The sequence below is a fragment of the Taudactylus pleione genome, unplaced genomic scaffold (genome assembly GCF_031769625.1).
Source record: "Taudactylus pleione unplaced genomic scaffold, aTauple2 ptg000259l, whole genome shotgun sequence".
In the NCBI taxonomy this organism is placed as follows: domain Eukaryota; kingdom Metazoa; phylum Chordata; class Amphibia; order Anura; family Myobatrachidae; genus Taudactylus; species Taudactylus pleione.
The window spans coordinates 721,534-793,622 of NW_028284661.1; the positions used below are offsets into that span (position 1 = coordinate 721,534).

General features: G+C 41.2%; 1 protein-coding gene across 1 annotated transcript; it reads right to left on the bottom strand.

Moving 5' to 3' along the window:
- Nucleotides 1-4,241: 4,241 nt before the first annotated feature.
- LOC148514741 (G protein-coupled receptor family C group 6 member A-like) lies at nt 4,242-57,567 on the bottom strand. Its single transcript, XM_088480996.1, has 6 exons — nt 57,373-57,567; nt 40,916-41,219; nt 28,032-28,859; nt 26,125-26,340; nt 19,806-19,929; nt 4,242-5,362 (listed from the first exon to the last, which is right to left on the bottom strand). The coding sequence occupies exons 1-6, from the start codon at nt 57,564-57,566 to the stop codon at nt 4,242-4,244; spliced, it is 2,787 nt and encodes a 928-aa protein (XP_088337122.1). The 5' UTR covers nt 57,567.
- Nucleotides 57,568-72,089: the final 14,522 nt, after the last annotated feature.

A 72,089-nucleotide genomic window follows, 5' to 3' on the forward strand; every position in this document is an offset into this window, starting at 1 on the left:
GGGTAATTTGGCCATAGGCTTTATGGGTGTGAAGGTGAATGGGCATACTGGGTGCTCTGGTTCTGCAACTAAGTGCAATACAGTACATTTAAAGGGGATGTAGTCAGGAAGCCGATGGTCGAAATGCCGACCGCCGGCTTCCCGACTGTTAAATCCCGGCAGGGGACTAATGATAGGCGTCGAAATCCCGACGCCTATCATTATCCCTACGGTGGGATCACGCCGCCCGGCATACCGAATGAAGGTAAGCCGGGTGGCGGGAGTGGACAGCCGCACGGGGGGGAGGGTTAGGTTAGGGGCTCCCGGGGGGGTGCCTAACCCTAAGTGGGTTAGGGTCAGGCTAGGGAAAGATGGGGTTAGGCCCCCCTGGGGGTGGAGGTTAGGGTTAGGCACTAGGGGGGAGATTAGGGATAGGCACCTCTAAAGGAGGGTTAGGGTTAGAGGGGGGAGAGGGTTAGGTATAGTAAAAAATACTTACCTGTCAGGATCTTCTCATGCCGGTCTTCCAGCGTCGATCAAACATACCACTTCCCATTTAAAGACAGGATGTGAATATTGAAAAAATACTCACATAGTTGATATAGACTTTGGTAAACACATAAGTGTGGTTTTATGTGAATAGATTGAAAGTGTGTATTGAGGTATTAGGGTCGGTAATGTGAAGCTTTGTCTAGGGCATTCACGAACCTTGCACCGGCCCTGCTTATCTGCAGTTGTAAAGAATAGTAATTATTTATAATTCTGTACCACAAATATTACATAATTGAACACTGACAAATTTACTGTATGCATACAGAGAAAATAATTACATCTGTAAAAAACAAACAAAAATAGTTCATACAGTACATACAAAAAGTTATACTATTTTTAGGAACTTTTGACAACACACTATTCCTATAGCAGTCTGACAGGAGTCTCATATCATTCCCCTACACCAGAGTTTCCCAAACGCTGCCTGTAGGTTTTAAGAATATCCATACTTGAGTCCAGATGGTTAAATCAAATTGACTGAGGTACTAATTAAGTCACTTGTGCTTCAGCATGAATATTCTTAAAACCTAGACTGTAATGATGGGAATTTGGAAACATATGCCCTATACTATAAGTTCAGATGTTACTATTACACTGAAGTGACAAAAGTCCTGGGATAGCAGTATGTAAAGGTAATGGTATTAAGCATCACCGTACTGTGACATCTTAACAATGCCCAGACCTGCATCGGTTGTAATCTGACATCTTGTATGTCAGTTTGAACACTGCTAGGCTGCTCATGGCAAGGCGACATGAATTATTGGAGTTCAAATGAGGCATGATATTGGGTACCCGGCAGATGGGACATTCCATTTCTGAAGTTGTGCGAACATTCAACACTCCTCGATTTATGGTGTCACAATTGTACTGGGAATACCTCATTGAAGGCATTACCACCCACTGTGGACAGCGCAGTGGCCGACTATGGGTGCTTAGTGATCATGACCAGCAAAATCTGACCAGGTAACTGGTAACAGATAAGTGACACTGGCTCAAATCACATCCACATTTAATGCAGATGGTACCAGATGCATATCCAGCAGGTAAGTGCAGCGTTCTTTAGCTTCCATCGGATATGGGAGCAGAAGACCCAACAGAGTGCCCCTGTTAACACTACGACGTCGGATACAGCACCTCATCTGGGCTAGTGATTTTGCTAATTGGACACTGGAGGACTGGCAACATGTGGCATAGTCTGATGAATCACGGTTCTAGTTGTTTTGAGCTGATGGTAAGGTTCGGGTGTGGCGCAGACCCTATGAGGCCATGGACCCCAGTTGTCAACAAAGCACCGTGCAGGCTGGTGGTAATTCCATAATAGAATGGTGTGTGTTCACATGGCATGGGTTCAGTATACTATTGCGCCTGAACATATTGTTGACCGGGAACCGCTACATTGCATTGCTTGATGACCATTTTCAGTCTTCATGAACTTCATGTACCCCCCACAATGATGGCATATTACAGTAGGATAATGCAGCATGTCATCGGTCCCAAGTTGTCCAGAATCAGAATCAGTTCGAAGAGCATTCTAGAGAGTTCCGACGAATGGTGTTGCCACCACATTCGCCCGACATGAACCCGATCAAGCATTTATGGGATGTAGTGGAAAGGTCCATTGGCTCCCAAGATCCTACATTATACTTGGCACCTGTGCCATGACTTTTGGCACTTCAGTGTATTTTCATTATTTATTTTGTTTATATTCACAGTTTTAAAGACAATTATGGTAACTGTTTAAAAGTTTTGTTTGAATACGTTACCTGTCAATTTATTGTAAGCACATTTTTAAGAAATCAGAAATTATACAACAGATGATTACAACAGTAGCACCAAATGTAAGTAATTAGACATGATAAGGACATTGCATTGTTTTGAAATAGTATGAGGAAGATCTCCTGAATAAATACTTTTCTATAAATCTATGGCTTTGTAACACTCAAACTATTATTATGGTCAACAACTTTATAGTAGAATAAAAGCTGCTGCTAGCATCTAGGAATTTGACTCTACAATAACCTTACATAGATTTTAGACAGAATGTTAACACATACTTATCTATGCATATATATTTTTGTGGCAATTATTTATTTGATGGAACCTTGCAATTTATGGTAATTGACATGTGCAGCATATGTCATTAGGATATGCACCTAGGAAAATCTAGAGAGGTATATTCTGCACTGAAGGATGTATCTAGAACTAATTTCATGTCGTCTTTCCCTCTCTCATCATCATTTCCCCCATATCATGTACCACCCAATCTTCCCCATATTGTCATATCCCCCGCAAACTGTGTTACTGCACTTACCTATGAGCATATACTGCCACACCTTAATGCCCTATATTCATATTATGACATAAACAACTAGATGTTGTATTTCATTTAGTACATGTACATCTCACTGCACTGCTCTGTCCAAGGCTCCTCCTGCGGTAGGGGTAATTAGGGTGTAAAAAGATAGAGAGAGTGCCACTGTACTGCTACTGTATGCATTGTGAGTCACTCACTACACTGTTATCTCATCAGAATGCCAGTAATGGTAATGTTACTGACAGGCATGGACATAGCAATACTCTAGCAATACAAGCTGTAAAATGGGCAACATCAATCTTCTACAATGTGTTATTTGCCTGGTGGCCCACTGCTCCACAAATCACAATATTCTGTGATCACATCATAGGCAAACACAGGGGGGTTTCCATCTGCCTGGAAACCCCCCTCCCCAGCCCACACCATGACCACAATAGAAATAGTAATATAATAGAATTTTACTAGTGCAGTATCACAAATGAAATAATTAGCACCACCTGTGGATCTTTTAATACGCATCAACCAGTAATCAATAACCTGTGCACCAACTAGGAAATCTGGAAACCATGCACTTTTAGGGATGTACTGTACTGCTATAGAGCCCAATATGTACATATATGTCCAGTATAGTGCTAGGTTCTTCTGCTGCTCCCCCAGACCCCCGGACTTGCTCCAGTGCTCTGGAATGATGCCCACATCTAAAATAAATACATTCAGCTCAGGCAGGATGGCATTACTGCCGCAACTAATGGCTTACTGTGATTGCTGGTCCTGTATATGCTGGAATTATTATTATTATTATCATTTATTTATATGGCGCCACAAGTGTTCCGCAGCGCCTTACAAAGTACATGAACAAATAAGTAACCAGTGACTTATAATACAAAGCAGGACATGGACATCTATAATACACATTGCTATATTAGCGACCTTTACGCCCACATAAGCAGGGAGTAAGAGATAACACATAACACACTTTGTATGACGCATAGTAAAGCTGGTTAAGTACTAATTCTGCCCTCTTAAATAGATTGGCCACATTCGCTCTAAAATCATGCATTTGGAAACCCCCCTCTAGAATCCTGCGTTTGCCACTGCACATAACAAGTTCAGCAGTTCCTTCTGTAAGATTACATATGAGATAAACATCCATGCTTCGGTCAAACAAGAATAGCTTGTAAATCTGAAATAAGTTACATACATGGTTCAGTTTGCACAGTCTCTAGGAACATCGTACATTTCCTCTCTTGTATGGTAAAAGGTATTGGCAAGTATACCCAACATTAATGTATGTGGCAGCTATACAACTCTCAGATTTGGGGTAGCCTTCCATTTATAATTCACTTTTGTATGTTGTTCTGGTATAAAATGTAGATTTTATTATTGAATCATGTCATCAAATACTTGATAACCTTTTTCTTGGCAGTGCTCTGATTTTCGTGGAAGGTATATCTTCTGCTGCAAGTCTCTCATGAAAAGAAAAGCTGTTACTTATACAACTCACAGAAGTGCTTCCTGGTCTACCAGGTATGTATGCCACAGGATCCCTGCTATCAGGTAATGAGGGGGAACAGGATGAGGTCTGGCTTATGGTAAGAGTGCTGGCACTTTTGGATGAATATTTATAGATCATTTTAAGGAAAGCCGATTTTGTATTGGTGTCTTGTTTATATAAGATAATGTAACATTTTGGTAAAAATGTACATGACAGAATACCATAATTTGATATTAGAATTACTATCATTTCAACAGCTGGTAAATATATACCAAATGTGGTAGCATATATTGGAATAAAAGTTATCCATGCTATGAAGTAAATCAGCATACCAAATGTAATAAATTTGGCTTCATTGTAATTTTCTGGCAGTTTCCTACCCTTGAATGCAAAAATAAAACATATGAATGCCAGGATAGCAATATATACTAACACAATACTAAATGCAACTGCGGAGCCTTCATTACACTCCATTATAATGGTCTTTGGAAGTGAGAAATTCTCCTTAATATAGGGAGACCAGAATACCAGCCATGTAGTGCAAATAATAACCTGAATCCCAGTACATACAGAAACTAAAGTAAATGGTTTATAGAGACATTTTAAAATGCTGTGGACTTTGGGCTCAAATGTAAAAGCTAGCAATATTTTGATTGACTTGAGTAAAATGCATGACACTACCACTGTAAAACTAATGCCAAACATAGTTTGCCTTACTTTACACTTAAAGTCTTTTGGCTCCCCAATAAAGAACACAGTGCTTACAAAGCTGAAAAGAATGGAGAGGAGAATCACATAACAGAGCATGCCTCCAGATGCCTTGACCACAGGTGTATCAAAGTTCTTTGCGAACAACAATGCTATAGCAATGATAACAAAAACTCCCAAAACCGTAATCATAAGGAGAACGATCGCAAAGCCATCATCCCAGCAGAGATATTCAATCTTCTTTGGGTAGCATACAGAACTGTTGACAGGAGACCAGTGAGTCTTGTTGTTACATTGAATACAATAAACCATATCTAAAAAAAGATAAAATAGAAGTAAAAATGTGATAGAAACAACACAATTTGATTTTACATAATTTATAACTACATTACAGAGCCTATTCTCTTAACTTCTTTATTGGAAATAGAGAAGGGTGAATTGATTCGGTTGAATTTGAAATTCTGATGCATTTCAGTGATTTGTGATTAGCAAATCAGTAGAGAATTTTCAAAAAATTTGTGGAATAAATTTTCACATCAGACCAATTGATGTGTATTCAACAAAAATTAGCTACTGTACTGTAATCAATGAAGATCAACAAATGTCATGTGTGTATAGTTTTAGAGTAGGAAGTTATGGCACTCATGCTTTCTGGAAAAATGTTTGTGAATACTCTGTATAGAGAGAACAGTGGCAGTGCAGGAGGATGTGTTGCTATGGGATTGTGAAAATATGTTTCAGCAAAAGGTGAGAAACTGTGTTGCAATAGGTGGGGGAGGTGCAGTGAAATTAGATCCTATATGGGATGGTCACAGATTACTTGGTGGCACATCCTCCTCTGTAACATTGCACACACTTCTGTCCCATGTGGACTTTTATCAATGCTGTGAGGTATTTTCTACTATTAAATTGTATGTATTTTGCATGTTTAAGTTAGTAAAGTCTTATTGAGCCCCTTTCAATGAGTCTGATCTCTTAATGTGGCCCTCGGACTAGAAAAGGTTGTGTACGCCTGTTCTTGGACGAGGACCTATTAGTGGTGACAAAAAAAATACAGCCATGGCCAAAAAGTTTTGAAAATGACATAAGTATTGGCTTTCACAAAGTTTGCTGCTTCAGTGTTTTTAGACCTTTTTGTCAGATGTTACTATGGTATACGGAAGTAAAATTACAAGTATTTCATAAGTGTCAAAGGCTTTTATTGACAATTACATTAAGTTTATGCAAAGAGTCAATATTTGCAAGTGTTGATGCCTCTTTTTCAAGACCTCTGCAATTCGCCCTGGCATGCTGTCAATCAACTTCTGGCCACATACTGACTGATGGCCGCCCATTCTTGCCTAATCAATGCTTGGAGTTTGTCAGAATATGTGGGTTTTTGTTTGTCCACCCGCCTCTTGAGGATTGACCACAAGTTCCACATTGACCACAAGTGCATTTTTTTTAGTGTACACTATTTTATAGTGGAATAAATTTATATTTTTATATTTTAAAAACCGTCCATCATATTTACATGTGTATAGTGCTGGTCTCCATACCATTTATCTTGTGACTACTATAAGGACTGACTATCCCTTTTCCAGCTGCTTGATTAACAGCGCGTTAGTATCATTTTATATTGTTGTGGTTTATTGTCATTCACTGACGCTGCAGTTATGAGCTGTTTTTCTAGTTATGTAGATAGAAAGGCAATCTTACTTAACCCATTGGGAAGAACCCAATAATGTCATATCTGTATCTGACAAAACAGACATGATAAAGGATTTCTATAGATTGGAAGATTTGTTGAAAGCTGAATCTAGAAACTGGCTAGACAGCATTAAATTACAGAAATACAATGATAAAAAACTGATCCCCAGAGGCTTACGCCTGTTTAAACCCTCAATCTTTCAGGATAATGACACATATCAGAAAGAATGGGATGAAATATTGGATAATTGTTCCCTAACACTGATGGGTCTTATTATCAGATACAGATCAGATAAGGTTCAAAAAATTTAGAAAGAAATTGAGAACCTTAAGAAATCAATGGATGAATACAATACACATATTGGTTTTGAAGATAGAGATAGACTGATTAGTGATTAAGTTTGAAAGGGACATTTTGTAAACTAAAAAAAAGAAATTTAGGAGGGATATGAATGATTATGAAAATAATACAGTAAGATCCTTCAGATTTAAACAGAGAGTGTCTAACCATGAAAATGGAATAAAAAGTTTCCAGAAACCGAGAGAAACTATAACCAATAGACCAACAGTTAGGAAAGAAGGGAAACTAGATTTCATCAATGACTACTCCCATCATAATAGATACATGGCTCTATCTAATCCCAGGGAGGAACTACATACCAGATCCCCACAATATCATGACCGGAGAAATAGGGACATTATACACTATCAAGATAGTAGATATGATAAAACAAATGATAGGGAAGGGGAAGGGGAAAAGAAGAAGGTGGTAGAGAAAGATTTTTTAGGGGTACGTCCGAAAACGAACAGAGAAAATTTCAATCAGCAAATGGGGTTTCATGGAAGGATCCCAAAGAAACGAAGAGGCTCAACCCCAGAGGTAGGCAAGGGGGAAAAAAGAATAAGGAAAAATGCAAGAAATCTTTAATTAGTTCTAATTAAAATCAACTAGATACTAAGTATGTTTTCAACATCTCCTCTAAAGAGCTAGATAAGTCTCAATTATCCCTACTAAGTAAAGGTCTCAAATTTTCCCTGACCAGTGAACCCAATATTTTTGACCTTTATGTTGACCTGAACCACTCTATACTTACCTTATGTCACAAAAGATTTTTTGCTAAGAAACAGCTATGCAAACAGAATGATGATTCAATTCCTATTGTCCTGGATAGTACAGATGATGTTATGCTGTCCACCTTAGAAACGCTATGGGAGGAAAATAATACAGAGTGTCTAGAGAACTTTAATCAGGAAACTGAGAAGAAAATCTTTGATATAAAAACGAGCCGGAATCGATTCAAGCTTAAATCTGATTTTTTTTCCGATTAGAGCAAAAACTAGTAGTGTTGAAGCGTTCTACAAGATTACCCTGGATGATTTCAAAGCTTGGTGTTTGCAGAGAAAAGGTAGTGCCAAATTTAGCTTTAATTTTCCTAAATAAGAAAAACAAGCTCTCAGATTCCTTACACAGGACACCTCCCTTTCTTCAAAGAGGCGGACGAGGGAGGTGGTATTGTAGTAATGGATGAGATATATTACATCACTGAGGCTCAGAGACAACTGGGGGACAGCAATTTTTATTCTGTTTAAAATAGAAATAGATAAAATAGTCGTGTGCATGCGCACGACTGGGCAACATCGACCCGCTTGCGAGCGCTCAGTGCTCGCGAGCAGGTCTGAATCACGCCCAGAGTGCACTTCTCAAACAAAGGTTTATTGAAAGAGACTACTCGGAAAAGGCCATTAATGAAAGTTTGAAGAAAGTTTGCAGAAAGTTGAATCTCTCAAGAGGGAAGATCTATTACAGTATAATAAAAGGAAGGAGAGAAGTCCAATGAAAACTATTTTTCATTACGCAATATAATAGTTACACTGAAGGTCTGGAAACAAATTTAAGAAAACATTGGCATTTACTTGAACTGGACCCAGAATTAAAGGACTTTGTGACCGCTAAACCTTTGATTATATACAAGAAAGCGCAGACGCTAAAGAATATGCTCACTACAAGCTGTATACCACCTGAAAATCCTTTAAGCAGGGCGAGACAGAAGGGCTTTCACTTCTGTCTGGACTGTAAAGGGTGTAAAGAAACTGTAACAAATACAACAAAACCCTTATTACATTTTTTTTCCAACTCAAGAAACAGACGATTTAAATTGAGACATAATTTTAACTGCAACACGGAAGGTGTAGTTTATTTGTTGGAGTGTCCTTGTGGCCTTCAATACATAGGTCGAACTATTAGAAAACTGAGGACCAGGATAGGTGAACATATCTACAACATTAAAAGAGGTCTCACAACACACTGTGTTTCTAATCATTTTTTAACAAACCATCAGAAAGACCCCAGAGGGTTGAAATTCATGGGAATAAAGAAAATTGAAAAAGACTGGAGAGGAGGAAATTATTTAAAAAAATATCCAGATCAGAAGCAGAATGGATATATAATATGGGAACATTGCACCCGAAAGGCTTAAACATTGATTTTGACTTAGGAGCCTTCCTTAAGACATAAGTATAGGAGCCTTTATCTATTTTAGTAACTTTGAGGACCTGTGATTGATATGACTGCATTACGCAGTCCATTGATTAGAACAGATTCAATGCATTAATTTTAATATATATATATGTATTTATTTTTATACATATATTTATTTTTCATTATTTTTTATATTGTTATATGGATTCAATAAAATTCACATGTACATTCACACATTTGTTTTTATATATATTTATTGGGGTCATAAAGTCTCTAAAACAGAATTTATAAAGACAACCAATCAAAAAAATCCTCCAGGAATATAAGGAGGACTGACCCCACCATATTGACACCTTGAAAAAGTCTGAGTACGAAATGTGTTGGTGACCATTGAACATTTTTGTGGACATTTGGACCATCTCCCCCCCACGCCTGACGTCATCTCCCAGAGGGCGCAATTCCAGAGCACGAGCGGCACTCAGACGGAGAGCGCTCATACAGCAGAGGGACAAGCGCCATGGTATGGCTGAAGCGGGACCCACTGAACGGCTGAAGCGGGACGCACTGATGAGTGGTCTGAAGTGGAAGCCAGAAGAGGACCCGGGGCTGAGATCCATGAAGTGCGCCATAGGGAGAGGTAGGGTTAGCTTCTGCTAGCAATTTCAGTGTGCTGCTTATCTATCGGGGATGCAATCCTGTTGACACCACATTTTTTCCCAAAAGAGCTTTTAAACATTAGTGTCTGTCTATATATATATGTTGATTGTTGGTGTATGTCATACAAACATTGGTCCTCAATTACATTTTAACACTTAATACAATATATCATTTTACAAGTGCTTCTATTTTATACATTATTGGGGTTGCTTCTCAGCCAAGGGTGTGGGCTCACTCACAATTTTGACTAAGAACACAGTCATGAATAAAGAATGGTACCAAAACATCCTCCAAGAGCAGCTTCTCCCAACCATCCAAGAACAGTTTGGTGACAAACAATGCCTTTTCCAGCATGATGGAGCACCTTGTCATAAGGCAAAAGTGATAAATAAGTGGCTTGGGGTATAAAACATAGAAATTTTGGGTCCATGGCCAGGAAACTCTCCAGACCTTAATCCCATTGAGAACTTGTGGTCAATCCTCAAGAGGTGGGTGGACAAACAAAAACCCACAAATTCTGACAAACTCCAAGCAATGATTAGGCAAGAATGGGCGGCCATATGTCAGTATGTGGCCCAGAAGTTGATTGACAGCATGTCAGGGCAAATTGTAGAGGTTTTGAAAAGAAGGGTCAACACTGCAAAAATTGACTCTTTGCATAAACTTAATGTAATTGTCAATAAAAGCCTTTGACACTTATGAAATGCTTGTAATTTTACTTCAGTATACCATAGTAACATCTGACAAAAAGGTCTAAAAACACTGAAGCAGCAAACTTTGTGAAAACCAATACTTGTGTCATTCTCAAAACTTTTGGCCATGGCTGTACATTTGTAATTACATTTAAGTGCTAGTGGCTTTTCACCGTACAGTACTTTGAGGATGACCATATTGAGCCAGTAGTACTGCAATGTAATATTCATACTCTGAGATATAATGAAGAAATGTATGTATTTTCATCCCATTTTCAAAGATGGACAAATGGGCAAATGTATAGACAAGTCCACATTGTCAAATACACTGTATAAGAATAAAAACAATTCTAGTGAGACTAATAATAATAATAATAATAATAATAATAATAATAATAATAATAATATAAACATTTTTTTTAAATGTATCTGTAAACACTTGTTTATTACAAACAAATCTGTATTTTCAGCTATTGGTGACATATCCTTACAAAATGAAATTATATTAGATAATCTACTTTCATATTTTTCCTAGAAGGTTGTATTATGTGGTGATGGTGAAGAGGAAACAGTCACTCAACTAAATGCAAAGTCACATAAAATGTTTTAAAAACCCATTTGGCTGCCCTGGTTCACATTTGCCTACTCCACCCTCACCACTTAATTACTGCTGGTTCTGTGTTTCAGATTGTCTTTTAGGGGTAAATTTACTAAAGTGAGTTTTTAGAAGTGAGTTTTAGAAGTGGAGATGTTGCCCATAGCAACCAATCAAATTCTAGCTATTATCTTCTAGAAGGTGCTAGTTAAATGTTAAGTAGAATATAATTGGTTGCATCTCTTCTAAAACTCACTTCTAAACACTCTCACTTTAGTAAATTTACCCCTTACCAAGCTTAATTTGGCCTCCTTGTAATCATTTGATATGATATGCCATGGGCTTTTTTTGTTACTTTAACCCTTGAATTGGTGCTCCATATCCTTTCCATATTATTACTTACTTACTCCCTCCCTACACACACACACCTATGATACAATTTAAAAAATTACAATGTTATTTTTTTTAATCTATTTACTATTATATCACTATATATTTTAATATTATTAAAACATATTTATGCTCTTTTTAATCACTGTCATTTAAAAAATCAAAAGTAAAAAGAGCTTTCAACTATTTGACCTCCCAACTGCATTTTAGAAGCACAGCTCTCCAAATGTTATTATAACTGGAAGGCAGGTGCACTTTATCATATAGATGTGTCCACATACTCCTATCCTTAAAGTGGTCCAAATAGCCCCGTTTGGTGCAACACGGACTTTGTGACTTTTTCTTAAAATATGTGACCAATGCCATGCCTCATGCCACGCATTGTTATTTATTTTATTTATTTATTATTTATTTATTAACAGTTTCTTATATAGCGCAGCATATTCCGTTGCGCTTTACAATTGGAAACATTTATAGAACAAAACAGGGTAATAACAGACAGACATAGAGCTAAGAGGGGCCTGCTTGCAAGATTACAATCTGTTACGCATAATCTGCGGCTTTATAGCAATTCTGTTGCAACAAAAATATTAATCCTTAGTATCTATTACATTACAAGCAAATTTGTATGTGACTAATATGCAAGCAAGCACAGGAATTTCTACCCATGGCGAAGTGTCTAAGTTGCGCTGGGAATCTTGCACCATATGGTGCAAAAAGGAAAGGAGTATGAGACCACAGCTGTAGAATAGGTGATACTGATAACACAATAACAAAAAGTGGAATCACTTTCTCTGTCACCTACAACCTTATAGACAAGCACCCAAAAATAAATATTACACACTATCTAATGGACTAAATGTCACTGCAAATCAAAAATCAGTTTGGTAGTTTCGTCAGAGTGACATGGATGACATTACAATGGTAAAGTGCATAGTGCTGTATGTGCACAAAGGGTTAGCCAAAGTCACCAGAGAAAAAAGCTCAGAAAGTTAGCCCTGGTCCAACATATGGAATGAGCAATTGCCTCTGGGGTAAATACATAAGACCTGACAAACCATAGAGTAAAAATAAATAAATAAATAAATAAATAATATTTCAGTTATACATCTGGTACTGTTCTCCTTGTTGAGGGTAATGATGTTGAATGTTCTGGGATTGAACTGACAACTGATGACACTTCGGAAGTGCAATCTGTAAATTCTGAGTCATCGTCACTTAAAGTTTGTGATAATTCCATGGGAAAATTGTAAACCCGCTATGACTATAATAGAAAATGTCACTGCTAGAAGTATTAGGCAGAGGGAAATATACAGAAGGCAGCAGGACATGACCTAGAGCATTCTATTCAAATGAGCACTTACTGTAGAAAGTATTATACACCAGGTGTGTCTATAGCAGGCAACTTACATCAGTAATAGTTTGTTAGTTTAGCCTACAACCATTCACATTCCAAATAAGGATTTTAAGAACTCTCCCTTTAGCTATTCTGTGTCATCATTTTAGCAAACTTTATGTCACTTTATGTCACTTAAAGATACATAAATCTCTGGTAGAGCCACAGTCCAGCTCAGATACTACGCAGGAGACAGACTGGTATGTGTGACAACGTGCAATGCAACAAGCAGCACAAGAGATTATTCCAATCACCCCCCCCCCTCATAGTCTAATCCAGGCATGCTTTCATCCTAAAACTTGCTAAACCTACTTTGTTGGTAAATATAAAAATGCTGGTTTATATTCAAGAATAAAGAGGAATATATACACCACCGTTCAAAAGTTTGGGGTCACCCAGACAATTTTGTGTTTTACATGAAAACTGACTTTCATTTATCAAATAAGTTGCAAAATGAATAGAACATATAGTCAAGACATTGGCAAGGTTAGATATAATGATTTTTATTTGAAATAATAATTTTGTCCTTCAAACTTTGCTTTCGTCAAAGAATGCTCCTTTTGCATCAATTACTGCATTGCAGATCTTTGGCATTCTAGCTGTTAATTTGTTGAGGTAATCTGAAGAAATTTTACCCCACGCTTCCTGAAGCACCTCCCACAAGTTGGATTGGCTTGATGGGCACTTCTTGCGTACCATACGGTCAAGCTGCTCCCACAACAGCTCAATGGGGTTGAGATCTGGCCACTCCATTACAGACAGAATACCAGCTTCCTGCTTCCTCCCTAAATAGTACTTGCATAATTTGGAGGTGTGATTTGGGTCATTGTCCTGTTGGAGGAGGAAATTGTCTCCAATCAAGCGCTTTCTACAGGGTAGCCTTCCTTTTCAAAATCCTTTTTACCTTGTACAAATCTCCCACTTTATCAGCACCAAAGCAGCCCCAGACCATCACATTAACTCCACTGTGCTTGACAGATGGCGTCAGGCACTCTTCCAGCATTTTTTCACTTGTTCTGCGTCTCACAAATGTTCTTCTGTGTGATCCAAACACCTCAAACTTCGATTCGTCTGTCCATAACACTTTTTTCCAATCTTCCTCTGTCCAATGTTTGTGTTCTTTTGCCCATATTAATCTTTTCCTTTTATTGGCCAGTCTTAGATATGGCTTTTTCTTTGCTACTCTGTCTAGAAGGCCAGCATCCCGGAGTTGCTTCTTCACTGTAGACGTTGACAGTGGCGTTTTGCGGGTACCATTTAATGAAGCTGCCAGTTGAGGACTTGTGAGGCATCTATTTCTCAAACTAGAGACTCTAATGTACTTGTCTTCTTTCACAGTTGTGCACCGGGGCCCCCCACTTCTCTTTCTACTCTGGTTAGAGCCTGTTTGTGCTGTTTTCTGAAGAGAGTAGTACACACCGCTGTAGGAAATGTTCAGTTTCTTGGCAATTTCTCACATGAAATAGCCTTCATTTCTAAGAACAAGAATAGACTGTCGAGTTTCACATTTATTTTCTCTTTTTCTGGCCATTTGGAGAGTATAATCAAACCCACAAATGTGATGCTCCAGATACTCAACTAGCTCATCATCCATTAGTCTTCTAACATGCTTAGCAAACACAATGTACCATTAGAACACTGGAGTGGTGGTTGCTGGAAATGGACCTCTATACACCTATGTAGATATTCCTTTAAAAAACAGATGTTTGCAGCTAGTATAGTCATTTACCACATTAACACTGTATAAAGTGTATTTCTAATTAATTTAATGTTATCTTCATTGAAAAAAACAGTGCTTTTCTTTCAAAAATAAGGACATTTGTAAGTGACCCCAAACTTTTGAACGGTAGTATATGGCTGCTTTTCTAATATTCATAATCTTTTCTGTTTATTAAGTGTCAGCTATAATTAAAATTACAGATTGGGAGATGGGGTGCATCCACTGTGACTTAATCACAGATATCCGACAAACTAAGAAAAACACTGTCAATTGGATGTGGTACCCACAGACCACCTAATATATTTGCTTTAATACTAATTTTTATTAAAAGTATTTGTATTGCTGTATTATCCCCATTATTTGTTTATTCATAAAATTTAATGTTTCTAAATGCAGTAAATGAAGTTATAACCTTTCATTCATCCCCCCCCCCATACTTCCAATACCATAAGGATGGTTGGTATTACTGTGCCATTTTATTGATATCTCTTTTCCCATTCTTGTGACAGGTATCTTTTGCAAACTATTTAAAAAAGAGAATAGGCAAGGGGTGTTATGTAGGGAAGTGATGAACAGTGAAAGAGTAAGAGGGAGGCAGTGGAAACAGGTACTGGCACAGATAGAAAGAGAGAGACTGGCACAGACAGAGGAAGGAGAAAGACTTGTCCAGGTTGGGAAATTAAAAAGGCTTGTGCATGCTGGGGAAGAAGAGAGGCTAGCACAGACAGGCAGGGAAAAGAGAGAAACTGGTGTAGGCAAGGGAACAGCAAGGGGCAAGGACAGAGCGGTTGGTTTAATAAGGACAAAAACAAAGATTTTGGCACAAACATGGAAAGGAAAGATAGACAGATGCAGATGGAATCAGCAAAGAGGGTGGCACAGTCAGGATAAGGGTAGAGAAGCTGGGAAATGTCAGCTGTGCACACACACATTGGATGGTAGAGGGAGACAGACTGGCATAGACTGGAAAGTGACATACACTGACACAGACAGGGGAAGTAGATGAACTAGCACAGAAAGCGGGAGAAGGGACACTGACATGGATAGTGAAAGGAGAGAGACTGGCACACAACAGAATAGAGGGACTTGTACAGACAGTAGAAAGATAGAATGGCACTGACTGGGGAGGGAGGCTGGCATACACCCGGTAAGGGCAATAAGGCTGGTTCAAACAGCAAGGAAAGTGAATGTCACACACAGGGAAAGGGCAGAGATACTGGCAATTACAGGACAAGGACAGAGCTTGTAGCACAGACAGGGAAAAATCAGTGGCTGGCACAGACAGGGAAAGACCAGAGACTTGCACAGAAAATGGAAGGACAGCAGCTGATACAGAGAGGTAGGGTAGAGAAGTTGACGCAGACAGTGTAAGGCAGGGGTCTTCAAACTTGGCCCTCCAGATGCTGTGGAACTACACATCCCAGCATGCACTGCACATAGTTTTAGCATGCTGTTATATCAAAAAGGTGGCAGTGCATGCTGGGATGTGTAGTTCCACAGCAGCTGGAGGGCCAAGTTTGAAGACCCCTGGTGTAAGGGAATAGAAGCTGGTGTAGACAGAGGAAGTACAGAGAAACTGTCAGACATGGAGAGTTCTGAGAAGCTTATACAGACAGGGGAAGAGCAGAGAAGCTGGTGCAGTCAGTTAAGGGGCAGATATTCTGATACAGAGAGGGGAAAGGCAGTAAAGACAGGGGAAAGGCAAATACATTTGGTGCAGAGAGAGGAAGGACAGATTAGTTGGTGCAGACAGGGGAAGTGCAAATAATCTGGTGCATTCAGAGTAAGGGCACAGGTTGGTGCAGAAAGGTGAAGGCCAGATACTTGTGTACACATAGGAAGGGCAGAGGTTGGTACAACGTGGAAGACAAATGGCTGGTACAGGCAGGTCAGGAAAAAAGAGTCTTTTTAGGCAGGGAAAGGACAGAGCATGACACAGGTTTTAAAAACGGTACGGCACAGACATGGCATGGAGAGAGACTTGCAAAGACAGGGAGGGCAAAAGCTGGTGTAGACACAGTCAGGAGAATGGCAAAGAGGCTGGCATGGTGATAGAAGGGTAGAAAGACCAGCGCAAGCAAGAACAGGCAGAAAGGCTGGCTCAAGCAAGAGAAGGACAGGAACACTGGAAGAGATATGAAAGTCACATAGACTGACACTGACAGAATAGGAAGATAGAAAAGATATAGGAAGACACGTAAATCTTCTTCTAAGGCCCTGCAGCCCAGTATTAGTGGAGTGAAGTGGTCGGCACAAATGATGTGGCACTGGATGGCTCCTGGCCCCCTCCAGAAGAAAAGCAATGTTAATTGCACTGATGCTAATCTCAACAAAGCTGCTCCGATACCTAGTTTATTTTGAAGTTCTTTAAAAATAAGCATTTACACATGCTGACTGCTGCTGGGGCTTGATCAGCCTATGCCATCCTTGAGATGGGGATGGGGCCCTTGGATAGTTGAGCCTACTGGGTTTTCTAAATCGCTGATCCATAATCATAGTTATGGAGCCACACTTTCCCCATAATTTCATATGTAAAGCATATTCAAGATTGAATGCTCCTTAACACATCTTCTACATTCTAGGTGATAGCAAGCATGTGAGCTAGATGCCTGTACAGATACTTTGTTGCTTTCAGGGCTTGTGCACAAATCAAATGTTTATGAAGATGAAAATAAAAGGGTCACAAAGTACGATCTTAATATCTGTATACTATGTAGTGGGACAAAAATGCAGTCATGGATCTACTGTAAGCCAAATGACCAAAACCAGAGATAGTAGTAAGTAATACAAATTCATACATGGTAAGTCAGACAGAAAAAATTGCTGCATTAAAGGCATAGAAATCAGCATTATCTGGGTAGGATATCAGATACTGTAACCTCATGGGAGAAGATATGCATCCTATCTGGGAACTTTGGGCCTGATTCAGAGATGGGCGCTAATTCTGCTGCAGCTGTGAATTTGTACGCTGTGGCTGTGTGGAAATATGCAAATGTGGCAGCTGCCGGTATTTGTATTGAGATGCTCATTGGCGGCTTTGGAAATCAAAGTTGCAGTACAGTTCATACGATCTCTCTCACAGACCCCCCAAGCCGCAGCATGATTGATATACTATGGCGTTTGAGGCGTGGAGTGGGGGCGTGCCTGGCTGCCATTTCCGAAAACTAAGGTGTGTCATCTCCTTTTTCCAGGAGGGACGTAGCCAGGGTCTGTGTTACCGGACGCAGATTCCTTGCCTCTTGTGTGACCAGGTACCGGCCAGGCTGCGGGAAGCTGAATCAGGCCCAAAGACACATCATAGGTTGCAGATCAATCGATTATTGGAGTAACCATATGGTCACACAGAATGGATGCTGGAGATGCTGGAGCCATTTTTACTGTGTACGGGATCGCAGTCACAGGCTGAGACACACCCCAAAAATGGTCACGACACGCAGAGGCTTGAGTCGACATCCCAACATACTGTCACGAACTGTCGCACTGCGAATGCAGGCAGACGAACACCGGGCGAGCATTCGCTGAAACTCCTCCTACCTCTTGTCCATCATTTCGGGATCTTACTGGATTGGCTCCGGCAACTATTTTCTACTCCGGTTCTGGCATTGTCTCCTGTTATCCAGTCGTGCTCCAGTTCTCCTGTCTATTTTGTTATACTGCCGTTTGTATCATCCAGGCGGCACAGTTTGTATACCATCTACCGGTCGTTTGTGATAGCAGTCCTCTGCTGTTCCTGTCATCCAGGCGGCATGGACAGCACTCTGTATCCCAGAGTGCACAGCCGGGTGTCCGCTGCTTGTGTCAACCCGGCGGCACAGGCCACACTCCAGCTTAAGCTGCTTGTGTCAACCCGGCGGCACAGGCCGCACTCCAGCTTAAGCTGCTTGTGTCATTCCTGTAGTACAGGTCACACTCCAGCATCAGCTGCTTGTGTCAACCCGGCGGCACAGGCCACACTACAGCGTCCAAAGTATGCAATCCTGCGTACCAACGCCTGTGTCTCTCCAATGGCACTAGTCCTTCATCTGCCGCAACCAGCCAAGGTTATCAGCCCTCAAGGTTGCTACACGGCCCAAAGGCAGCATCTTGTTCCACGGCCCACAGGCCACAACCAGCCAAGGTTACCGGCCCTTAAGGCTACTACACAGCCCAAAGCTTGCATCTTTTTCTACGGCCCACAGGCCACAACCAGCCAAGGTTATCAGCCCTCAAGGCTGCTACACGGCCCAAAGGCTGCATCTTGTTCTGCGGCCCACAGGCCGCAACCAGCCAAGGTTACCAGCCCTCAAGGCTGCTACTAGGCCCTAAGGCCGCATCTTGTTCTTTGGCTCACAGGCCACAAACTGCCAAGGCTCACCAGCCCCCAAGGCTGTTACACGGATGCAAAAAGCCAAGTGTTACCTGTCCTCAAGGCAGAAGCAGCATTACTCTCCTGGACAATACCTCAAATTGTAGCACACACATGTGGGAAAAATTTATGTTGTGATATATGTTGTGAGATACTGTAAGAAGGGGTGTCGTTAAAGATATTCTGATGAGCTTTAAAGTTCTTTTTGGTAGTAAGAGTATTTAAACCAGCACCTATCCCTTTGAAGATATTCTCTGAAACTACAGTATCTGGATAAACAGATCAAATTTTGTAACTTTTTATTTTTCTAAACGGTGTATTTTTACATTGTGTAAGGGGAAATGCAGAAATGCACTGTTGTCTTTTAAGTTCATTTTTACCTGCTTTTGTAGAAATTAAGTGATAATGAATAGACCCCTTAGTTAGTACTTTCTTACACTGGCAAGGTCATATTTTACAAATAGTATAACCTGGCATTGGTGAATGGAACACTTCCTAATTATTAGCTCACTTACATGAGTAGAGACTTGCTTGCCCTGCCTCTTCTTCATGCCCAGTATTTGTATTTAATAATTTACTTATATAGCACCAGCATATTCCATTGTACTTTATACTTGGGAACAAAACAGTTATAAAATAAGATAAGCAGACATACAAACAGATAAGAGGGCCCTGCTCATGTTTCAGAGTATTCCTGCTTATATCTTCCTCTCTGCTACACAAATTTAGCTGTTTTAGTTATTTTTTTTTGTAAAAACTGCATATAAAATACATTCTTATTTTTCTTACTGTACCTGTAATATTGGTATAGTGATTTTCTGGGCAGGCGACGCATTCATAACAACATGTATGCTGACTTGCCGATGTTTTTTTCATTTGCCCAGGTTTACATTCATCTGAACATCGGGAACGGATCTTCTGTAAAGAAAATTATTTGTAATTAATTATTAATGATTGAAAAAGCTAAGTTCTTGAAAAATAAATATAAACTGTATGTACATACTGTATATTTTATATTTACTGAATAACAAAAGAGTTACATCTTTCATATTTATATTTAAAATGATTTAACAGAGAATAAGAGGCAGGATTCATTTCAAGTCAGCTGTCAAATATTCATGAGTGTGTGTTCCTCCAATTATTGGCAAATATATCTACACACCTAATGTATGATATACAGTATGCCCACATGCTGTGACATTGGACATGCAGTCCATGTTATTCAAAAGTCTATTAACATAACTTATATATTATTTAGATCAGATGAACCAAAAAAGGTGATTAATTTAAAAACTATTCAGGTTATTAAAAAGAGCAGACATTGATTTTTGTAATTATATATAATTTTAAGACAATTTTAAACATCTTTTGTTGGTCTTTTACATTTCATGCCTGTCATGAGGTCTCAAAATGGGCTGGGTAGCAGATGATGGTGCAGGGGGAGGCAGGGCCTGGATATGGTCTAGGGCTCTGATTTAGTAGTGCACGTGTGTGCACTGCTGACCGCAGATTCCCGATGGTCGGAAATCCACGCTGGAGCCGGATCCGTACTGCGCATGAGCAGTATGGGTCCTGCGTGATCGCACGCAGAATGGCAGTATACTGTTAGTGATTGCCATTTGGGGGCAGCAACGGCCTCCATTTCCCAAAACATAGCTGTGTCGCCACCGTTAGGGGGGAGAGAAAAGGCCAGGACATCCGTCGACCGACAGAGATTTCCTGGCCTCTTTGTTGTATTTGGATAGCAGATACAGTGTAGCCGCGCTAAATGAAAAGCAGCTCTATATGAGGCAGGTAGCAGCGGGAAGGAGCGCGGAGATTAACATCTCAGTACCATCGGCAGGGATCGCATCATCACCGGGACAAGACCAACGGGACTTTACTGTCACTTCCATTCCAGGATAGAGGTAGGGAAAGTCAGTATGTGATCCCTTGTACACCTTTTGGAACTTATCCTAGTAGGTCTCCATTGAATTATCTCAAAAGAGCTATAAATCATCTATGGTGTTTGTCAAACTTTTTTCTTTTCTTCTCTCTCCTTTTTTCCTTGCTTGGTTTATTTTATTGGTTTTATTACATCAGTAGCGCTCTTATCATTTTTTATCAAAACTCTTTGTTGTATCTGCGGCAGCCGACTTGCTTGACCCCATGGGTCACTCAGCCGACCAATGTGATCACAGATTATCTGATGCTGAATCCTTGGACGCAGCTTGGATATGTAATGCATGTAGGAGGCGTGCTGCATTACCATAATGGTGCTATCGCAGCTGCTAACATGTTAGCAGCTGCGATTGCACTTGTGACGGTAGCTGAATCACCCCCTAGGTCTGTAGCAACAGCACCCCCTTTACCAAGGGCAGGATTAACAATGGGGCGGGTGGAGCTACCGCTCCAGGCCCCCTATTAAAATAGGCCCATCATCATTTGCTGTGCTGCTGCAGTTAGGAAAAAAGTTTCTTACTACAGTACAGCAGCAGCCTGCCAGTGTCTGTCCGAGGCCACGTCTCCAACAGTAGGCACAGCCCCCTCCTGCGGGCCACGACCCCTCCTTCTCCCACAAGAATTACTGGCACCTGCCCGATTATGGGAAGTTAGGAGTGTTTGTCCCCCTTCACATGGATGTCGCTCCTCTCAGGTCCCCCACCCGATAAGCTTTGCTTCCCTTCTGCTCTCTGCGTCTACAGCTGCCTCGTCCCCAGCTCTTCTCTCCTGTTCCCATTGGCCAGGCATAGTGTGCATGCACTAGTGCACAGAAGATAGCACAACATCATTGTGACTGTGAGATAGCTTTGCCATACAAATAGCTTCCCCAGCCCTTCTTCCCTATACAGTCTGTCTCACTGTCCCCCTAACTATTCCTGCGTCTACCCCCTCCCCATATCTGTGCCTCTGCAACCTCCTTTTAGGTGGGAGATTTTACCTCCAGAGGAAATCTTTCCTCTGCCCCTTTCCCATATATGGTGGGCCTCTGCTGCCTCCTAATATATGTGCCTCTGCTGCCTCCTAATATATGCGCCTCTGCTGCCTCCTAATATATGTGCCTCTGCTGCCTCCTAATATATGTGCCTCTGTTGCCTCCTATTATATGTGCCTCTGCTGCCTCCTATTATATGTGCCTCTGCTGCCTCCTAATATATGTGCCTCTGCTGCCTCCTAATATATGTGCCTCTGCTGCCTCCTAATATATGTGCCTCTGCTGCCTCCTAATATATGTGCCTCTGCCCCCTCCTTATATGTGCCTCTGCTACCTCCTAATATATGTGCCTCTGCTACCTCCTAATATATGTGCCTCTGCTGCCTCCTAATATATGTGCCTCTGCTGCCTCCTAATATATGTGCCTCTGCTGCCTCCTAATATATGTGCCTCTGCTGCCTCCTAATATATGTGCCTCTGCCCCCTCCTTATATGTGCCTCTGCTACCTCCTAATATATGTGCCTCTGCTGCCTCCTAATATATGTGCTTCTGCTGCCTCCTAATATATGTGCCTCTGCTGCCTCCTAATATATGTGCCTCTGCTGCCTCCTAATATATGTTCCTCGCTCAGACTACCATATTTTTGCCTTTGCCCCCTCCTTATATGGGCTTCAGCCATTTCCCATCTTTCCTCTGCCTCTTCTCCAAATCTGTGCTTCTGCCCCCCCATATATGTTCCTCTGCTCTCCCTTCATATCTGTGCCTCTGCCCTCTCCCTATCTATGCCCCTATCCCCTTTTTCCCCAGTGTGCCTCTCCCCATTTGTGCCTCTGCCTCCTTTATCCATTTGTTTCTCTGCCCTCTCACCCAATGACTGCCGATCAGAAGAGACATGACTGAATGGAGGAGTGACCACCAGGTTAGCAAAATTTTCAATTATTAAGCCAGTATGGATTTTTCTCAATTTAAAAAAATGCTTTATTCCTTTTAATTATTAAAAGTTTGAAAATATTGTTTAACCACCTGCAGCCCCTCTCTTTGTATGTATAAATAAATACATATATATATATATATATATATATATATATATATACACAAACACAGTGTGTATATACACTGTGTGTATGTATATGTGTATAGATATTTACTGTGTGTACATATATACAGCACTTATCTCTGACCCCCCATTCCACCCTCCACTCTGTCCTGCCGTCCCCTCCCCCATTTTGCCACAGTACCATTCCTGCTGCTTAAACCTGTCCCCCCTTACACTGTCCTGCCTGTTCTATACTCCGTCCCCACCTCTAATACAGTTTTCCTTTTTTTTTAAATTAAAAAAAAAATCACATTATGTAAATATTTAAACTTGATTTTGCATTTTTTGTTAAAAATATATTGAATCAGGTTTAAAGAGCTATTATTTACATTATTTGATTATAAAAAAATTATTGACAATTTTGGGGACATTTTTGGAAAAAATATTAGCCAGTTAAATGATTAAATACTTATCTACTTTATTTGTTTATTTATTTTTTTGCCTGTGCGCGTCCATATATATATTATATACAGGTGCGTCAGAATTATTTTAAATTGGGGGGAATGTATAATTTTAGATATGTGGCCTCCCATCCCTCTCCTTCAAACTTTACTTGTCTGTGGGTGTAGGCAGGTGTCGAAGCTGAATAATTGGCTGAGACAAGTTCAGTTTAAAATTTAATCGTGGCGACGCCATCTTGCGAATGGCCGCAAGACTCCATTTTGGAAATGAGATCGCAAGACACCATTTTTGTGGTCAGCGTCAATTCAAGTTATAACTCAGGAGCTAAGAACAGATGGCAATGTTTTTGTTAACCTACCAAGGGCAACTGGAAACACAAGCTTTCTGAGTAAAAGTAAATAAGAAGAGACAATGGGTATTTTTACATACAAATTGGGAATCCCTGGATGCAGATAAAGTATAGTTGTGGCAATTGTAATATAATATCTACACAATTGGATTTGTCTGAATCCTAGACAGAATGGCCCCAAATTCCACAGCTTGAGGTGGTAATACATTTGCATTTCACACAAGAGTCTGTGAGAACAAAAGAGGTTTTGTTTTCCTTTGAACACACAACAGGTGGGGGCCTGCTGACAGAGGGCATGTAGAACTACAACCCTCAGCCATCCACACTGCTGGATGTTCACTTCGTGTATGAGAAATTATGCACTTAAATCTCACCCATTAATAACTAGCATCCTTATATCAAACCCCGAATACTCACACACTACATATTCGCAGACAAGGTTCCATTAGCATCAAATTGTATGATTCAAGTTGGTGAGGTTAGTTTAAATGCTAAGAAATAGAGGTATTTGATATCTAAGGTATTATACATGATAAGCAAGGTGTGTTTGGTTTCATTCTGATGCGTACGCTTTTTACAGAATCCCGGTGTTATCGGTGGAGAGATCGCATCATGCAAACTCAAGTTACGGATCGCAGAACTTACAAGCAACAAAATGTTTAGTTGAAGGAATGTTACAGGAGGCGTTACCAGAAAGACTCTGGCTGTTAGAGGCAGGGAAAGTCTATTTGAAACAACCTGTTAAATGTGTCGTTACATATGCTTCTCTTCTGGGAACCAATGAGATCAGCAGGAAGTTCCCCCTTTGTCCTGTTTCAGTCTGGGGGGGAATAAATACATGTGTCCGAACACTGGTTGGCCAGTTCATGCTGAATTTTGGGTGAACTGAGGATACCTAGTCAGAAGTCTATCTCTGGGTCCAGAGGCGCAGCGTATGTATAACCGTACTTGGGTCTGTATTATTTCCTTTTACGCCTAACTTGTGTATGTATAGATTGCGTGTAACTGACTGTACTGTTACCTGAATAATACTTGTGCGTTGGAAACACAGATTCCATTCCTGTCTTTATTTGCGGTTAAACTGCGTACGCAATTAGCGTTCTGTTTAGAGGTTTTAGGCAGGGTTTTGTCTTAGAGGTTCTAGGCAGGTGAATCTTAGAGGTTTATAGGAAGGAATATATTAAAAGGTTTATTGACGAATTCAACACAGGTTGGTAGCAAGGTGGAGGAGGTGGGCATCATGGAAGGGGAGGGCGGGACCACCATGAAGGAGGACCATGGTGGAGCAGGAGGCAGGGGCTGTGCATTATGGTAATAGGCTGCACAGCCCCTGCACTGCATGGAGGAAAAGGTGCAATGTGCGGTCTATTACCTTAAAGACTGCGCATTACACCTCTTCCATGCAGTGCAGGGGCTGTGCAGCCATATACTATAATGCACAGCCCCTGACCGTCCGTGGCCGCCCCCTTGCTCCCCTCTGTTCGGTGCCTATGATTATATGTGTTTGTGTTTTGACCACATCCCCACAGCATGGGTCACACCTCCACATCAGTAGTCACACCCCCATCATGTTGGTCATGCCTCCAGTGGCAGCACACTATTGGCCCTTCATACATTTCAGCTCCAGGCCCATGTGGACCTTAATCTGGTACTGCCTGTATCCACAGTAATTATGTCCCTAGGGACAGGGTTTAATTACAACCATCACATTTATGTAATCAAGCTCCGCCCCTCCCAACTTAAAATTCTGTAGTCCTTGAGACAAGCACAATTTGTTCTTAGCAGTGATGGGGTTACAAACGTCAATATATATTTATTTGTGGATGACAAACTACTTCAGGAAGGCAACTTATAGTGTCCTATAGTGGAGTTAATATATTCTCATATAAAGATACCAGAAAACCTGGAAAATACATTTTAAAATTAAATTAGTTTTAACTAGTCACAAAGAGATAGGAAACTGTAAGCATTACAGTATATGCCAGTGGTTCCCAAACTTTTTTGAATCACGGCACCCTAGAATATCAGCATTGTTTTCACGGCACCCCCAAGCCAAAAGTTTGTTATTGAGTAATTCAGAAAAAAATTAAGTGAAGTAGTAAAGTGAAGTAAATTGTGCTTACCTGTCATCCTTAGGCTCATTTATATAGTAGGTGACAGGTTTGTGCTTCTGTGTGTCCACATATTTACATTACATTGACGATAAATAATTTGATTTGGTGCTGGACCACCAACCTGAGGCACCCCTGCTAATGTCCTGAGGCAGCCCAGGGTGCCGCGGCGCACAGTTTGGGAACCACTGGTATATGCTATGATTTATTTTAAATAGTGCATTTTCCTTGCTACAGTACCTTTAAACGTTTGAACTCCTTTTCTTTCTCCTTACTAGCGAATATAAAGATGCCTTTCTGTGTGTCATACTCTGCAAAGGTGGTGATATTAATCTTTCCATCTGCGCCTTGCTTCCAGATGAGAACATCATACCCAGTATTGGCGTCTCCTCTGGAATCAAAATGAATAACCTTACCATTGTAGGTGAAGTTTACGTTCTTCAGGGACTGTAAAAGCTGTAGCAAGCAGAGATACAAATAATAATGACATAAAGGAATAACCTTATTTTTGTTAATATTCAAATTGACATCATGTTGAAATAAATGCATAACACATGGTGCATAATTCTTTTCAGATAAAGACAAATTATTCCAAATTGTTTTCAGGGCTTTAGTACAAAGCTGTGACACATATAATGGGAACTGCTGTTTCTCTGCTTGTAGTGTTGAATGTAATAGGTTGCCTCGGAGAATTTTAACATGCTCAGAGTGCCATAAGTTTTAGTCTACAAAAATTCAGCAGTCAAAAGCACCAGTCTGGTATCATTATACAGTTACAAATCCTTATTATACAGTTACAAATCATCAACCATCCAGGGGTAAATTTACAGACTTCTCAGCATGTTTAAGCAGGGAATTTAAAATGGCAATCCTATTCAAAGCAATACAGAGCGTGTTTAATTTTGAAAAGTATTGCCATTTTAAATCCCTGTATAAATATGCTGAGAAGTGGCACAATACTAAGTAAATTTCCCGTGTCCGAAATGAACAGTGGGAGACACTCTCCTCCCCCCTCCCAACTGCTCACACTGCAGTGATGGGGCAATCTAGCTGGAGAGGATGGAGTTCCACTGTGCACCAGGAATTGGGTAAAGATACAGCAGGGATGGGGCAGAATAGGGCATAGCAGGAGCACATGGAGGTGACGGGCATGTTTAAAAACCCTTAACATGTAATAATATTACTTTTAAAAGAGTTGCAAGTTTTTCACAGGAGTTGGAGGATGGGTAATCTACAGTATGTGTAACAGATAACCATTATAAGTAGAGATGAGCAGTTCGGTTGTGGCTCAGGGCTTCCCTCCAAGTTCGGATCTCAGAACGCGAGCAAAACATGTGTGCTGAGATGTCTTTGAAAGATGATGCTTTGCCTCATTCTGAAGGTGCCCACGCATATAGCGATTTTTTTCCCGATCTGGCCGATTCCGACACATTGGAACGACAGATCGGGTAAAAAATGGCCAAATCCTGAGTCCCCACTCACGATCATGATGCGATGCGCACCCCCGCAGGTCGCACATCGCATCTTCAGATATGCCATGCAGTACGGCAGATCTGGCAATCTAGGACACAATGCACTATAAAAAAGTCTGGCTGCAGGAGATCGTATGAAGATTTGACAGCATATCGTGTGCTGATCGTGTGCTGAGCTGCCAGGGAGAATTTCAAGGGAATGGGACACATCATCGGATCGTAAATATATCGGTATGTGAGACCCAAACTTGGCAGGAAGAGCTGAGCCAAAACCGAACTGCTCATCTCTAATTAGAAGAGTCATCAAATCACTTTTTAAATCTAGTAACAAAGTATGGAAGGTAAACCCCACCAAGTAATTTGCCATCCTATATGTCCAAATTTAAAAAGTAAAAAATAATTATTTGATCACTTACAATTCAATAAACACATGGTTGGTTTACTGAGGGATGTGTTACTAAATTATGCAGTTCAAGGGATGTGATCTTGAATTTACATATCAGAAAATACTTTGGACGTAACACAGGGTGGTTGCATTAAAATTTATTTGGCTACATATGTAATGTAAATTCTAATTTTAAGCAATTTTGCACAGAGATTCTCCAAGAAACATGAGAATTTTTAGAAATCAAACAACATTAATAACCATAGTCTTAAAATGACTTGTAATTATACCTCCCATGGTGCAAAAGCATTTGGATTCTTGCAGTTTCGATAAAGACAGAGATTTTGAATTGCATGTGCTATAGCAGCCACTGCCAGCTGAGTGCTAAAGACAAATCCAGGTTGCACGGTGGCCAACAGAAAATCCAGTCTCAGAGATTTGTTTTTGAGCCTGTTTGATTTAACCACGACGTCCTTCGAATAATTGGTAACACAACCATATATTTCATTGTATTTCCTTTTTGGACAGTCAGACAGAAGATATGCATATTGATCTAACAGACGATTCATCTCAAAGTCCTGGTGATTTAGATTTTTTAAATAATCCTTAAATGATGTAGTATCTCCACTTTTAAATATAAAGCCAATCACTGGCCCAATCCTTTGAATATTAGGAATGCTGCTAATTCCGCTGGATACAGACCAGCTATCACTTGCTATCCAGGTCTTTCGTATTTTCATTGCTATTACTTTTTCAAACAGTTTTAATAAAAGTGAAGGTTTCAAAAAAGCAACTATGATATTCACTCTGGTTTCTCTCAGCATTGTGTGAATGGTCTCGTCTATACGGGACTCTACTGTACTGTCAGATAAGTGAGAAGGTATGACTTCTTTAAAAGCAATGCAGACCTTGATTTTAATGGCTTGAACTCCAAAGCTCTCTAGAGCTGATCGCCCATAGTCATCATCCATGGCGATAAGTCCAATCCAATTCCATCCAGAGTAATGTATAAGTTTAGCCATTGCTCTAGTTTGATAAGAGTCATTCGGTATTGTCCTCAGGAAGGCAGGGAAGCGAAATTTATCACTCAGTATTTCAGCAGATGATGAATGACTAACCTGCAGAAAGAAATATTTCAACATACTTACTTTATAATGAAAATGCCACCAAAACCTATAAATAAATTACTTTGCAAGTATTATTTTTAATAATGGGACCTGCTTTTTTTTAGACTTTTCTAATTGCTCTCCTACTCCTGATTGTTGCTGGCTCTTTCCAACTGTTGACCAAAATTGGTCTTCTTTACCCCATTCTTCTCTATTGTATGCTACCTGTTCTGTCCCACTTATTGTAAACTGGAATAGGGATCACTCTTCACAAACCAGCAGCATGATGTCAAGGACAAATATGCATGTATATGCAGATTATTAAATAATTATATTTATAGGCATAGAAAAGGTACCATAGTTCATAATAGTTTTATATATATACACGGTATATTACACTATATTTATATATATATATATATATATATATATAGTAGTTCTGAAGGACCGGCACTCTGCTAAACTAGCAACGATGTGCCCCAGTGCCTTCTGTAAACAATTAGATAAGCAAGAAGAATCGGCGGCACTTGGAGACTGGGAAAAGGTATTTAATTTGTAACCAACACACCAACGTTTCGGGGCCACATGCCCCTTTGTCAAGGTAAGTAACAGGTGAAAAAAGGAAGAAAGAAAGAGCTTACCTTATACCCGGAGAAGCCCACCAGAAGTGAGAAGCTGGACGCTGCCTGGGACCCCACGTGACGCTGCCGGAGTCCCGCACTGAAGACGTCAACGTGACTAGCATCACAGGTAACTTAGGCAACCAGATCGCTAGCGCTACAACGTGGCTGGTCGTCCTGCAGAAAAGTAGATTGGAAAAGATGAAAGTGAAAAAAAATACAATAAAAGAAAAATGACGATCATACAAAAGTACAGTGTCTGAAACAAAAAGAAGATTATCGACCCCTATGACAAAACATTATATCGCAAAAGACAATTACACAGGTGAACTGGAATACCACTAATAATTATAATGAAAATTAAATGCTTGACCAAATGCTATGATATTAGAAATATTGGTCAATTGGACAAAAGTTGAAAACACAGTATACAAAATGGTCCATCTTAGTTGAACACATTCCAATTGATTCTCTTATTGAGACCGGCTGGACTGATGGTTTGTAGTTTGTACATCCATTTGGCTTCCACTTGAAGTAGGCGAAGTGCCCGATCGCACCCCCCTATTGGTTTTTGGCACATGGTCGATGGCCATGTGTCGGAGATCACCAAGGGCATGTTTTTTCTCTGAGAAATACCTGGCCACCGGTTGGTCTGAAGTCCTACCAGCAAGATCTGCCTTGATGGCAGAGCAATGAAGGGCCATGCGCTCCCGCATCGTCCTGGTGGTTTTTCCGATGTAACAGAGACCGCGGGGACACTGGATCAAATAGATGTGCACGTCAGCACATGCTTGATGTGGTAAGACCATTCTAAATAAGGATGAGTAAAGGTATGGCCTGTAATCATGTAAAGACACGTGGTACATCTCAAACATTTATAACAGCCTGGTTTTTTGGAGAGGAACCCACCCTCAGATGTATTCCTACTCAAGCCAAAATTAGTGATGTCGTTGTGAACAACCATGTCCTTGATGTTGTGGCCCCTAGTAAAACAAGCCAGAGGCCTCTTGCCTTTAAGGGATGGAAGATCTTTATCTGTAGTGATGATGGGCCACAGTGCCCTTGTAGTGCGGTGAATAACCGCGCTGGATGTACTGTACTGGTTTTTCCACGGGATGGTTGCCTCAGTGTCCCTCTCTTTTGGAACAAACAGAGAACTTATTGAAGTATTTAGTATCTCTTGTTTCTGTTTAAGTAACAAGGCTGAATCGTATCCTCTACATAAAAAAATTTTGACAATCAGATCCAAACTTGCTTCAACCTCAGCTGGTTCACTGGTGATCCTAACTACCCTCACCATCTGCGATTTGGGAAGACCCTTTTTAAGGGCTGGAGGGTGATGGCTGTTTGCTTGTAATAGAGTGTTTTTATCTGTAGGCTTAGAATACACGTTGGTGCAAATCCAACCCTTAACTATAGAAACTTGAATATCCAAATAATTCAGGGATTGGAAGCTATATTGATAGGTGATCCTGATTGGTGAGTCCCTTGAATTGATATTCGACATCAGAGCCAATAATTCCTCTTCCCTGCCTGACCACAGCATAAAAAGATCATCTATGCACCTGGCGAATAATAAGATATATTTGGATGCTGCATTATCGCCATAAAACATCAGTCGTTCTTCCCTGAACATGAAAATGTTCGCATACGAAGGGGTGACGTTACTCCCCATGGCGCAACCGGTTCGTTGTAGGAAGTAGCGCCCATCAAAAAGGAAATAATTCCTTGATAGAGTCAATTCAAGTAACCTTAAAAATAAAGCATGGTTGATATTGGGGACTTCTTCAACATGCAGAAACACTTTCATAACCTCTAGTCCATCACGATGAGGGATGGAAGTGTAGAGACTACATATATCCACAACACAGATTAAGGTGTCTTCAGGGACTGGGCCCACTCCGCCCAGTAATTTGAGAAAGCTGGAAGTATCCTTGATGTATGTAGATTGTTTCAAAAGAAAAGGTTGAATGATGCTGTCCAAAAATTGAGAGACAGGTTGATATAATGAGTCTCTGGCAGATATTATTGGGCGTCCAGGAGGTTTCTCAATCCGCTTGTGAATTTTCAGCACTGTGAAAAGAATTGGGGTGACAGGATGATCTGTGATTAACGACTTTAACAATTGATCAGATAACAGACCTGTATTGTTGGCCTCCATGAGTACTTCATTTAGTTCTTTCTTGAAGTTCAAAGTGGGATCACCATTAAGAGGTTGATAAGTGTCAACAACGGCCAACTGGGTTAATTTCATCCCTATACTCAGACAAATCCTGAACAACAATCCTGCCCCACTTGTCGGCGGGGCGGTTGATGATGTCCCGATAATTCCGGAGATCTCTCAGAGCATCCCGCTCCGCCCTAGAGAGATTATAATGTTTGACATTGCAGGCCGCATTGTATCTGAGAACGGCATCGTCCAACAACCAGGTAAATGTTCTGATGGAGGAATTAGAAGACTGAGGATTGAATGAAGATTTAGATCTTTTGCGATATAATGTTTTATCATAAGGATCGATAATCTCCTTTTTGTTTCAGGCATGGTACTACACTGTACTTTTGTATGATTGTCATTGTTCTTTTATTGTATTTTTTTCACTTTCATCTTTTCCAATCTACTTTTCTGCAGGATGACCAGCCGCCTCGTAGCGCTAGTGTCCTGGTTGCCCAGATTACCTGTGATGCTAGTCGCGATGACGTCTTCAGTGCGGGACTCCGGCAGCATTACGTGGGGTCCCGGGCGGCGCCCGGCTTCTCACTTGTGGCGGGCTTCTCCGGGTATAAGGTAAGCTCTTTCTTTCTTCCTTTTTTTACCTGTTACTTACCTTGACAAAAGGGAGTGTGACCCCGAAACGTTGGTGTGTTGGGTACACATTAAATACCTCTTCACAGTCTCCAACTGCCGCCGAGTCTTCTTGCTTATATATATATATATATATATTATATATAAATCAATCCAGATAGGCTGCACTCACTTGAAAGGGTGTATAGTCCAGGGTGCTCCATTAAAGACAATAAAGTCCAGAATCCAGTAAACAAAATTGGGCACTCACCATTAAGTAGAAAAATGCTTTAATAGCTCATGAATATCATAAAAAAGTCGATGTTTCGGTCCCAAAAGAACTTTTGTCAAGACAGTTCACCACCACACAACTACCACCAAGTAGACCCATGGGTCTACTTGGTGGTAGCTGTGTGGTGGTGAACTGTCTTGACAAAGGTTCTTTTGGTACCGAAACGTTGACTTTGTTATGATATTCATGAGCCATTAAAGCATTTTTCTACTGAATGGTGAGTGCCCAATTTTGTTTACTATATATATATATATATATATATATATACATTTGTAATAATATGCTATCTGATCTATGGCTTTTTTTGTCAGTATTCTGCCATTTGTTTTCTTTTTTTCCCCTATTTGAGGTTTAACAAGGCTACATTCATTTTATATTTGTAATATATGCAGCCTGAAGTCACCTGGTCCTCCAGTTTTCTCCCTCCTTCAATCAGGAGAGCAATAGAGAGCCTATTATACGCTCACCAAAGCATGATATCATTGCATAGTGTTCCCAGTTGAATACAATGTAAAAGGTCTCTATTAAGTATAATAATTGCCCTTCCAATTTGCATGGTATACAGGAAAAAAAGGACCTAGAGATAAGAGGAAAATCTCAGACAAACATAGCATAAGTGGACACTCAGTGGGCACCAGGACCAAGGCGTAATAAATAAATAGAGGGCATAGAAGACATAGGCAAGACTAGTGAGTAAACATGAAGCAATGCAGAGGCTAGACTGGCACATTAGACAACACAGCTACAGATATAAATAATGGGGCAGGCAGGCAGGCAGCACACTTACTGAAGTCCTTCACTCTTTCCCTACCATGAGGGCTGCCAGCTTCACCAGGATGGAGGTCATCATCCGTACCCACTTGATCGATGAGAGACTGGGGCTGGCAGTCCCTTATATAACTAATAGTGTAAAAGTGGCAGCCTATAGGCAAACAAGAAGGCACATCTGGCGGTTGGTCGGGTCCCGGAGGAGCATTGTTAAGCTGGAGTACCACTGGAGCTAATTCCGCAGGCGCCAGCCGGATCTCCTGCTTGGTCTCCGCAACAGGATACAGCAGCATACAAGATGTAAAATGTCAAAGGTAAGCAACCTGGTCTTTGTACAGCATTTTGTTTACCTCTTTGTTTTGTTATTTGTGTCAGTGGCAAAGGATATCTAATTGAGTTCATTCAGGTTTTTTCTGTCTTCAGTTATGTGTAGTTGTAGCACTTTTTAGAATTTTCAGTTAGCCTGCCACCACCCCTGGTTTTGCCTGTCCCATACATGATAACTAATTATATTTTCTCCTGGACCTTTTGCAACACTGCAGCTTTCATGCTGCAGGCAACAGTGTTTGTAATAAAGACTATGTAGACTTTATTCTGTTTAAATCTGTATACAATTAACATGTATTTTTTATTAATATACATAATAATCAATACATATGTTTATTATTGTCTTTGCAGGAGTCAGGCGTCACAAATGTGGCCGTCAGGGCCCTGTTGGGGAGGAGGTGACTAAAGGAGGAGGAGAAGGTAGAGTAGGAGGAGGAACAACAGCTGCCACAGGAGGAGATAGTAGAGGAGGAGGAGGAACACCAGATGCCACAAGTGGAAGTGGCTGAGGAGGAGGAACACCAGATGCCACAGGAGGATATAGAGGATTCAGCCCACTTGCACCAATCAAATTTACAACCACAACTCTATTTGTTGGATTCCCAATTGTCATCCCCAGAATCCATTTTGCCCCACCTAGCCCATCCTTAACAGTCCCATTCCCACCACCTAATAGCCCTCACCTATTGTGGTAACCCCCCCTCCCTCCTAGCCCCACCTATCTTGCATTCATTTTTGCAGTTAATCTATGTGATAATTCTCCCTCTGACCTCCTGCCACCCTACCAGCCTTCTGTGGAGGACATTGGCCTATCCAAACTATGTAAAACTAGATATTATATGTTTAGGTATGCTTTTTAGAACAACTGTGTTGTTAATTGGACTTATTTCTTACAACACAATCTCCATGAGACCTCCAAACTCTGTCCAGGTAGCTGGATATAATGGCAGAAGGTCTTACCGTTACCCACTAGGGCATCCAGAATTTTAAAACCTTAGATTTTAAGTTTATTTGCCATCATTCATTTGTATTTTGTTTTTAGATTTCAATTTAATATATTTCAGATATTGTTTGCACATATTGACATAGTGTAATACTTTGCTTTCAGTATTGTGTTCGCTAGAACTTCTTGAAAATGGTTTTTGGGGTCCAAAAGTGTAGCTAACACAACAATGTATTGTATTGTTTGTAGGATTATAACTTTTGAGTGTTTTTAGCCAAAATATGTGAAAGCTACTGTAACCAACACCTCAAAATAACCAAAGTGACACAGTCAACAAGTATTTTTTTATTACAAAAACCTATTTTAATCTTTAACTTTATTAATTTTAGGTAATGGTTTAAAAATTGTTATTTCATGTGCAAAATGGTAAATTCTGAACAAATTAAAGCCATTTGTCAAGCTTCATCTTGTTGTCCTAAAAAACAAAGTAAAATTTAAATTAACTAATTTGTGAGAACATTATAAGTTAGCCATCACAACAAATACACACAGACAAACCAATTAAACACATGCAAAGTAATGTTACTTGCCAACATTATGTCCACATGTCATATGCTGACAAAATCAGACATCTCTGTAATATTAATAATTTGCTTTCTTGTAATCTAGAGAATGCATCATTTCACAACAGCATACATTGATCAACCATTTTCTCCTTCCATGTCTGACTAAACTTATATTAAACCACAAGACTGTTGTCCACTCTTACATTCTAAGTTTCACATAAATGCATGCTTGAGGACACAACATTTTCAATCTAACTATGATATACTAATTAAAGGCAACGCTGTTAAATGATGCCTATGCAGAAAACCTGGTCTGAACTTGTTACTTGAGCAGTGTGTTTGGGAAACATTGCCTTACAATTAAAATTAATACATTGTTTATGATTTGTAAATACAAATTAGAATGAAAATGACTGAGGATGGTCAATAACAGTACTGTGGTGAGTAATGTATTGTGACCCATAAAATTGATATTATTTGTAGGATAGGTAGAATGTATAAATTATACTAACCAATTTAGGTGGGCCTGTGTCTGGCCCACACCCTTGTCTGGACCTCAGCTTGTTGGTTCCCTGTGAACACCAATAAAAGGGATAAAAATCGTTTTCAAATGTTCACTACAATTATATGACATATGCATTAACAATATAACAATAATGACATGAATGTCTGAGTATTGTGTTCTGCATAGGAGCTCCCGCTCCAGAACTGTACTCTCCAGTATAGTTCTCCTCCAGTATTTTTTAAACTCCAGTGTTTGGTTTCCTCGATAGCAGCACATCCATACCCACATTTCTATCTGCAGTGTTTTCAGGCAGAGTCCTCATACCAGCTAAGTACTTAGTTGCTTTCACAGTGGGATCACACAACATGGGGCACGACATGGACCCTCAATGAGTAAAGTCCATATCCTCTTGTAGGGATTCCTGATGAAGTCCAGTGTGGGTCTTAGACTCTGCGCCAGGGTACTTGCATGCTACGTGCTTTACAAACAGTGCTACACATCTGTGTAACTTTGTTGCATACAACGCACTACTCAACCTGTAGCAACACCTCTGTGTACCTTATTGCATGCTACGCGCTGTACAATCAGCATCCATGTAACTTGTGGTTACATTACCAATATCCTTTAATGTAGGGTACTTCACTGTACCTTCACCATTTGTGCCTACTGTGTTAATACCTTAAGGTGTTCCGTGGTTACCTCCTCTTGGAATATTGCAGCTGTTCTCACGTAGAAGCAAAATTCCAAGGTTTCACAGGGCACATTCTCCATTGCTGCAGTTGGGGTAGCCATAGAGGGCTGCTGAACAGTTTGTCTTGATGGACCTTAAAACATTATGTGTTTGAATGCACAGTATTGATGTTTGATATTTACTTAAAAAGAAAAAAATATATGTATATACTATATCTTTGGCACTTCACCATCCTTAACTGCTGTGGCTCTGGCTGAATGTCTTTTTCTAGGTTGAGCTGTAAACAGGATATAAAAAATACTTTTCATAAACATTCTGTGTGCCTATATTGATTGTGAATACTTATCAATACAAATGTAGTAAGTGAGCTGATTATTAGATTTTGTCATGTCGGTGTAACACATGTTTATAGTGGTGTATGTTAAAATAACACAAAACACTCACCAGGCTGTGGCAGACATGGGGGGACATCACAATTTCAGCTGGGATGATCCTTTGCACTCTCTCATCATATTCCAGATAATCTATTTCAGCATTTCAGTGCGCTTTGCAACCTTGCACTCCTCAGTCGTCTTAGTCTTCTCTTAATGTGCGAGAAGCGCTTACCACATTGTGAATTAGGGCCTGTTTCAGCATGCACTGCTGAACGCAGATTCCTGATGGTCGGTAATCTGCACAGGCACCTGACCCATACTGCGCATGTGCAGTACGGGTCATGCGTGTCTGCACGCAGACTGGCAGCAGGCTGTCAGTGATTGACAGTCTGCTGCCATTTGTGGACGGGGAGGGGGTGGCGACGGCCTTCGTTTCCCGAAAAAAAGGAATGTTGCCGCCGTTAGGGGAGAGGGAAGAGGCCATAAACTCTGTCTGCTGATGGAGATTTCCTAGCCTCTTTCTCTCATCTCACAGATTATCTGATGCTACGTTGTACAACACAGCTTGTATAAGTAATGCATGCAGGCGATGTGATGCCTCCTGCTGCATTACCATAATTGCAAGGATGGAATTGCAAAGCTGCTTGTGTGCAGCTTTGCAGTTTCATCCTAAACTGAATCAGGCCCTTAATCCTCTTAAATTGCCCTAAAGCTTTGACTGCCTCACTGCTGCTACCCACAGCTGCTTCTTCTGCCTGGATGAGGTACTTGCAGCCTGCCTCCCAAAGAGTAGCTCATAATATGGGATCAAGAAATTCACATCAAAAGTAGAAAATCTGTTCTGATTTAGTTTTCCCTGCATCCCTCTCCTCCTCTATCTCTGAGGCCTGCTCCACCTCCTGACCAGCCGGACTCTTAGCCAGTCATGGCTATAGTGCAGGAAACCACAAGAAGGACCTGTCAGTCAGGTAGTGTTATACTTTACAAACAGTTTTGCTTTTTTGTGGGATTCGGGCCAATCAGTTTGTTATTTTGAGAAGACCGGATTCTACATGGACAAGAGGACCGACCAGAGCCAGGGAGTAGGTAAGTATGGTATGTAGTTTAAGTGTGCGAATGTGTAATAAAGTGTTAAAACATGCATTGTGTGTGACATGTCTTTTTTTAATACTTTTTTTTACAGTGGGGGTACAGGTGCCAGTGGCCTGCTGGCACTTGTGGTTCTACAAGTGCTGCAGGGCAGGCTTGCTGGGACCTGTAAACCCACTGTGAAGAACAATATTAGTGCTATATTTAACCCATTACCTCTGGCTCCTTCGCCACCAGGAGTGCAAGGAAGAGCCCTAGGCTTTCAGACATACAGTACTGCTCCTTTTCTTAATCTACCTTTGCAGGGGCAGAACTATGGGAGACAATGGAGGCGCCTGCTGCCGGGCTCCAGCTCTGAAGGGGGCACCTCCTCCATTGCCACAATATATTCACCCCACGTAGGGATGTAATTATGTACTCAGAGTGTACCGTCATGACTGCCCAATACATGGTACCTCTTTCCGGCACCTAAGAAGCCACCATACACTAGTGGAGCGCTCTATGTCAGACCATCAGCTGCCACCTTCATAATCTATAGCCTTCCTGCATGCGAATTGCAACTTTACAGTGTCAGCGGCTGTAACTATAACTAGCCTCTGGGCATCTGGGATGAACATACAACACTATACCTTTGACCACCACTTTTTGCTTCCTCTACCAGTACACATATCCCATTGGTTCATTCTTGGTCTCCTCTCTCTTAACCTTCTCCTTTGGCAATCTCAAAATCTCCTTCATCCTCCAATATCATCTATATGGGGGTCGACCCAAGTACAGCTGGTGAGCAACAAATCCCCTGATCGCCCTTTCCCTACCTCTTACCTCTCCCCATCTGATCACCTCACTCCTCAGTGATCAGTAGAGGAGGGTGGATGTGAAAAACTTTCTGTACAGGGAGCATGGCGTATATTGCTGGCTGGGCGGCTGTGAGTGTGCAGGGAGCATGGCGCCCTACACATCAGCATATTATGTGTAATGGTTTGGCTGGTCCTGTACACTGATGACACTGAAATCAACCTCTGTTCCCCTGACCTCTCTCCTTCCATCCTCTTTTGTATTTCCAAATGCCTGTCTGGCATCTCCTCTTTGATTTCACAGTGCAACTGAAACTTAACATGGCCAAGACTTAACACATTATTTTCCTCCCTTTCAGGGCCCCTCCTCTCTCTTTCTGTTGGTAAAATCACACTCTCTTAGATCTTCTAAGTCAACTGCCTCCCCAAATTACTCTCATTAATTTCCCACATCCAGGCCATCTCTCAATCTTGCTACTTCAGCATCCAGAACATTTCCAGAATTTAGCCCTCTGTTACCCTCAATACCACCAAAAAACACTCATTCACACTCAGATGATTTCAGAAGTAGACTATTGTAACCTACAGTACCTCTTTCTTGCCTCTCCCCACTTCAATTCCTTAATGTTTCTGCTTTCATCATATTTCTCTGCTGCTGTTTGGCGTTTGCTTCTGACCTCTGTAACCTGCTTCACTGGCTCCCTAGTAACTTCCTCTTATTCTTGTCATCAAGTTTTAATAGTGAGCCACAAACTAAGGTCATACACAGGAATACAGGAACTGAGCCAAAGGATAAAGCAATAAGCAAGTCAAGAACTGGATATCAATGGCAAATGCACTGGAAAGCTGGAGACTAGGGGGTATATTTACTAAAGTGCAGGTTTTTAGATTCTAGCTATCATCTTCTAGAAGGTGCTAGACAAATGTTAAGTAGAACCTGATTGGTTATTATGGGTAACATTTCCACTTCTAAAAACCTGCACTTTAGTAAATATACCCCTAGAAGTGAAGCCTAATACTCTGGCAATTTTCTGTAACCAGAATGGCATTTAAACAGGCTCTTGTGTTCCACTCTGCTGCCTTTTGTGATGCCAGCAAACACTTGATTACAGGCAAGGGCGTCTTTAGAGAGGAGGGGGCCCATGTGCCTTCCCCGTCCGGGGCCCCCTCCTCTCTTCCCGGCAGCCAACTGATGCGGCTGGGCAGCCACCGGAGCATTAGTAGACTCTGGGCACTAGAGTCTGCCCGGAGTTTACTGCGCAAGTGCAAAATGCTGGAAAAATGGCCCCGGCTGACATTTTTCAGGATTTTTGTACAGCGCTGACACCCGGCGCAGGACCTCGGAGAGGTATGTTTTAAATAATATGGGTGCAGGGTGTACGGTGTGGGGCCCGTGTGCACCACACACCCTGCACCCATTATAGATACGCTCCTGATTACAGGTATAAGAAACAGGGCAAGGCAGGAGCTGCAGCAGACAATGGACACTTTCAAACTGAAGCATCAGGTCTAAGTCTTCAGAACACAGCAGCATCTAACCCAGTAGGTCTCATGGTGCCTGACAAGTTAGTACTTATGCTATATGTATAAGCTATAATCAGCCATTGTGCATTGTACTTATGCTCTGGTACTCATGTTGTGAAATGTTTCTTTGTTAACCTGTACTGTGCTACGTATACTTTGTGGCACATTATAAGTTTGTAATAAAAAGTATAATAATCTGTACTAATAAATTTATAATAAGAAAATTGTGTCTGTCGGTTTATTCCAATTTGGCGCAAAAACTACTGGACCGATTTTAATGAAAACTGCATCATTGTGTAGTGGAAACTCCTAGAAATAACCTGCACTTTGTTTCATCTCAATTCGTCAATCTAAAGCTGAGCAAAAACAAAAACTACATTTTTTTACATCATCAATGCAAGAGATAGTTGTAGCTCCATTCGCACAGCAGGGAGAGGAGCTTTGGGGCCCGCGTTCACTTGAATAGGGTAGGCTACATAGTAGTCTGTGTACAGGGCACACAGTGACATTGGTGTGAGTGGTGGGTAAAAACGCTGCTGGTCACGTGGGCCACTCCCACGACAGGGCCCCTATGCAAATCAATACGACTACAACACCTCAAATAAAAAAAAATGTTGGCAGAAGCGAAATCTTCGTGGGCAAAGCCGCAGACAACAGCTGGTAAAATATTATTACATTTCTGAATAACATTGATTTCAGCTGCCATAGATAACAACAGTACAATTGTACTGTAAATAATACAATAAAATAAACCTGTTGTAACATTTTATAAGAATTTTTCTTGATCACTTACCTGTGGAATTAGCTGTGTGTTTAACAACCTTGCCACAGCAATAGACACTTCAGAGTAACTATCTCCGATGACGGCCTTAACCTTGGGTGTATAGTCTGAATAGTTGCACTGGAATGCCAGGATATCCTCAGTAACATTGTGTGTAGAAAGAAATCGTAGTGCTGCTGATATGGCCAATGTGGTGTCAGAACAAGTGTCATAGATTTCGTATCCAAGTTTAATTCCAGGTATGAGGGAGGAATTGTTTATCATGTCGATCGCATGGGTCATGGCCAGTATTTGCAGGAATCCCTGCATCTCAAATCTGTCAAATACAACCAATATAAATATTAAATTATTTAAATTAAATACAATGGAATTTTTATATAAGGCTTTTTTTTCTCTTCTATGTGATGATTACAAACATCTGAGGGTTTTCTTTTTGTAGTCTTTTGAAATAATAATATTTCATTTTATTTGGATTTTCCAGTAATGTACAAATTATTTTTAAAACAATATATTTTGTTGCTAATAATATTCCCTTCTGATATAAATTAAAATCATACATCCCGACATCCTGGCTGTCCTCTCTAAGAGTACTGTGGTTCCTTTTAATATTTTGTTTCCAGGCAGACTACAGGTGCCAGCAGGCTCTTAATGTCTGGACTTGCTCGCACTTGTTGATCCACAAGCGCCAGCATGCCAGGGCAGGCTTACTTGTACTTGTAGTCTGACTGTAAAGAACATCATTATCTATTATTTTACCATTATCCCAGCCACCACCGCATCTGTTGCCTCCCTGGGCTGACCAGTTTGGGGCTGGTTAATATTATGGGAGGGTGACCCCACGCTGTCTGTCTCCCTGCTCTGGCTTGCCCAGGGTTGCCTACCCTCCCGATTCGGCTGGGAGTCTCCCGATAATCGGGTGAAGCTCCCAGCCGCCCGGAAAGACAGGCAAGCCTTCCGGCGGCCGCCGATCCCCCCGCAATTAACTGTTAAACCTCTGCAGCGGGGGGAGCAGTGACGCAATTCACGCTGAATCGCATCATTTTGGCCCCGCCCCTGCTTCACAATGCCTGTATTATCAACATTGTGTAGTGGGGCGGAGCCAAAATTATGCGATCGCATGACCCCCCCGTCACGCCTACAAACGTCAGGCATCCGCCCAGCCACGCCCTCTTTTGGCGGCCATGCCCCCCTGCCCTGCCGATTTGGCTGCTCCCTCCCAAAAGGAGCAGCCAAAAAGTCAGCAACTATGCATTAGCCCCCTTGCTGATTCAGCCTGATGCTGGTTATAGGAAAATAGGGGGAACCCTACACTGTTTCCGTCCCCTATTTTCCTATACCAGCACAGGCTGAGAGGTCCAGGACTGGTTATTGATTGGGGACAGACATTTTTTTCAAACCTATCCCTTTATTTACTTCTTACAGTAGAAAACCCTGCACATATAATAGTGATCTGTGCAGTGTGGATATCTTGACAATTTCCCATCGGTTTATGGTAATTTTTCAAACGACTATTAGTATAGTGTGGATCGTATTCTTATCTATGTAAGAAATTGATGGTGGTCAGATGTTCTGTAAACCAATTGAAAATCGCTCAAAAAGTCAAAACTGACCATTAGTAAAATTGCGCCTTTGAGCCCAATGAAATTTAGCCATAATAAAAGTTTTTCCAGGCAGAGGTGTATCCCATTCTGATGGTAGCAACTAGATACTATGGAATAATGATGGGTAATTTTTCAGTTGACAGAAATCATCTGACTCAGTCAAGGACTGGAAAAGAGCATCCACTTTGCGGTTCTTCTTATGCCCTGGTCAGAACAAGATACGCAAATCAAAGAGAGAGAAGAACGATGAATAGTAAGCTTGTGTAGGGTTCATGCATTTGCAGATATAATAATTCTTGTGATCGGTGTAGATGGTCATGGGGAATCGGGCTCCTACTAGAAGATGTCTCCATTCTTCCAATGATAGTTGTATAAACAACAATTCCTTGTCCGCCACAGTGTCATTTCTTTCTGCATGCAAGCATTTCTTAGAGAAAAAAACCACTTGGATGGAATTTGTTGTTTAAGGGGCCTATAAATCATTACATAATTATCACTAATGATAATTGTGTTTTAAACTCGCTGCAAGTTTAAAAAATCTTTCGGAGGCATTCATCAGGCCTCCAAAACCTTTTGGAAAAGTGATACTTTTTCCCCTACAGCTGAGGTATCCATAAGGATTTTCTCACTGTGTCTGACCCCCTCTACAGTGCATCCGGAAAGTATTCACAGCGCTTCACTTTCTCCACATTTTGTTATGTTACAGCCTTATTCCAAAATGGAATAAATTCATTTTTGTCCTCAAAATTCTACACCCAAATACCCCATAATGACAACATGTAAAAAGTTTTTTTGATTTGCTCAAGCAAGTCAGTAGAGCAACCCTCCTTACAGGGCAGTCCTTAATTACTAATTTATGTATCGCTTGTTGGCTTACTAGGGCCAGACTCTCAGGTCTTGCTCCCAAAGTCATTGATTTTCCAATGGCCATTCCAGTATTTTAACTAGAAAGTTCTTTGCTGACCTCAAGCAAAAAATTCTTGAACTCAGGAAGAAGCCCTTTCTCCGGGCAGGTTTAGCAGACAGAGCTGGGGGCCTGACCCAAATCTTCTGTGGCTTCGGCAAATCTCATGGAAGAGATTTCAAATCCAAGTCCACCAATTTGAAGGACAAACACCTCAACCTCTTTGTCTAATCCAGTTAGAGGAAGTATGGCCAGTGAGTACGCCTTCTCCCCATATGACTCTGTCACATAGTTTTGACAAAATGGCTCACTTCAGTCAGAAGCATTTGTATTATAGCAATTTATTAGAAACTGTGATCTCAGATACATATAACCTATATACCAGGTGTTCTTTGTCGTAGAGACTTCAGCATATGTATACAGAAAGTACTAAGCTGTTATGAGCACAAGGTTTGCCTGTTGATAGAGTCAGAATACTCCTACTTTGAGGCAATTTCAAAGCTCATGCCTTGAGCTTTTTGCCATATTCCCTGTATTATGTACAGTATCCTAATGTGTATCTTATATACTGTGGTATGATTTATTGGTTCAGGTAATTTGCAAAGTAACTGATAAAGTATAAGAATTAGTGTATAAACAATATTGTGGGGGGGGGGAGCAGTTATACCTACTCACAAACTGTCCTCATGCTGTGTGATGTCATCCTTTCAAATTAGCATTTCTGGGTGACAGTTGCTATGATACACATGTTTTAATTGAATATCTTCTAATAAAATGTCTTTCTTTTGCACTTCAAACTTTGTGGGCATATATATTTTTATAATTCCATATAAATTGGTGTTGTGATTTGGATCTCACTTCAAACTGATAAGAAGAAAGGATAACCATGTGTTTTCCTTTATCAAAGTCTGGATGGCCATGAGGTGAGGTAAGCTAAGATGTTTTAATTTGTACATACTTTAAGAAGGAAAAAACATGTATGTTGTGTCAATAATTGTGAGGAAATAGTGTAGTAATGGACAAGTTATTTTGGTTAATGCATGGAATTAGTAAATTTGACTTTGCGCCTTCAGCAGAGTCTGAAGGAATCTCCACAGTTTGACATTGCTGGATTTAAATGTATATATATATATATAACCTTATTAACAAGAGGTTGGACTGAGGATTAGAAACAAACTTCTGGTTTTATCTTGTCTGTTTGAGGGTGTCCAATGAGTATTGTCTGGTGAAAAGCATAGTCAAGCTTTCCATGTCTCAGTAAAGTAGTTGACCTGCAGACTACTGCCCAATAAGGCTGATCCAAAAAATTCTAATAAAATGAGCACCTTATCTGCCTTTGAATTTGATAGAAAATTCCCCCATACTGAATGGTGACTTCTGGCTATCATCATGTCCCAAGGGAACCTTCCCCTTTACTTTGTTGTATGTAACCCTGGATCCTCCTTAGAAGATTTTGGAATTTGCAGATGTGATTTGTGTAGCAGTTAAGTGTTCATTTAAAATGGAAGCATGTGATGTCATTTCATCTCATATCGTGCAATAAACCATGCCTGTTTTAGCTGCCATGGGCTGATAATTCTGTACAACAAAATTGCAGCCCCACAAGTAAAGACACAAAAGACATAGACAGATTCAACTCAGAAACAGGGCAGTGTCCAGCCTAATCAAATGGATACTGCTGTTGATGGACTGAAAAGTTTTGATGCAAGATATTATAACCTGTTGACACAAATTCTATACAAGGTAGCTGTAGATAATAAGCTATTAATATTATCACCAACTCCTTACACCCAGGGGAAGATGACAAGGGGATGGAGATGCTGCCACCACCACTATGAGCTGAGAAGTCAAATTGAAGAAAATGAGAAAAGACTGTGGTTGTTAGGTATGCAATATTGTGCGAGCAAGATGAGCAAGAAGCAAGAACACAGAGTATTAGAACTGTTCCTGCTCAAACCTTACTGGTTAAAATGATTGACTAAATGTAAATTCCATAAAAGGGTGACCATAAATGATTATCACTACCTATTGACTGAAATGGGGATCTGCTGTTGGGAGAGGCTCATGATTCGCCCCTGATTGGGAAACCCAGCGCAGAGGGTTCCACTGAGCATGCAGTAAATAATGAAAAATGGAGAGTTATAAGTGCTAATCACTGTTTAGAGCTCTGTGCTGTCTCTATTACAACCTATGATCCCATGCCAGTAAAGACTAGAACTGGCACTCTGTAATAGTCACGAGAGCATGCTATTTAATTAACACTTAATGGTACAGGCAATGGTGTAAATAGGATCTAAGATAATTTTAAACTGATTGTTATAGACATACTCAATCCATTCATTAATCTAGAAATGTGGATAGCTCACTGCAAATAGTATGACCTCCAAAAAAATCAAGATAATGTATGTCCACACAAACTTAAGATATCAAGAGAGAAACTGGGTTCACCTGCTAGATATGCATTTGAATTCGTGAGGCTTGGTCACTGCCCATTAAGCTAGTGAAGACATCTGGGATTTATAGTACTCCTCCATCCAAAATTTTGGTGGTAGGGAGTGTATAATAATTTAGCTGTGTTGATTGGTTGGCACCGCTGCGCCCTTTCACCAATCCCATATGAGATCTATGAATTCATTCAGGACTACCAATCCTGCAATAGCCCACCCCCATCAGGTTGTACGGAGGCAAAAGAATACAGTTGTTAGTGCTAAGATGATTGACAGGTGTACATGCCAATCCATGGCTTCATCACTCTGAAATAAAATGCAGGACGGAGAGCCTTTCATTATAGGGGAGGAGAAGGGAGGGTTTTTTTTTGTCTGTGTCTGGGGGGGGTATCGAACCTAACAGTGCTTATGAGGTAGCATTGTAATTTGGTTGTTACACAACCTGACGGTATAAACAGTCTCATATGGATTCCTCCATTTGTATCCTAGGGGGGCATTAAATGGTGATTCATTACTGTCTCGTTTCTAGCTTTTACAGGTCATACATATGGCCAGAGGTAATAGAGGTAACAGACCATCCCGCTGTATATTGCATGATAGTGGCAAATTGCCAGTTGTATGGTTCATCTCAGTAGGCACTGGAATGAGTGCTGTGATGTAACCCAGCTTGTCTGTAAAATGTACACATTAAATATTGGGTTTGATGCTATACAAATTACCCACTTTATTGGTCTGTTAAAGGATAATTTGGGTCATATGTTTCATAATCCTAGGTGTTATATACAGGCATGAAGCGCCTAATAATTACATTAAGTTTTATGTAAGTACCAGTATATATAAATATATATTATTCTCTAATCTCCATAGGGGATAGGGATGTAAAAGTTTTATCGAGATACTAATAGAAGATGTTGTAAGATATCTAGTTTTGTAGTGTCTATATGGATGTACAGAATAGACATTAACACGGAAAAGCTTTATTTTGTAGTTTATCATAAATATGGCTAACCATAGCCTGATCATCTATCAATCTATCTGGTATCAGTGGTGGTGATGAGTGGTTTTTAACAAATATAGACATACTTTGTGCACTATGGTGTTAAGTGAGAAGAAGACTAAGGATTTATAACTAATGCATCAAATTAAGAGGAGTAGGGGCATCATTTTAAAGGCAAAACCAAGGTTTTGCCTTTAAAGTGATTGTTGCTTTACAAATTAGGGAACACTCGCATGTATTCCCGCAGTGCCACAAGCTTGAACCCTATTACGTAAGCCTCTATATAATCATAAATCTTTCCTATGTGTTTCTAAATTGCAAATCATGTTGAGAATCAAATTAAATTTTAACAACTTTTGAGAATGTTTTCATGATTCTACAAGCGCTCAAAGACAATTGTAGAGCAATATTGGGCCTGATTCAGAGTTGTACAACATTGCACAGCTGCAGGGAAGCGACAGGAGGAGTCTGGTGTAAATAGACGCCTCCTGACAGCTTTGCATATCTGAGTGCTGTATCCTAAAGTGCAGTATTGAATCTTCTACAAGACTATCGACCATCTGAGTAACCGTGAGGTTAGTCAGATCGCCCGTTGCAGCTCCGTAGCCTAGGCCAGGAAATCTGCATCGACACTCCCAGAAAATAGGGGTGACACAACTTGTTTTCCGGACTGGAGGCCAGCCCAGCCCATTCCCCATCTCCAAACAAAAGCAGCCTGTCAATCAGGCTGCGGCTTTGGGGAACCACGAAAGATCTCGATCTTCTAACATCGGAGTAGTACACAAACCATCGGGTTTGCGTACTACTCTGAATCATGCCCATAGTGCAAATATTAAGTCAAAACAACTCTTGCTGAAGTAACAGCTATTATATTATTTTGGTAGAGTGCCAGAAGTTTATAAAATATATTCTATAATAAAAGTTGGTTGATTTTCTCTGCCCTGGTGTAGAAGGGTAGTTTAATGAAGATAAAAGGTTGGCACACAATGGGATTATATATCTGTCTGGCAGTTAAAGCCCATACATTAAACATTGTCATTGTGGTGGTCACCTTTGTTATAATTTGCATTCTAATAAATGTTGAATCCACATATTATGTAGCTATTATATTAAAAACAGATTTTACATAAGAATTTAAGATTAGCTACCCAGCTCTTTTAAATACTTCATAACACTTCAGATGTACTTGACATTATTAAATGTGGCTATAAAAAAAACCCTAATAAAATTTAAAAAAGTAACAATTTCTAAAATATAGCTTTGGGATTAAGATGGATGTTTAAGTAAGTGTTTGAAAATGGCATGAGCAAGTGATTTTGAAAGAACCGAGAACTAACTGTACACATAAAAGTTAACAGAATTAGAAGGTATATTGTAAGTGAAACGCAGGTACGGCAAATGCTAAAGGAATGATAGAGAAGAGGATGGGTTTTGTGAAATAGTTTGTGATGAGGCATGTAGTTATGAGACCTGGTGGCACGATGCCGCCGGTCCATGTAGTTATGAGACCTGGTGGCCACGATGCCGCCGGTCCATGTAGTTATGAGACCTGGTGGCCACGATGCCGCCGGTCCATGTAGTTATGAGACCTGGTGGCCACGATGCCGCCGGTCCATGTAGTTATGAGACCTGGTGGCCACGATGCCGCCAGTCTAAATCCCGACGGGGGAAGCCCGACAAGGGACTTAAGATAAGCATTGATATACCGATGCAGGAATCCAGGAGGACGTCAGCCTGAATGAGGTAAGCCCGGGGTGCCCTTAGTGTTAGCCGCGGGAATGGGGAGGGTTAGGATCAGGTAGCATAGCAGGGTTAGCATTAGATTAGGGGGGGGATTAGGGTTAGGCACCCCTAGGGGGTAGGATTAGGGTGCAGGGAGTAGTGAATGGGGGTTGTTAGTGGTGCAGAGAGTAATTGAGGGAGATATGTTAGTGATGCTTGAAGTAGTGATGGGGGGTTGGTTAAACACAAGAATTATTTTTTTTGCCAGAAATGCATCTTAGTCGCACAGTGATGTATCTAGGAGACTTCACTGATTTATTTGATATGTGACACTTGTATATCTGTGGGCGACTGAATATCTGAATCTGTACACAAAATGCAACGATGCACTTGTGTACAGATTCAGATACATGGACAGAATGTCAACATATGAAATGTCGGTACGTATGTCAATATGTTGACATTAGGGTTAGGATTAGGTTTAAGGATTAGGGTTAAAGTTACCTACTGGCCATGTTGACATTTGGTCGGTGTCAACATGGTAAATATCGCATCAACACAAAAGAAAAAAAGTGGGGTGTTATATGTGGTGCACAGTGAGAATCCCTAGTCACATCTATTATTTGGCTATGTTGCTTTGAGTTTAAAAATGAAGAAATCTTTATTGGTATTCCTTAAAATATATTTTCAGAACAATAGGGTGAAATATTTGTTGAAACATTAAAATAGCTGTGTGAAAAAGATATGAAAAGTGTATTAAAAAGAAAGTTTCATTTACCGCTGATCTATTGCATATATTTTTATATACTCTTCACATGTATCAGTACAATAATGCTCCCAAAATTATGGATGATGTTGGTTTAGTTACACATATATCTACCTAGCTGTTACTCTACCATAATTAAAATATATATACACTGAATCTAAATTAGTCCCAGGTGGCCACCTATTCTTAACACTGTAAATCAGTGTTGTTCAATTCTGTTGCAACTTTAATGCCAAATTTATAGTGGCTTTGAATGAATTTGTATCAATTCCTCAACCTGATACATTGTAAACCAAACAAACATCAACATATATTCTCCAGAGTAAATATTTGGTGGTGGGATATATGGTGCCTTGTTATTACTACTAATTATTCAAGCTTGAAAATATATTTAAGTCAGTTGTTTAATGATTCAGTGATTTTATATTCGTATGATAGATAATATTTGTGTTATGTTCAGTGCATCTGTGACTCTGGGCCTGATTCAGAGCCGGACACTATTTGCGCTCGCTCGTTCAGAAAAAGGGGCCGGATATTTAAATAGAGCGATCGCTCTTTGCGGTCTGTTGACGCCTCTATGTCTGAACCAGCGAACGAAACATGCGTTCGCTATTTTTTAAAAAACGCCCCCTGGCCGCTCGCATCCTACGTCATCTCTGCTATTTATTAGATTAATCGAGTACATCGAAAGGCGTATGAACTGCTCGCAGTGCTTGTGGTAGGATTTTCCTACCGCAATCATGCGAGCAGTTCAGGCTAAAAGACAACCAAGTGACGTGGTCGATGACGCTGCTTTGTTAATTATGCACACCCTTAAAACGCCTGTTTTGACCGTTTGGCACGCCTGCGTTCGGATCTCCACTCCCTGTTTTCAAGCACCTTCCCCTGTTACCACCCACAAACGCCTCATTCTGTCACTCAAATTAGCAGTCATTCGCTATTTTGTGAGCACACAATTTCCGACCGCAATGACTGGTTCATGCATGCGTATTACAACCCATACGCATGCTCAGTTGTGCGAACATCGCTCGGAGCGAACGAGCGGCCGCTTACGAGCGGCTCTGAATCAGGCCCTCTGTCTGTAGCTATGTAGAAAATTGCTGTAAAGAAATATTTTGATCAATATATAATACAATATGTTCTGCTACATCATAGGTTGCACTTTTACTGTGAACTAAATCATACTGAATCCAACTTGTTCATTAGATGACAGTCTGTATTGTCATCTCATGCACCGCTCTCTCTTTTATTAATGTTGTTAGCTTCTACATATAACATTGAGCGGTGCTTCCGATATTAGGAGCCGTGTTACCAGTCACTGCACTAACACTGCTGTGCGCGGCTTCTCGTATTAACTAAACCACTCCCGCTTTTAGTATAAGTACCTGTGCATAATACATAGTTCCGTCACATCTGTTATAACTTTAGATACATGTGGAGCTTAGGGTTAAATTTACCTTCTGACCATGTTGACATTAGGTCAGGGTCAACATGGTAAATATTGACATTATGATAATTTCATCATATTCAATGTCGACATAATGACCATGTCTACATTATAAATGTTTACATAATATACCAAATTTATGGATATGGACATCCAATTGACATGTTTGTTCCCCTACAGCTATCCCTGAATAAGATGCAGTTCAATCTCCTAGAGAACATAAGAGAAAATTATTGTACCTACTATATTACTTAGTGACCACCTTTTTTTTTAAAAAAGATTCTACGCTACAGTAACATTTTCAGGGAAATCTAGTATTGACTAGCACTGGAGGAAATACTCTGATGATGTGCTTATTATTATGTATACTTCACTTTTTTGTTTTTGGTTTTTGCACCATACATTTTTTGTTTATTTTTCTGCCTGGGTTTTTGCCAAACTGCTGGGGCACTTCCTTGGATCAACCTGTCTGTAAAAATGTGCTTCCTTATGTTACCATCTTGTCTTCTTTTTGTTAAGTCCTTAACTCCCCTCTATATAGAGCTAAAGAGCTACATCATCCTAATGTAATACATCTTTATGCATCTACAACTTGTGCTTGTGAAAAGCAGGAGCTCTACTGTTCTTTCCTGGATTTAGACTGCCAGTAATTACTGTGTGCCATTTTCCAATACCAGGATCAATTTGATTAAGTTCAGTATAAGGGGTATTTTTACTTAAGTATGGGTTTTTAAAAGTGGAGTTGTTGCCCATAGCAACCAATCAGATTCTAGCTATTATCTTCTAGAAGGTGCTAGATAAATGATAATTAGAATCTAATTGGTTGCTATGGGCAACAGCTCCTAATCTAAAAACCAGCACTTTACCCCTAAGAGTGTAAAATATGAATTTTGTGTTCCAAATGTGAAAGCATCACATGTGTTTGTTAAGAATACTGTTATAGGTTACTGCACGTGCATAAGGTCATACACTTGCAAAGCAGAGAACATTTTAAAATCTCTAAAGCACCTAAGTTAAGATAGATGGCTCAAATTACTAATCTGATACTGACTTGAATGTTACTGTAGTTAGAACTAAAGCAGTATGACAAATAAAGATGAGCGGTTCGGATTGTATGCAATCCGAACTCGCTCAAACTTCAGACATCCAAATCAATCCGAGCGGTGGCTCAGGTCTTCCCTACTGACTCGGATTCCACTTTGAGTCAAAATGTCATCCTCGCAGTGTCAGTTTCTCGAGGATTTTGGATTCTATATAATGCACCACGGATGGGACTCGGTGCCATTTCCCTGTCAGGCATGCTGCTGTATGCTGCACTGTACTCTGTTGTATAGGCTGTGCTGTGTCCAGATTCAGTAACAAGTGTCTGTGCTGGTCTTAGTCAATGTATATGGGGGTGCATGCTGCTCTATGGTGCGCTGTACTCTGCTGTATATAGGCTGTGCTGTGTCCAGACTCACAAGTGGCTGTGCTGCTCTTATTCAATGTGTATAGGAGGGCACGATGCTGTATGCTGCGCTGTACTCTGCTATTTGGACTGTGCTGTGTCCAGACTTACAAGTGGCTGTGCTGCTCTTAGTCAATGTGTATAGGGGGGCATGCTCTTGATGCTGCGTTTCACTATGCTGTAAATTGGCTGCGCTGTGTCCATCAGTAAAGATGTTCACATGCATATATAAGCCCTGTGACTCCACGCAGTTTGAATTGAGCTGCGACCTCAAAAAATCAAAATAAAAAAATATATATACAGTATATAGTTCATTTCTATTGTTTCTACTGTTTGGTGTGCTTTACCCTAGTGTGCTTTGTTCATGTGCATATGTAAGCCCTGTGTCTCCAATGTAAGCCCTGTGTCTCCATGCAGCTTGAATTGAGCTGCGACCTCAAAAAAAATAAAATAAATATATATATATATATAAAGCTTTATTGTTTGTACTGTTTGGTGCGCTTTACCCTAATGCAATTTGTTTGCGTGCATATATAAGCCCAGTGTGAGCAGTGAAAGATGAACTGCCACATGATTGTGCCACACACTGCTGTTGCTTAGCTTAATCAGTCAGCTAACTCACTACAACCTTTTAGCCCACACTGGATGAAAACAATATTGTGAGCTCTGAGGTGGTCAAAATTGTCTGGAAATGAATGGAAATTAATGTTATTGAGGTTAGTAATACTCTAAAAACAAAAAAAGGCCCACATTATGTGATTTTAGCTTTTTTCTGCCAATTTTTGGAAAAAAATCCAAACCAAAGCCAATCATGGCAGTTTGGCAAAACCAAAACCGGCTGACAAATTAGAACCAAAACCAGCAAAAATGACCCGCGCACATCTCTAATTACAAATTATACAGTGTGAAAATGCTGAGGCATACTTGCCTGCTCCTCCAGAACAGCCGTGAGGCATCCTAAAATTGGGTGGTGCTCCCGGCTGGCCAGAAAGGTGGACAAGACTCCCGGAGGGTTGGGCCACCCAGCATTGAATTGCATCGCTTCACAAGGTGGGTAATCTCGGCATTGCATAGCGTGGGGTGGAGTTACAATGATGTGATTGTGTCACCATGCCCCCAGACCCGCCCACCTCCACTGAGCCCTGCTGCCTCCAGACCCGCCTACCTCTGCTGAGCCGCGCCCCCTGCAGTGTTGACTTGGCTGCCTCCTCCCGTAGGTGGCCGCCAAAAGGTCGGCAAGTACAGTATGTGTTGAGGTAGATGCTTAACAGGTTTCATATGCATTCACTCAAAAATGAAAGAGGACAGTGACTACTGCACCAGACTTTATAGTCTTCATATTGTACGAGACAAAATAACCCCATATAATTCAATAGGTATTTAAGATAATACTGTATCAAAGCTTATATTCCAACTGGGGTGCTAAGAAACACTCAAAACAAAAGAGTGAAAAGGAGTTGTCACTTTATGGCGCACTATTTTGGAATTAAAATAGAACTTTTATTTAATTCCAATAAAATATAAGGATTTGCAGCGAAAGATTAAAAACCAACATACTTTGCTGCAAATCATTATATTTTATTGGAATAAAATAAAAGTTATATTTTAATTACAAAATAATGCGCCATAAAGAAACAACTCCTTTTCACTTTTTTGTTCGGGTTTCATATGGACCCATCTACCTCCCTACTAGTAATTAAGGAATTAAATGTAAATAAAATAGTAAACATTCGTAATTAAAAAAGAGGAAAAAATACTCTGGGTTTCATATGGTCATGGAAAACTGTATAAAAAGCATATAGAATTAATGAAAACCTAAAAACAGGATGTACTATTATCAGGGGCGCCGAGAGGGGGGGGGAGCGGGTACAATTTACCCGGGCCCGGGCTTCCAGAGGGGCCCGGCGGGGGCCCGGGTCTGGCGCCGCCCCCACTCCCTCCTCACTATCTCCCAGCACACAGCGTGTGCTGAGATGCAGTGGGAGATTGCTGTGGCTGCTGCTTAGCAGCCGCGAGCAATCTCCTATGCCTGAGGGGGGGAGCGATCACACTGATCATGCCCCCCCTGGCTTTGCGCCGGGCTGAGGGGCTCGCAGCGCCCCCCTCCCCATCGTGCAGCGCCGCTACGCGGCACTGCAAATGTATACTTTTTTTACTTTTTCATTCGAGGGGGCGTGGCCACGCCTCCCGTGATTAGGCCACGCCCCCCTCTTTACCAGGGCCCCGCAGCGCTCTCAACGACCCTGACTATTATCACAACGTGGACATTCATAATGTGGACATCATAACAATGAAATGGTCAGAATGTTCTCAATGAACATGTCAACATGCAAAATGTTGACACTGGCAAAATGTCGACATTGTAAATATCGACACATTAAATTAGATTTGGTCTTAGGGTTAAGGTTAGGCTCCAATTATGGTTAGGAGGCATTTAGGGCTAGGGGTAAGCTGAAATATGATTGTTAACATCCTGATTGTCGACATTCATAATGTGGACATAGTGAACATGTCGACAATTTGTCCGTGTCGACATTGTGACTTTTGACATTCTGATTGTCGGCATTCTATTCATATCAACATGGTGTTGACAAAATGAATGTTGACATTCAGAATGCCAATATTACATACATATGTCCACATACATCTAGCCTCTTTGCGCGTTAAACAGCCCTTCTAGTCGCGCCATGCCGTGGCGAGACTCGGTAGCGCCCAGAGGCCCTGATTCAGAGCCGGACGCTGTGACAGAGCGCTCACTCTGAATCAGGGCCGTCCCTCTGAATTTTAGAGAGGCCTCCTGGCCGCTCGCATAGCTGTGGGTGACCACCCACAGCTATAGCAAGCGGCCAAAAAGATGGTCGCGATGGTCAAGACCATCGCGACCATCGGGCTTGCGACGAGACCCTTGTGGTAGGGTCTCATCTGCCGCAAGCCCTGGAGTGCTTTTGGCTCTATCAGAGCCAAAAGCACTCCCACTGGCATCACTTGTGATGTCAATGGGGCCTGCCCCAGATGGTAGGCGTTCCCATGGGAACGCCTCCATCTGGCCGGCCACGCCCCCGGCACGCCCACCAAAGGGGGCGTGCTGTCACTCACAATCCACAGCACGCCCCCTTTGTAGCGAGACCCATAGCGACGGCTTGCCCGTAGCTATTCGGGTCTCGCGCATGCGCACGACGGAGCCGGGTCAGTCGTGCGCATGCGCACTGGCCCAACATCGACCCGCTTGCGAGCGTTCAGTGCTCGCGAGCGGGTCTGAATCAGGCCCAGAGTCTTTTTGTGCGTTGTTTTACCTTAAGATGCATCTTATTCGATGTGAATAGATAGCACAAGCAGATTCTGCTGATTAAAATGATAAGCAGCATGACTACTGTATGTTCTCTGAGCAAGTATTGGTGTATTTGCATGCAAAATGTTACTTTACAGTGTCAGCAGCTATAACACTGTAACGTAGTGTTTAGCATGCAGATACACCTGCACTCGCACACAGAACATATGCATGCTGCATATCATTTTAATTAGCACAAGCTGCTGTGCGAATAAGATGCATTTGAATGTAAAAATAAGCACGAAAAGATGCTCTGAGCTACCGAGTCAAACTAAGCTCCCCCATTATGTGTGGTGTGACTTGTAGAGCATGAAGGATAGATGTATGTGGGCAAATCTGTACCACTCCCCTAAAAACCAAAGAAGCATCACTTACTGAATATAAGGCTGTTGTTGTACATGCAGCAATGCTACAATTCCTACAATCTTGAATTTACTTTTTTTTTGTTTCATGTAAAACTAGGACCATCACGCTTCCTGTATTTACTGTCCACTATATTTCAATGTCCCAATATTGTGGTCTGTATTACTGTATGGGAAAATGTGAATACTGCTTTAAACACTTCAATTACAAAGCCCCTGTCTGGGATAGATTAACACACATGTCTCATGTCCTGTTATGGTTGCCTTCTGATATATAAGGATTGGGATGGATATCCTTGCGCACAGAGCGTGTGCTTGTAAAACTAAGGTAAGTGCTACCAACATGAGTGGGTTATACCCATTCCCACTGGGTATACTAGAAAATTGGGATGTGTAGTGCTTAGACCTATTACTAAGTGGTATTGTTTCAAATGATTGGTTAATGTGTAAAGAAGAAGGGATACAAAATATTGTGACATAATAGTTTAGTGGTCTCAATAGACCTCAACAGTAAACAGTATATTGGTGACTCAAATCCACATCTTCCATACCAAGCTAGCGCGAACACCCACACCGGGCCGCCCCACCCACCGGTCTGAGCCGATATCACTGCAGAGCACCAACTATACCAACACCCAGCAGGAATCAACCTGCAAAACCCCAGGATTGGGGATTCATGTCTCATCACACCGTGCCAGCAACGTTCCCGGATGTAACAGACAAGAAGGATGGATACACCACGGTGAGTCTACATTTGAACTGCCGAAGAAAGCATCTCCTGAAGGTCCCCATTGTGCGAGATCAACATCACATGGTTAACCACACCAGGCCATCCGTGCCCACGTCTCTCTGCTACACATCCACAAGCATCCAGGTACCAACCACGCATAACCAGGACGACTATACAGGTAAGCGGAACGCCGCCCCTAGCTCTGAAAAGTTCACAAAACTAGTTGGAAATTAGACTCTGCTTAACCACGTATTGGACTCTCTGAACACCAGAATAGACTATCCCGGGTACTGCTAATACCCATTACCACCTTCGACTTTACGGCAAACACATGCCAAACCATCATTGTTACTGGACATTGCCACATTGACTTGTTTTGTATTGCATTTGTTTTGTTTTGCTGCATCCTGCATGTCCAAGAGTGCCCCACTTGTGTAATTCTGTACAATACATTATTGGTTCATACCCACCAACCCACATTTATGATTGCTACATTTCTCTGTAAAAGCACCAATATTCTGTTTACTGTTGCTGTCTATTGAGACCAGTAAACTATTATCTCGCAACATGTTGTGTCCATTCTTCTTTACACATTAACCAATCATTTGAAACAATACCACTTAGCAATAGGTCTGAGCGCTACACATCCCAATTTTCTTCTGATACAGTATATAACCAAAGTACACTAATCAGCATATTGTTATATAATAATACTCACCCTACACAGTTCTGAATAGCTGGTTTTTGTGGATATCCCTTAGAAGAGTCCATCATTTTACCATGTACTGCAAAAAGGCCGCCAATAATAATGTCACCATGAGCCCTTGCTCCCACAAAATCATCAGGAATCAAACAGCAGTTTAATCCACTCATCAGTATCCCTATGGTGATAGTCAGTCCATACAGTGCCATGTCTCTAGATCACACTACTGCTTCTGGATGTGAACTCAGGATAACAATTAGAACTTGAACATACTTTCTATGTCATCTGCTAACAAGCAGTACAAGCCGGATGCACCTTGCTTAAATTAATCTCTGTTATGGGGACAGCTGCTTCTGTGTTTCTGTAAAGCTTCTACATGTTCAGATAACGACTCTAGATTAAGATTACACGCACATGCAGTAAATGGCTTTATTTACAAATAACAGTATTACAAAAACGTTATAATGGCTATTGAATATTATGGCATCTGTTCCATTACCTCACCTCAACATTACAGACAGTACAATGAACAAATTCATTTATCCTGTTATCTTTATTAACATTGATTATTTGGGGGGGATTTTGATGCATGTCTTATTTCTAAGCTTTAGGTAATTCTAGAGCTATAAAACTACATCTGTTCAAACTCAAATTGCTGACATCATGTCAATAATGATCTCCATGCTTATGAAATATATGATGTTCCAGTTTGTACCTAGCCCTAAAATACACTGGCCCATTTTTATTATGGTTCATTACGTATACTTTTTTATTTCCAGGTTGTCAATTAATGGCTCTGTAATTAGGAATTGATACAGAAAATAATGCACTCTGAATTGTTATAATAGATAAAAGTAAAGAGGGAGTGTGCATCTTTAACCACTTAACTAACAATTGTTTTTTTAAAAACAACATCAAATATTGATGATTTTTTTTCACTTAATTAAGTCAAAAACATCTTTATAAACAAATATGAAAAACATATGCCTCAGGGGTTTCTAGCACACTCATAGGGATATAGGGCCTGATTCAGAGCCGGACGCTCTTTCAGAGCGCTCGCTCTGAATCAGTGCCTGCCTATTGTATTTTTAGAGCGGCCTCTGTCTGGGCAGCCACGCCCCCGGCCTGCCCACCAAAGGGGGCATGCTGTCACTCAACATCGACAGCATGCCCCCTTTGGTACGAGAGCCGGAGCGACGGTTTGCCCGTCGCTATCCGGGTCTCGCGCATGCGCACGATGGAGCCGCCTCCATCATGCGCATGCGCAGTGGGCCAACATCGACCCGATTGCAAGCACTCAGCGCTCACGTTCTGGTTTTTAGAAGTGGACTTGTTGCTCATTGCAACCAATCAGATTCTAGCTATGATCTTCTAGAAAGTGCTAGATAAATGATAAGTAGAATCTGATTGGTTGCTATGGGCAACAACTTCACTTCTAAAAACCCGCAATTCAGTAAATATACCCCTTAGTGTCCATAGTTCCCTATTGTAAAATGACTCCCCTCTTCATCAAGTGGCAATAGATCCCCTTTAGGCATTGCCTCCAATCCTTAATGGCCATAAGTCTTTATTGAAGTTCCACACTCCTCCCCCCAAAGGCAAAAATGATGCATGTCAAAAGAATCCCCACAGTAACAATATATACTCTTTGGGAATTAAACTCCACCCCCCAACTCCCTCAGTGGCGATTGATCTCCCCATTTGTCATAGATCCTAATTTCCCTATTGCAGGAGTGGTTCTCTGGGGGGACTGATCATTTGTTCCCCAAATTATCTAAGCACAATTAGTAAAGAGATCGACAATTGTGCTCAATAAGCTCTTTGCACTTACTTTACTGTCCGGCACATGCAATACAGAATGCTATTCGCATGGCATTGTGGAGCACAAAACCATCAGAGACCAGAACAGCAGTAGGAAATCAGTTCTGCTCAGATACTTGGCAGAGCTAGAGAAAGGCATCAGCATAAGTATTTATTTCTTTGATAGATCTTGTAGCATTTACCATCCATCATAACAGGTGGTCTCATCTGATCACATGGAGACAGCACAAACACATAGTAGGAGCTGAAATATGCTGACCAGGTGATGATACATCAGTGGGACTGGTGAGATTTTCCATATCTAATACCTATCGGGTCTATTAGGAGATAAAGTGAACAGTGATAAGGTACTAGCCAATCAGCTCCTAACTGCCATGTCACAGGCTGTGTTTGAAAAATGGCAGTTAGGAGCTGATTGGCTGGTACCTTATAACCGTTCACTTTATCTCCTAACACAGCTTAGTAAATAGACCCCTTTTTTCTGGTATCAGCTCCATAGTGACAGCTTCTCCATTTTTATAGTCTTACTTTACTAACTGATCAAGGGGTATCATTTAGTAAAGTTATATAAGGGCTCAGATACGGCTTTTCCATTTGTAGTGCCGTGGCTGAGCGTTCATTGGCTGAGAGAGGTCAGCCCCTGCTTTCTCTCAGCCAATAAACGGCTCCCACCATTGAAGTCAATGGTGAGAGCCGCAGGGTTACTAAAGGTTATTCTGCGGTTCTCACCATTGACTTTAATGGTGGGTACCGTTCATTGGCTGAGAGAGGCGGAGGCTTATTTTCCAAAGACCAAGGATGCCTACAGGGAGAAGAGAACCGGTCCAGGTAATGTAGGTGAGTATGTGTGAGTGAGTGTGTATGTATGTATTAAACCTATACTGTCACGCTGTTTGTGTATTGTTTTTATTTAAGCATTTCTTTACAGGTGAACTGCAGGTACCAGTGGGCCCTTAATGCCCCGCATGCTGGTACTTGTGGATCTCCAAGTACCAGCATGCGGGGGAGTCTTGGCGGGACCTGCAGTTCTACTTTTAAAGACAATGTTTCCACTTATCTTTTTACAATACACTTTTACACTATCAACCGGGCACCCAACGCCTATGGGTGCTGGGGAGAGCCTCGGGCTATCAGCCTAGGCCTGGGGTGCCCTGGAGAGGGGTCCCCAACTCCCCAGGGATCCCCGGCCTGAGCTGACTAGCGGTCAGGAGTAATGTTTCGGCTGGGGGACCCAGTGATAAGGTTTCCCTGGCTGTGACATTACCCCTCCCCCACTAGAAAGGGTCCGGTGCTGGTTGTGGAAATGTCCCTATGATTTATTTCCCCTGTAATTCTAGAACCAGGGTCGGCTTAGAGCCTGGTGCTGGTTGCGCTAAGTACAGATGAATCCTACACAATATTTCCCCTGTACTTACACAACCTGGACTGGCTATAAAAAGCCCGGGGCTGGTTGTGCTGGGGGCCCCCACTTAATTTTTTTTTCAAAAATTAACACTTAACAAGCTTTTTACAGTAAGATACATGCATGCATCTCACTGATGTATGCATGTATCTGTGTCAAGTTGAACTGCTGATGCTGAAAATCAAAGCAGGAAGCAGTTCTATTCATTTGATTTCGACATGTACATGCAAAATCCAACAGCAAATCCCCTCTTAAACTGAAACAAAATTGAATTAAAGTTGAAAATCGAAAGCAAAATCCATTATCAGTAAATTTGAGATTTGCTAAGGGATTTTGCTGTTCGATTTCAGGGCCTGATTCAGACCCGCTTAGAATGCAAATTCCGCATCGCACGAAAGGCATTAGCATGCCCACTATGTCTTGGCGTGTGATCGCGGTGTATATTTAGATGCCCACTTTCCCTTAGTGAAGCACGTCATCTCCAGGAAGTGTATGCAACAATCGGCAACATCGAGAACCAACGGACCCATACGCAGCACTTGTGGCTGCCCATACCCTACCGCAAACACTGCGAGTGCTTCAATTCAGCCATGTGACGTGTACAATTCAGCCATGTGACGTGTACTATGATGCTGCGTCTTAATTATGCACGCCTCTGAAATGGTGTTAAGACGCTCAGACACGCCTGCATTCACACCACCACTCCCCCATTTCCATAGACCAACCCCTGTCACCACCCACTTAATCGTCCTGTCACTTAATATAGCAAGGCGTCTATGTACAAGGGGCGATCGCATGGACTGGTTCATGCATGCACACAGCATCTTATACGCATGTGCACATTGCAAACATCGGCAGCCTACGTGCGAACGCAGCCTAGTGAATGGGTCTGAATCAGGCCCTCAATTCGATCTCAGGAGATTCAGAGATTCATAGAAATTAATCTCTAATCGAACTTTAGTAAATTTACTCCCAGGAGTGAGTTGATGTACTAATAACTATAGATGTGCACGGACCCCTGTGTTTTAGTTTTGGTTCTAATTTATCATCGTGTTTTGGTTTCAGAAAAACCACCATCAAGTGTTTCGGTTCGGATTTGGTTTTGGATTCCTTAAAATCAATGAAAATCTATAAAATTCGTTACAAATCGATAAAACTGCTAAAATTATGTACAATAATTTGGACCTGGTTACATGCAATCTAAAACCTGAGTTTGTTTTTTAAATCTGAGTACCGAACTGACTGCAAAACAGAACGGGGACTTGGTTCGACAAGGAACCCCAAAGTGATTCTGAACATTGACTCAATTAGACTTGGTACCCCTAAGCTCAAGTGTGTTCAAATTTCAGGAAAAAAAAATGCACACTTCTACTAGTAATGCTGGTACCTGTTAATGATATCTGCTGAATTTGATGTCCTTGTTTTTCTTAAATGAATGAACAAAAGCACTGTGGTCACTGTAACTATATAAATGTATTGCAGCCTCATTCACAACATTAATACTTCCAAACATGAGTAGGTTGTAAAGGATACTGAATTGCAACGGTGTGGATTTTATTGGTGGTTGTATGACTTCCATCAGGACACCTTTTTCATTTATATTAAGACATAATCAATAACTAATGTAGCTTATTTATATACACATCTGCATAAAATCCATTGAAGAAATTTATTCTGTAGATAATTAATAGTAAGAGTCTTAAACATTTTGCTGTAGACTATAGAGTAGTGGTTAGATATAATTGCCAATTTATGACTAACTGCTTCCTATTTAAAATTGTTTATAAAATAGAATTTTAGGGGCAGATTAATTAGCCGTGGGATTTACAGCGCGGCTGTAGCTCTGCCCTTAGCTATTCATTTACTGGCCGCTGCCCCACGCAGTATGCCCTGAGGGTGTCCATGCAGTAATCCCCAGAGGGTGCACTTACAGGAAAAATCCACGTTAAGCGCACCCTCCGGGGCTTACTGTACATGGTAATTTCATTGCTCCGGGCAGTTAATCCGGGAGCTATGCATTATCATGCGTTAGCCAGGGCTTACCATGAGTGGATATTGCTAAGTAATTGAATCGCTCCAGGCACTAAACCCTGTAGCTGCAGTCCAGTGACTAATTGAATCCACCACCAAAAAGTAAAATGAATGCATTTTTCATTAAGGACTGTGGTGTGATTTATAGTCACTTCCCAACTAGTGCTCAATTCCAATTGACATCCCCAAATTGTTTGCCACGTATTTCTACCTTGTTTTTTTTATACTTTCTAAAAACATGTGTTTAGGGTAGGGATGAGCAGGTTTGGTTCCCTGAGAACTAAACCCGCCTGAACTTTGGGTATCCGAGTCAGATCCGAGTCGGCACGGGTTTTCCCGCCTGACTCGGATCTGAAAACGAGGCAAAACGTCATCATTCCACTGTCAGATTCTCACGGGCTTTGTGTTCTGTGGAGAGTGAAGAGGGAGGGAGCTGGGACCTGTGCTGTGCTGTTGCCGATGCTGTGCATAGGGGCTAGCTACTGTTGTCACTCAGGGGTTGGCTGCTTAATATCCATATAGGGGCTGTATTATCTACAACACGGATCTAGCATCAGCGTCATTGGGGCATTCATCTCCTCTGTATGCATAAGAGTGATGGCATGCACAGTAGACTGATTGAAGTGCATTGCAATATTGACAGTATGCATATTATGAAAAGGCATACTAAGTAAAACGGGATACACCCGCTAATTGCACATAATTTATTTGCTTCCACAATTACTAGAAGCGGGGGACGGACCCAGCAAACAATAGCTGGTCCTTATCTCTGTGTATAATTGAGAAGGGACTAATTGTTGTGCACTGACGAATTATATAAGTGGCACGCATATAAACTTTAGTAACAACATTATACTCACTATTGATATATTATATTTTTTATTGAGACAGAATGGAGTATTATGTTGTCATTAATTAGTCTAGCGCAAGCATTAAAAAGCCACATTATAAATTGACACATTACTGATAGTAACATACAGTCATTATTTTGTTACTACCATGAGTAATATAGTATCCCAAATCCTTTAGCTACATCTATAGGTGGATACATTTCTTAATTGGATTAAATAAAGTGTCATTAGATAGTAAAGACGATATATTTATCATATTCACATGACCACATAATCAGCAGTTATATACATCTTAAGCCACGATTAGGCTGATATTATTTGATTGGAATTGGTGAGTTCCTTATACATCACAGAGTTTATACTTACATTTGTAACTCTTTTATGCGATTTATGTATGATGTTACTTCAATAAATCGTTGTCATTATTAAAATATGGGAACCCCACTGCTGTACTAATTTACAGTTTACACTGATTTATGATTATAGGGGAAGGAAACACAGAACGAGAATTGTTTTAACCACATCTAGTTTATTATTATGTCTTCACAATTTATATTTATATATATATATAGGAAGTTTTAATATTTCGCTGTTTCCCTTATTTTTTATTTGCTACTAATAAAAGTTATTTTTTAACATTTATACTATTTATGTATTGTGCGCCCCAAACAAGACAACTCCTTTTCTCTTCTCCATTTTCTAAACATTGTTGCTAGCTGTCTCAAGTGCTGCACCCCCGTAGATTAATAATACTGTAGGAACAAAAATAGGCCCAAATTATGTGGTTTTAGCTGTTTATATAATTTTTGGGAAAAAATACAGATCCAAAACCAAAACCGAAAAAACAAAACACCAAGGAAAATGATCCAAAACCAGATCCAAACCAGGGTAGATCCATATTTAAAACCAAAACCAAAACACAGGGGGTCGGCGCACATCTCTAGTAGGGATGTGCGCCGACCCGCGTGTGCGCCGACCCCCATGTTTTGGTTTTGGATATGGATCTCCCCTGGTTTTGGATCTGGATTGGTTTTGCCAAAACCTCACATCCGTGTTTTGTTTTCGGATTTTGGTTTTGGATCTGGATTTTTTCTTAAAAATTAAAAAAACAGCTAAAATCACATAAAATTGGCCTTTTTTTTGTTCCTACAGTATTAATAACCTCAATAACATTTATTTCCAATAAATTTTGACCACCTCACAATATTATTTTTTCCATCTAGTTACAGCCAAAAGGTTGCATCCAGCTTGCTGGCTGACTAAGCTAAGTGACACAGTGGGCAGCACTAACATGTGGCAGTTCAGCTTCCAATTTCCAACACAGATGCAGTGTGTTATACAGTGTGGTTTGGATATACCAATAGTGCACTTACTGTGACAGCAGTGTCGGCAGAGCGGGATTGCTGACAGTGTCCTCAGTACATGGAATGGCAGTGCAGGGTATCGGTGGTGTCAGCAGAGCGGGGATGCCAGCGGTGTCTTCAGTGCAGGTTTGCTGGCTGTGTCGGCAGTGCAGGGGTTGCTGACGGTGTCCTCAGTACATGGAATGGCAGTGCTGCAGTGCTGGCAGTGTCCTCAATGAAGGATACTGGCAATGTTGGCAGTGCCAGTGGTGTCTTTAGTGCAGGTTTGCTGGCTGTGTCAGCAGTGTGGGGGTTGCTGATGGTGTCCTCAGTACATGGAATGGCAGTGCTGCGGTGCTGGCAGTGTACTCAGTGAAGGGTACCGGCGATGTCGGCAGTGCTAGTGGTGTCTTTAGTGCAGGTTTGCTGACTGTGTCAGCAGTGCAGGGGTGTTCACAATGCAGAGTGCCGGCGGTGTCAGTAGAGTGGGGGTGCCAGCAGTGTCCTCAGTGCAGGTATGCTGACTGTGTCAGCAGTGCAGAGGTGTTCTCAATGCAGGGTGCCGGTGGTATCACCAGAGCGGGGGTGCCAGTGGTGTCCTCAGTGCATGTGTGCTAACAGTGTTGGCAGCTCAAGGGTGCTGGTGTAGTCCTCAGTGTGGGAGTGCAGGCAGTGTCGGCAGTGTGGGGGTCGCTGATGGTGTCCTCAGCACATGGGGCAGCAGTGCAGAGGTGCCGGCAGTGTCGGCAGCAGTGGTGTTGGCGGCGGGGGATGCTGCCAGTGGGGGTGCCGGTGGTGTCGGCAGCGGGGGGTGTTGGCGGTTGCTTCCTGACTGTGTGCATATTAAATGGTCTTAACGCTGATTGGCTGAGAGCCGTGACAGATGGCTCTCTCAGCCAATCAGCGTTAAGCCCGCTCAATACAAAACCTCATGACCCACAGTGGGATCGCGAGGTTTTGCCTTGGGCGAGTGATCCTGGGCAGGCAGGGAGATCCGAGCTTGGCTTGGCTTGGATCACCCCGGATTCTCTGAGAGCCAAACACGCTCATCCCTAATCTCTAGTTTAGGGTAGTGTGTGTTGGGGAGAGGGGTCGGGGTACTGAGCTAAATCATTGGCTCATGTGAAAGAAAGTTTTACTTTGGCTCTTGTTAACTATTAATTTTCTTTATCTGTGAATGTTATATGTATACTGTAATATTGTTAGCCTTGCATTACCTTGCAGTGAATAGTATTTTACAAAGTAAATACTGCCTAAGTATGAGCTTTGCAACATATACTATTCAGGAAGGTCCCTGAGATTCAAACATCTAGGGGCCTATTCATCAACACTAAAATAAAATTTCTAAGGACATTTTCCTTAAGTACCGTTATTTTAGTATTCATGAACTGCTTTAATTTCCACACTCCCCATACATTAGTAATCAAATTCCGAAAATTATGTATTTTCGGAATTTGATGGAGTTACTATACGCCACTCCAAGGTGGCGTACAGTGGGTTATACTTACCTGCTGTCAGCTGGGCAGGTCCTCTGCCAGCTCCCTCTGTCACTCTGCTCACTTCTCAGGCTCTGTCTGATGTGCTGACACTGTGTTCTCCCGGCAGAACACAGTAAAGTTTAGAAAAAAAAAAGTTTTTTTTTTTTTTTTGAAACTTTACTATGTTCTGCCTGGAGAACACAGTGTCAGCACAGCAGATGGAGCCAGAGGCGGCTGCAGCGGCCAGGTATGTGGGGGATAGGGGGGGGGGCGAGCGGAGGGGGGAGGGGGGTTGGGGGTGGACACAATTACTGCAGCTGTAGGCAGTGCTGTGTATGCGCTGCTTTTACGAATGTAACAGCGCATGTGCAGCACTGATTACAGCTGTGGTAAGTTAGTTGAGTTGAGTAGATAGGGAAAAGTATGTCTCAAAAATGACAGCTTTTCGGAATAGATACTTATGGAGAGGAGGAATGATGAATTCCTCCGGTACTAAGGTAGAACTCCATGCGAGTTCTAAACCTAATTACCTCCAGAGAATTTTTAGTTATGATGAATAGGCCCCTTAGTCTGAAAAGTGCTAGTTACTGTGTTTATTAGTAGTGGTATACCTCAGAAAAAGGAGTGTTGGCATGGTTGCTATAACAGGGAGGCTTTTGCATCATAATAATCATTATATTCATTATGTAACCCCCACTGCTTTACTTAAATTATGAACTGGCAGTGATTTTGTTAAATCTACAGTATGCTAGCAGTGTGAGGAGCAGAATTAGAAGGTTGCCATGGAGATTGTGCATGAGTCCAGAAGTTTAAAACTCAACTGTGGACAGTGACAGTTCAGAGGCAGTAGAGTTCGGGATTATCTGAGTAAAGTGGCATGTTTCGGAGTAAAGAGGCTCCCTGAGGCAGTGGCCGCACATAGTAGTGGGTGGAGGTAATTGGGAAGAAAGGAGAATTGGAGCCCAACTGACATGTCCCTACATCTCCGAAGACAGCAGGGGCTGTAGTGTGTCCTCTTGTGGGACGGAGCTGCCCAGATCAGCAGTGCTGGAGGTAATACCACAGGGGCATTAAGTGAAATAGCCCAGGGATCCAGAGTATCATGCTAACTACATTATACCCTACTTGAGCTCCATTAAAGTACCATGACAGGCTACTCATCCATGACAACAAGCTGCCTCTAGTCCAGTCCATTATAGAAAACTGCACAGTAAAATAGTGGACCAGGGTCCATGTGCTTACCGTGGAGAAAAAGGCACTCCTGCTTCGCCTGTTATCACTGTGAATGAAGCAGGAGGCGGTTACCACGATGTGCACTAAAAATATCCCTGATGAGGAGCATGAGCATTAAGTCCCTCCCCTCGGTAGTGACAGCAGGGACACATTCCTGCTCTTCCTGACTCCACCGTGTGGACTCTCTAGGTGAGTGCACACTAGAGGATTCGCTCCATGAGCGATATCGTCTAGTGTGTCCGAGGTAGGGGTGTGCTCAATGTCGTTAACGACATTGAGCATACACACTGAACGATATCATGAAAGATATCGTTCATTGCCAGGCACCCTGCCTCATTACTGAACTTGCAACAACCTGACAATATCGTCAAGCTGGCTTGCATGTTCGGACAATGAATGACAATGATCAACGACCCACGGGAGTGCGCATTGTTGGTCGTTCAGTCGCTCAAAATATCGGCAAGTGTGTATGCATCTTCTCACTCCCCTCTCTACCGGTATGCAGCTGCAGCAGTGAGGTTTTTATTGTCAAACCTTTATTGACAAGCAGTCAAAATTACAAATAGCTCTCTCCCTGCTTCTCCAGTAAGGAGAGGCAGATAACAACGGCTAGAGGTGACAAAGCTGGCGCTGGAAAAGACAGCTGATGGTAAGCGACCTCCTTAGTAACACCTGGGTCAATTAGCACTGCCATAGGTGCCAATGCACCACAATATTCTAGACTGCTCTTAGCAGTAGCAGGGAGAAGGCAGAGAAATCACTTTAGTACATATTGAGAAACATTATGCACAGAGATTTTTTCTACCTTTTTTGTTTATTCCCCTTATCTCCACTTAGTACATGGACCCCTAAGTACTGGAAGAGACAACTGCAATTGTATATAAAGTAGCAGAGTTACATATAGCACCTACTGACAATTTAATTATTACTGGTTTACCCAACATATCTAGCCAGGGATGAGGAGGAGTGTACGTAATTTCTTTTAAGAACACTTTCTACTAATTTCCTGCTTATACATAAGAAAGCCTAAAGGTGCATACACACGCAATGATTTTTTGAACGATTATCGTTTAACGATATCGTTTAACTATAATCGTTTGAAAAAATCGTTCACTTTCTGAGTCAAACGATGAACGATTATGGTTCATGCGCGTTCACGTTTGTAGTTTGTAGTTCAGTCAGACTTGTCAACTCAATGATTTTCATTAAGTTAATATGCAAAAATCGTTTGTAGTTCATAAAAATCGTTCATTACATTTAAACGAACATAGTAAATGAACAACTTTAGTAAACAATTTAAGTTCATTTTTTCAAGGTAGAAAATCGTTTACTAAAATCGTTCATTAACTCAATCGTGTGTGTATGCAGCTTAACTTTTCATGGCCACAATTAAAGGCTGAATTAAACATAGTGCAGTAAGGATATACCATCCCTCCAACTTAAGTGCACAAATGACAGTTTGGCCATATAAACATTTTCTTTTATCTAATTAAATAAGAGTAGTAGAAACCCATCGAAATAGTCGGTTATTTTTAAAAAAAAAAGATTAATGTAAATTAATGTAAACTTTATTTGATTGACAAAAAAATTGTACAAATTCATTCAAAGACTTCAGTAAAGACAATGGACCTCATTCAGAGGCGGTCGCACGGAGCGATTTGTCGTAGCGAGCGATGTTTTTTTCAACTGTGCATGTATGTACATGGCAGTGCACGTGCGCAAGCCTGTCTTCCCGACTGCAATCCTCTTGCTCGCTAGTCACTACGAGGTCGTAGCTGTGATTGACATTTTGTGTTATTTGTGGGTGGTTACAGTGCTTGTGAACTGGGGTGTGGTGGTGCGCACGCAGGCGTGGTTGACCTTAAAAAGGGCGTTTTAAGGGCGTGCATATATTACTGAGCGAGTCATCACACACATCATCTCGTTGCAATAATGACGCTACTGCTCGCAGAGCTAAGGGTAGCCCAGGGTCTACCTTAAGCATTGCGAGTGCTGGCGATGGTTTCTGCCTCAACCGATGTTTGTAGGTATTTAACAATGTAACAGGTGTTAATTGTGCTGACGTAGGTTGCCGCCTGCGACCGACTCTGAATTAGGCCGTAGAGATAAGGGTGTGCTTTCATTGTTGTGGGTGTTTCCGCGCTTACGATGTGCGTTACGACTGAGCGCTCATTTTGCATATTCTCGATCACTTTGAGTGCGACCTATCGCTCCCGTGCGTCCGCCTCTGAATGAGGTCCAATATTTTGAGACCATCCAATTGCGGCAGGTAATCCAGGTGCATCTTCATGAGTGATCTTTACTCCAACAGAATCCTTTGATCTTGCTTGAGATAGAGCATCGTAGAGCATACCATGTGAGAAGACTGGTTCTGGCAGGTACAGTATATTTTATAAACCAAGAGAAAGAGAGAGAAAAAAGGACTCTTCGTGGAGAACACAGTAGGTATAGAGATTTTATAGTCAGTTACACCTGATAAAAATTAACTTTTATTGTATATCCTTAAAAGAGGTAAGCAGCGGTAATTCAACATACAGACAAACAAACAGATAAACAAATATATAGTATATAGATCAGGGGAGATATATTCTCCAGAAATAGATATATTATCTCCTGTCAGTGAAAATAAAAAAGCTGGGAGAATTAATGGATAATTTAATCAAATACATGTGACTGTGTACTATTTGAACCACAGATATCATTTCGCCAATAACTCACAGTCTAGGCATGTTAATATGATCAATAACACATATATATCTTATGATATGGTATTTATCATATGACTCCCCTCAGGGAAGAACAAATCAAAATGTATGTGCAATTATGAAAAACAAGAGAATTGACAATCAGGCGACTAGTTTGCTAGATGTGTAAATTCACACACAGTAAAATGTACAGTAGATAAGTTAATGGTTTACAAATGTAGTTATACCTCAAAACCATATAGAGGGGCATGTTTCACGCTAATTAATAAATATAATAAACCAATAAATAGCAAAGTGCTTAGTGCAAAATATGATATATCTGATTACATCTAGATAAAAAAAAAATATATATATTTTGTTGAACTCATATAGACAACAAAGTGCTAGTGCAAAAATATAGTGAATCTGAAACAAAGTGCTAGTGCCAAGTATAATAAAAATTATGACAATTTATTGAAAAACAGTGCACATAAAAATATATAAATAAATATGACCATAAAAACAACGACTGGCAGTAAATAGATAAAAACAAAGTAGAGGAAAGTTGATATTTTTAAGCAGCTTATCTGATTGAAGGAGAGAGGTAGTTCTCCACAGTGCATGAGGCAGCCAAAAGTCCCAACGCGTTTCGTCACTATGACTTCATCAAGGGGATATTGCTTCAGTATGTGCAATTATACCTGCATACATATGAAACTATACCATAGTCAGAAAGAATGTGCTCTCATGCCTGCATGCACATAAGACTATACCTTAATCAAAAAAATAAGGGCTACAGATAACCGGTAGATCTTGCAGGAATGGTATGTCTGCAATAATCGATGGTCATATGTTGAAATACATGTATACATACATCTCCTATACTGTAGGTATCGCTGCTTATAAGATGCCCCATACCAGAAAACTGCATCAAACTGGACCCAAAATCAATAATAACTATTCAAATAAATGTAGCACACTTGTATGTAAATGGAAAAAAACTGGTCTATACTGGTACATAAACATAACACAGAGGAAAGAATATTCTAACAGAGATTGTTCCTCATAATAGATAACGAATATGTTACAGTATAGGAGATGTTTAGTAGTGTGTATAATAAATAAATAAAATGCTGTCAGGACTCGTGGCCGTCTGCCCTGATGCGACACGCGTTTCGCTGTTAGAGGGCTTGTTCAAAGTCCCAACTATGACCATTGACTCCTGGAGCATAGACTGGAGAATGATTTGCCTACCCTCTCTCCATGATCTCCAGTTTGGGTGACTCCTTCTGATCAAGAAGAGCCCATACAGCTGAGGAAAAGTGAAGAAGGCTATCACTGGGGTTGTGTCTTTACTGTGGTGGTAAAGGACATATGGCGTATGCTTGGCCAATCAAGTTGGGAAAAGGCAAAGTCTAGATGTTCAGGGAGAGTAACATTTATGCTTTGCATCCATCTCTCCCAGTAATTCAGTCCTCATTCCTTCAGTTATCCAGGTTCTCGATAAAGAATTAAGCATATCTGCCTTCCTGGACAGTGATTCTGCAGACAATGTCATGGATATTTATTTTATAAGTCATTAGGTTTGGTTCCAGAGTGTTTACCTGAAACTTTCTGTTGTCAGCCTGTATGGTAATCTCATTACCCAAGAAGTAGTCAACTCTCGCTTCTCCGCCTGTCTGACTCTCTATTGGAGCTTTATATTCTGTAAACATAATGTTCCTGTTGTTTCATTGTCCTTTGGCACATGTAATCCTAGGATTACCATGGCTTAGGAACCACAACCCTGTTATTAACTGGCAGTCGGGTGAAGTGCTTAAGTGGGGGTCCACCTGTCCCTCTCGATGTCTTGCTCTGCCTGTTCAGATAGCTGCTATCATCCAGTTGGA

Excerpts from the sequence above, each read along its gene's own strand:
- LOC148514741 (XM_088480996.1), bottom strand. The coding sequence starts at position 57,566 with ATGGCACTGTATGGACTGACTATCACCATAGGGATACTGATGAGTGGA. Across the intron at positions 26,341-28,031 it reads ATGCTTTTGCACCATGGGAG|CTTTTACAGTCCCTGAAGAA; the intron begins GTATAATTACAA and ends TGCTTGCTACAG. Across the intron at positions 5,363-19,805 it reads TCACTATACCAATATTACAG|ATATGGTTTATTGTATTCAA; the intron begins GTACAGTAAGAA and ends ATCTTTTTTTAG.